Genomic DNA, 72,089 nt, shown 5'->3' on the forward strand with positions numbered 1-72,089 from the left:
GCAAATTTATAAAAAAATTGTCGGCTTTCTTTTCCTTCTCTCTTCTTAGTGGCACTACAGGCATCACAGATTTTGTGATCCTTCCTCAGCTCTGAAACCAATTTGTTAGAAAGGAAGAGAATCTTAAACACAAATTCACACACAAAACACACGATTTGTGGCTCTTCTATTGATCACACAAAACTTGATATTTACAATGAACCTGGTTAAGGGTATTTAACCTTTTCCAACTAGCGACTTCCCTAAAATATCTTGACATGCCACCACACACTAAAAGTCATCTATCACTTAATTCGAATTGACTCAACACCCCAACACTCAACACTCAACGCTCAATACTCCGTTACTAACTCTCTAACTTTAGCCAACTCCTCGTGCGGGAGTAATTAGCTTATTTTAACACTCCCCCTTAATTATGACCTCTAAACTAAAACTGACTCATAACTACTCAATATGTCTATTGGTTTATGTCTTAGCTAGGCTTACAACACCCAAGTTTCTTCTATGAAACTCAAACACATATTTTTCTAATGAATTAGTAAATATATCAGCCAATTGATCACTAGATTTACAAGGCTTCAAGTGAACTTCTCCATTGCTCACAAGTTCTCTAAGAAAGTGGTATCTAGTATCAATACGCTTACTCTTTGGAGGAAACACACTATTCTTGTATAGTGCAATCGCTAAGGTGATTTCACAATATATTGGCCTTGAATCCATGTTGTTTCTGCTTGAGTCCATCAAATACTCTTCTTAACCAGACCACATGACATGATGTTGATGTTGTTGCTACATATTCTGGTTCCGTTGACAAAAGTGTCACAATTGGATGCTTCTTAGATTCCCATGAAATCACACCTAAACCAATATGGAATAGAAAACCAGAAGTGCTTCTCCTATCATCCAAACAACCTGAAAAATCACTATATGTGTATTGAACCAAATCCTTCTTTTTTGTGCTTGTATACATTATTCCACAATCTCTAGTTCCTGCTATGTATCTCAGAATTCTTTTTCCTGGAATCCAATGTGTGTGTTTTGGAGTCGCCTTATATCTAGAAATAAAACTCACTTCTTGTATGATATCCAGTCTTGTAGTTGTGAGATGCATGAGGCTACCAACCAATCTTTTGGATAGAGTTGGATTGACATCTGATCCTTCATCATCCTTGCTTAAATTTGTACCTATTGCAATTGGTGTAGGGACTGGTTTGCAATTTTCTATCCTGAATCTTTTCAACAAATCTTTGGCGTATTTATTTTGACAAATAAGAATTCCTTTTTCAGATTCCTCAAATTTTATGCCAAGAAAATATTTCGTGAGACCAACATCTATCATCTCAAATTCTTTCATCTTGGCTGCTTTAAATTCATCTAACTCAAAATCACTTGTAAAAATGATGACATAAACATATAAGCAAACAATCAAAATCTGTCCATGCTCATTTACCTTTGTTTATAAGGTAGGCTCAATATTTCTTCTTAAAAATCCATTCTTAATAATGTAGTTGTCAATTCTGCTATACCAAGCTCTAATTTCTTCATTCCCCTTAGAGTGCTTTCTTCAACCTACAAGATTTATCTTTTTTACCTTCAAGTGCATATCCTGGAGGTTGTTACACATAATTTTTTTCTTCTAGAATTACATTCAAGAAGGCTGATTTCACATCCATATGATATACTTTCCACTTGTTCTGAGTTGTTGTGGCTAGAATTGCTCTTACAGTATCCAATCTTGCTAACAGAGAAAACGTTTCTCCAAATTCTATTATTGGTTGCTGTGAGAATCCTTTTGCTACAAGTCGTGCTTTAGATCTATCAATTTCACCTTTCTCATTCAATTTTGTCTTGTACACCCACTTCATACCAATGAAATTTTTGTCCTTTGGTAAATCAATCAAATCCCATGTATCATTATTTTCAATAGCTTTAATTTCTTCATCCATGTCTTGTACCCAATTTTCATCTCTGATTTCTTCTTCAAATGAAGAAGTTGGAATGAAAACAATGCAAAATTTTAACTAACATCCAAATCATCATAAATATCTTTTAGACTTCTCATCTTTATCTTACTATTGCTTGATTCATCACTTGATTGATTGCTAGGAGAACCTTGATCTGTTGATCTGCTTGAAGATCCATGTTGCTAAGAAAATCTTGGATTCCTTGTTGGTGTGTCTCTATTTGGTGTCTTCACTTGTGATTCTTGCTGGTCCTTTTCTGCTACATCATCTTCTTCCATCAGTGGCACTTGTGCGTCAACTATTTTGTCTATACTACCATTCCACGACTCTTGTTATTTGAGCACAACCTCTCTTCTAATTATGGTCTTCTTGCCGATAGGGTCATACAATTTGTAAGCTTTTGATTTCCCATTATAACTAGTAAATATGCATTTTTCACTTTTATCATCCAATTTGCGTTTTCTCTCTTTAGGCACATGCATAAGCTACACATACAAATAATCTGAGATGAGATACGTTGCAAGAAATACTTGACCATGCTTGTTCTGGTACTCTGTTCATCACACTCTTTATATGAGATCTGTTGATCACATAAATAACACATAAAACTGCTTCTACCCAATACTCATTAGACAAGTTTCTGTCCTTCAACATGCTTCTGTTGCGATGTGTACCTGGTTGTAAACTGTATTCTTATTCCATCACTAATAGAAAATGATGAAATTAGTGACCAAGTGACTAAAAACATTGGTCACCACAAATTTTCCAAGTGAAATACTACAAAAAATGAGCAATCTTAAGTGACCCAACTCAAAACGACTAACATAAATGACTAATTTAGTCTTGGGTTAAAATATACAACTAGATAATAAGTAATGCAACTAAAAATGACTAACGTGAATGACTAATTTAGTTTAGTAACAAAAATACGACTACTTAAAAAGTACTACAATACTACAAATTAGTCATTTTAATTGTGCACTATTTTTTTTGGATTGAAATTCCTTTCTCTTACATGTTGTGATAGCTTTTTATGTTATAAATATAAATGATATTGATGTAACATTTGACTCAATTGGAGGATTATAATAGGTTAAATAGGAACTTTATGAGATGGTTATTCTTTTGTTACAGAGGCCTAATTTGTTTGGGAAGAGAAAGTTCCTTAGTACTCCGATGTTTTGGTGTATGGCACTTATGGAACTAGGAAAAAATTACTTGAAAAGGAAATAGCAAGAGAATTAGGGGTTGATTTTGTCAATGTAAGGCTAGCCAATATTACACTAAAGACAACTCATATTAATATAGAACTCGATAAATTATAACTAATTCATTTAGGGAAGATGAATTTGGATGCGATGGTGGAAACCCTAGCTCGAAGCGGCACGAGGAAGGGACACATAGTTGTAGGAACTGTAAATGCCTCCTTGATGGATCCTCTAGGCACGATCCCAGACAAATCGATTTTCCAGAGAATCCCAACTCAGGACCTCGGGACCCAAAATAACCCTCGGCGTCGTCTGTTTGGCTGCACACAACCCGTCCACGGTAGAGCTCTGTCATCTAACGGCTACGATGCCTAATCTGGCCACTGGAAAGGCGAGCTCATCACTGATGGGCTCATCAGGAACATGCCCAAAGCCGAGCACCCTATCGACCTCGGAAAAATCGCCTCTACCACATGCATGCACAGGAATACAGTCGTCAAGGAGATCAGCCAAGAGCATAGCCCAGATCTGAGGCTCCAGACCTCTAGGGCAGACGTGAGGCAGAAGGAAAAACTGAACGCAGACGGAGTCGAAGCAAGTAGACCTCAAGGCATCGATTCTGCGTAAGGGCACTTCCGTTTTTTATATATCCTCCCTATATACCTGATCTTGTACAAGATGTGTCTGCAGGGCTGATGTATAGATCTGGATCGGGCATCCTGACCACAGAAGGCGGTCAGATGCTCAGATCCGCCATTGAACCATTAGATCAGATTTTCAGAAGAACTAGAAACCCTTAAAAAACCCAGATCTGCGGGCACGGGATACCAATAACCCAGGGAATAGATCGACAACGACCTCAGATGGGCACAAACCACGGAGAGGCGGACTTCACACAACTCATCTTAAAATCTCGGAAGGTAGAATTTACTGCGTGAGGTTATGGAGGGGAAGCAGTATCTTGGAACTACAAAATAAAATTCAGAACCTTATCGGCATCCCAGAACAAGGGCAGAGTTTGAATACAAGGGGCGCAGTTTACAAGACCACTACACTCTCCAGGACTATAATATAACCACAGATTCAACCATCATAATTAACCTTCGCCTGTGAGGAGGATGCTATGGAACCAGCTCAAAGAATATAAACTCCAAGAACACAGGCTCCTTCAAGGATGCGGTGAAGGGTAAGGGGAAAGTGCAAGTCAATTCAGCAACAAACCCTATTCTTCCTGGGCCCTACATAGTCGAACAAAAACTTGAGAATCCTGTGCTCACCATTGAAATGCCTGAGGTAAATGATTTCTACTCAGATCTATTTTCTCACTCTGTTATCTATAGATTCAATGGTTACTGGCCCAAATCAGGGGATTTGGACCACTGGATCCATACCACCTGGACACCAAACTCTGAAATATACTTATGCCCTAAGGGGTTCTTTATAGTAAGATTCAACACAGAACATGAAAAAGAACTCATCCTTAATAAGGGGCCATGGTTCTGGGGCAACGTAGGGCTCTACATCACTTCATGGTTTCTAGATTTCAACACCAACACAATGATGGTATCAAAGATACCAGTCTAGGTCAGGTTGCATAACCTCCCGTTACACTTTTGGAATCAAAAGGTCTTAATAGCCATATGGAACACCCTGGGGAAATTTCTAAAGGTTGATGATGACAGATTGACAAAGGGAATTTTTACCTTCGCCAGAATATGTGTCGAAGTTGATCTCAGCCAGGGAGTACCGGAAAGCGTAATACTGAATTTCAACAACACACAGTGGCTACAATCACTGGATTACGAAAACACAGCTTTCCGATGTCAAGGATGCTTACAAACAGGCCACCTTCTCAGTGGTTGCCCACAAGCAAGAAACAACCCCAATCAGAAAAAGCAGCAACAAAGGAAGCCTAAAGGATGGCAACACACATTACCAAAGGATGAAGAAGAAGAGGTAACAGATACCACAGATTACAAAACAGAAAAGGATGAACAAGGAAACCGACCCAGCATGAAAAGGAAAGAGGAAGCTCCCAGAAACCCTCTGCAAAAACAAGATCTCCAAATAACAGGAATTGAAACATCCGGCAACAAGAGAACTCATGGATCTGAAGAATCAGAGTCGGACAAGGAATCTCCCATAACAATAATAGAAAATCAGCTCACCTTAGTAACCACCACCCCCAACTCTGGGGGATGGCGAAAGGTGGAGAAAAAGAAAGGGAGAAGAGTATAGTTTTCACTTCATTTTTTATTCTTTTGGTTTCTGTGAAAACTGGATCATTATCATTGCATATGCTTCTACATCTACAGAATGTAATTTTATCTTATGAATAAAATTACGAGTTTTTCTACGAGAAAAAAAAAAGAACTCGATAAATATTTTTTTAACTATTAACTTTAATATATTCTTTGAAATATAAATTAATCAATTAGGCCTGGAATATGCCCTAAAACTGCTTCATCTTAGCTAAGATCTCATCTTCGTTGAACATAAGGAAACATGTTAATGGGCAGAGACACAAAGGCATCTGGCAAGCATGAAAGCCTACCCCTTTACAGACCAGAAACGGGTTATTCCAAGTGATGTGGTTTTCCTTGAATAATAATGGTGAGTTAGGATGCATTCATATATAGGATCTAAAGATGGATGTCTTCACTTCTGGTTTGAAAACTAAGTTATAATAGAGTTTCTCATTATTGAAAACATACAAATTAATCAATTTGTGTGGGATTTAATTTTTATTAAAATTTAAATTGAAATTGGAAATCAAATTGTAAGATTGCATGATTCAAAATAAATAAATAAAAATTTACACCAAGACTATTGTTAATAGATAAAAATCCTTTTACACCATTTTAATTTTAATGAACATAAATGCATCGTATTATTATTAAATTAGGGAAAATATAATCCCTCCAAGCACGTTAAATTTGAGTGATATTTCCAAGCACAATAAATTTGAGAAAGATTTTGCAACAGGTGGAAAGTACAAAAAATCCATCTTAAATTTTGACTTGCATTTAGACAAGGATTCCATGCTTCCTTTTAAGTTCAGTTTTCCTCTTCTTGCTTAAAACCCCATTGATTGTTTTTCAGGGTTTACAACAATTTCAATCTGTGAGTCAGTCTTAGAATTCTGAAAGGAGTGGTATTCATTAATCTTATTAAGAACCGTGGCATCATCTGAAAGAGGAAAGCAAGTTGTTGCACCTATGAGAAGGAAACAATAATGACAATGTGTCTCGAGGTAGATGATGTTTGGAGTTTTGACAATATACACCTTATGGTACTTCACCATGCAGATGTTCTTTTTGAAGAATCATGTCTATCTAGTGCTTCAAATGTCAAATATATTTTCTAACAGTGAAACCATGCTTAGGGTTTGATTCTGTGTTTATGCCCTATTTTGTATACCCTTTAGATTTTTAATCATATGCCCGTAGGAGTTTTGAACCCTGATAACATCAAGTTTCAAACATTTTTAGGTTTGAAAGTTGGAACTGTCATTGGTGAAACAAGAGGAGACCTTTGTTTCAATATGCCTATTGATTGAGATTATTACCTGATCGATTTCACCATCTTCCATATCCCAGAGATCTCATTCATTTGTCACCAAGTGAAGGAGTATGGTCATTGGGTTAGCTTGTGGGTCCATATGAATTTTATTTATATGCCCTTTCAGATCCAATTTTGACACCATCGACTTGATTAATATCTTCTCGATGGCCTTCACACTAAATGGCCTCATCTTTGCTAAAGGTAATCCTCTCTCTCTTATGTGGACTAAGTGTAGGGACACATCGGGTAAATCATGTCCTCAAAATATATGCCATTAAGGAAGAATACTTTTGCTTGTTCCTTGTCAGTAAATTTCATCAAACATAAGTTGTTGCAAACATGTTGTCTTCCACTTGGCTTCCAAACACAAGTGGGCTTCTCTCACCAAATAATAACATATCAATAAGAGTATTTTGTTGCATCATATGCAACCACTCATCACTAGTTAATGGTTCTTCATCAAATTTAAAATCAACATAATTTTGATCCACTCTATTATGGGATATCCGAGCAGGCATGTGAGCATTATCAATTTCATTTACAATTTCAACTTCACCAAATTCATCAGTTGCAACTAGATTCACCAATTCACATATCAAATTGAAATCATCATTCGCATGTGTCTCATTATAGTGGGATTCATCATCATCTACACCATCCACATTGCAGTGGAGTCCTTGAGCATTTATATTCTCTTGCTCCATTTCACACACATAGCCCTCGACTTCTCTCTCTACAATCGTTGTTGCATCTTCTTCATCCATATGCATGCTTTCATAATGGATTTCAATTTTATGGTCTTGATAACCATCATCCACTTTTGAGTGGAATTCTCCAAGCTCTATTCTTCTCTAAGAGTCTTGTTTATCTACTCTCAGATCTGCGGCTGACTCAACAAATTGTGACACATCTTGATACTATATATCAATCCCCCTTGCACAAAATCATGCTTCCAAAATATTCAATGCTTCCTTGGAATATGTAGCTTTTGTTACCTCACACAAAACCGTTTCACCATTTCTTGTTGAATGAAAATCAAAACTGAGACATGTGAACCCAAAACACTGTCATGCTTGACATACCAAAAACCTTGCAGATGAATGGACTTTTGAAAAACCCTAATCTTTCTTGTTCAATAAAAGCTCTTTTTCCAATAAAATCCTTTTCCCTTTTTATATTCTCTTTTAATTAAAATAAAATACTTAAAAATGAAAAACCAAAACAACAAACAAATATCTTACTTAAAAAGTTATATTCTCCAAGCCTATATTCTCCTTCACTAGCTTGGCTATTATCTACTTAGGTTAGTAAATCCAACAAGTCCAATGATAAAGTTCACTTCACTAAATAAACATGAAGAACCCAAAAAACCAATATCGTACTTAAAAGTTTATATTCTCCTTCACCAAATTCACATTATCTTATAAAAGTAAATATATAATAAGTTGTGTATAAATATGCATTTCGCACTCGTATAAAGCATCATGGAATATTTTAACATTTAAACAAGTTATAAAAACCTTTATAAAAATAAACAATGTAAACTTTGAAATGGGAACTATAAACTCAAAACGAAAACTCTGCCCAAAAAACCCCGAAAAAAACATGAAAAACAGTGCTAAAAATGAAAAGTGTGTATACTAGAATGATGGATTTTTTTTAGGGTCAGTTTTGAACATGTTTTAAAAATGGTAGTGAGAACGAATTTTTTGTGCAAAAATTGTGCAAGAAACAACCTGAAAATGAAAAGTGCTAATAATGGAACGTTGGATTTTTTTTTTTTTTAGGGTCAATTTCCAACATTTTAAAAAAATGCTAGTAAAACTGAATTTTATGTGCAAAAATTGTGCAAAAAACACCTTCAAAACGAAAAGTGTTGATGTTGAATAACACCTTTTTTTGGGGGGTAAATTTTCAACATTTTGAAATAATGGTGTAAAAGATTTTGTTATGACTCTGAAAAACATTAAAATTTCAAAAAAAATAATGAAAACATAAAATTAAAAATAAAAACAATGAAAAAAACACAAATTTAAAAAAAAAAAATAGAAAAATACCAAAACAGAAATAAAAATATATATTAAAAACAGGACATAAAATAAATAAAAAATTAAAAAATCAATCATAAAAATGTACAAAAAAAAACCAAATTAACCTATAAAATATAAAAATTAAAAAATTAAAAAAATTTAAAGAAATAAATAATAAGAAAAACATATTTTCAAAAAAATAACATTTTTTTTTAATGTGGTAAACCATAAAAAAATTAGAAAAAAAAATTAAAAATACTATAAAATTAAGTAAAAATAGGAAATTTTAAAAAATCATTAAGAAAAACTAAAAAGATAAAAAAAAATTAAAAAAAAAAACTAGATTAAAAAAAATAGAAAAATAACAAAAAAATGGGAAAAAAAAATAAATAAAATAAAATTTAAAATTTAAAAACTACAACAATTAAGATTAAAAACATTTTCAAAAAACCCTAAAAAAAAAATATATGCCGAAATTAAAAATAAAATAAAACCCCGAAAAACAACTAAAATTAAAAAAAAAAATACATATTTTCAAATTAAAAAATAAAATCAAAAAACATTTAAAATTACAAAAAAAACACACGTTGTAAGTCTGCCCCTCCTGCTATCTGTAGAGGTCCTTATTTATTGTGTACTTACTTAGGGAGTAATGTGGGATGGGTGCTAATGATCACCTATCCTAGTAGGGGGAACTGTGTTCCGTCCAAGGTACGCTTGGAACGTGCCTCCCCGGAATACTTATAAGCTTATAAAATCAAATTGAATCAACGCCTCCACCGTTGCCATATCTGTTGTCCGCCCACTTGTTTGTGTGTCCCAGGGCAGGTGCGTATTGAACTGAACGTGTACTGGGGAATCCAGATTGAACGGAATGGTTAATGCGGACTGAATGGGGGAATGGTAGAATGGTGGAATGGGAGCGGATTGGGTAAATTGGACTGTGCTTTGGTCGATGTGGACTGGGCAGGCATACAGAATATCTTATTATCGGGACGAAATATTGTGAATGATGGGGCTGGAACTGCTATGTAGGCTTTGCTTACTGAGGGTTCGAATCCCTCTCTTTCCGTATCTTTGCCCTACTATCTATTTTCTTCTCATTCATTGTTTTTCCAATCTATTGAATCCCAATAGGACTATTTCCTAATTCCAGGATCAATCTACCTCTATTTGTAATAGAGAAAATAGAATGAACATTGGTTTGTGGTATGGGAAAAGTAAAGACTATTTTAAGAAGCAATAAAAAAAAAAAGTGTCGTAGATAACAAGTAACGTATGTAAGGATTATAAAATGTCTCCTTCGGGGAAGGGAAAAAGAAGGGAGAAGAACATAATTTCTAGATGCCCAGCAACCAACCCACCCCTCTCTTTCATTTCATTCTCGATTCAAACTTGACGGGAATAATACTCTACAACCAGCAATTCATTAATCTTCAAATTGATCCATTTACTATCTATTATTTGATTGATGAATCCTTTATATTGTAAGGAATGAGAAGTCAAATGATTTGGCAATTTATCCCTCTAGAATAGATCTATATTCTTCTTAATGATAGCTCTCAATCTTTGTTGATCTCTTATAGTAATCACATCTTGAGGTTTGCAAGGGTAACTTGGTATATCTACCATATGGTCATTGACCCAGATATGTCCATGATTCACTAATTGTCCAGCTCTAGGAATGGTTGGAGCCATACCCAATCGAAAAAGAATATTATCCAAACACATTTCAAGTAATTGCAATAGGACCTGACCCGTTGAGCCTTTGGCTCTTCTAGCAATACGAACATATTTCAGCAATTGTCGCTCCGTTAGTCCGTAATGAAAACACAATTTTTGTTTTTCTTCTAGCTGGATACAATATTGAGATATTTTCCTGGAAGAAGACCGGTTCATAGAATCCTTTCTGTTTTTGGGTCTTTTACTAGTGAGACCTAGTAAAGTTTTCAGACGACGTATTATTTTTAAATGAGGTACCCAATAACGGGACATAGAAACTCCTTATTCAATTAACAAATAGTGCTAGGAAGAAGAAAGAATAGTATAACCCATATGAGTACTACTGGAATTCTTTTATATGGAAGACGAAGATCTTTCTCTAATTTGTTATTAATCCTAATAGCTCCAATCATTTCATTAATCCCATTCCTAGTTGGGAGTACATGATCATGGCATGATGGACCCGACAAATGATCGTAAGAGTATTCTCCATTCCATCTTGATCCTAACAAAACTTTGTGGATTATGGAAATGAGAGGAACGGAAAAGAGCCAGCTATCAGGATCGAACCGATGACCATCACATTACAAGTGCAATGCTCTAACCTATGAGCTAATCAGGTCGATGGAATATCACTCCCCATTTTATTGGAGTGAGATCCATAGATTCCTTTGGAATCCTAATGATTTTAGTGCGAATCATATTCAATGATGAAATCCAAATTACGATTACAACGGAACATTGTTTGAATGTAGATTTTTTCAAGGGAAAGAAAGGAGAAGTAAGGGTCAATTGATATCGATCATTTTACTCACTCTTCCAAATCGACTAGGGGAGGATAATAACATTACATTTCAAATGGATAAATAATATAATGATTCCCAATCATATTCGATTGGGGTAGAGATAGAGATGGGAAGAGAAGGGGAGAGAAGGGGAGTAGGGGAGGATATTTCTCCCACCCAATATTGTGCAAATATCCAATGAATAATGCTGATGGATATTACATAATAGGATTAGATCAAGGTATGATCTTGTTCTTTGAGAAGGGGATATGGCGGAATTGGTAGATGCTACGGATTTGATCGAATTGAGCCTTGGTATGGAAACCTACCAAGTGATAGCTTCCAAATCCAGGGAACCCTGGGATATTTTGAATGGGTAATCCTGAGCCAAATCTGGTTTATGAAGACAATGTTTCTTCTCCTAAGATAGGAAGGTGAAACTGGTTCCTTCAGTTAGGGCTCGACCTATTCTTCTCGGACGAGTGCTTAAATAAAGAGTTTCCCTATATATTCTAATAGGTCTACGTCCGATCATGGATATGGGGATATGGCACTGGGTGCCTGCGAGCAAGAGTTATGTATATAGGGTAAGGCAAAGGCAGAAGCCCCCTCCCCCTATATAAATTGGTGATTGAAAGGTAAACCCTCGACCCCAACTCCATCTGCAGAGAAGAGACGAAAAAAATTCAATTTTTTTATTAAAAAATTTAAAATTTGGATTTAACAATGATTTAAAATTTGGATTTAAAAAAAGAAAAAACAAAAACAAAAAAACATTAAAATTAAAACAAGCTAAATATATTTTTTAAAATAACATTTAAAATATCTAAAATATATATAAAATAATATCTCTCTCTCTCTCTCTCTCTCTCTCTCTCTCTCTCTCTCTCTATATATATATATATATATATATATATATATATATATATATATATATAACAAAATATATTTTTTATTTAAAAGAAACAATTTTATCGGCCACCGCTCCCATGAGCAGCTGGGCGGTGGCTATTCGATTCCAAGAATCAAATAGCCACTTCCTGGCCACCTCCACAGGTGGTTGGGCGGTGGCTATCTGATTCAGGCAGCTGAGCGGTGGCTATCCGATTCTGAGAATTAGATAACCACCACCCGTCGACCCCCACAGGCGGCTGAGCGGTGGCTATCCAATTTTGAGAATCAGATAACCACCACCTGGCCACCCCCACAGGCGGTTTTGTGGAAGCTATCCGATTCCGAGAAATGGATAGCCACCACCCAACCGCCCGTGGGGGTGGCCAGGAAGTGGCTATTCGATTCTCGAAATCAAATAGCCACCGCTCGACCGCTTGTGGGGGCGATGGCTGGTAAAATTATTATTTTTAAATAAAAAATAAAATCCGATCTCGTGAGCAAACTACCTATCCAAGGAGCCTTACTCTCTACATCAACGTATCCTTTGTTTCCGACTTTGTAGCTTAGGCAGACTTCAATTCCATTAAAGACATGTCTAAAAATAGAATCTAAAGTCTTGTTTGAGAACCCCTTGTAGCTTTCGAGCCGCTTTCGCTTTTCTTCTTTCAAGACTTTCCTGCCCCCCTCAAATCTTTAGGCTTCATTTCCTTACTTGAGCTTGAGAGTCACTATTCTTTCCTAACTTGAGGGGTCGTCTAGCCTGCCCTTACCTTCCTTTTAGCCTAGAACTGATGAATTCCCTCTTTAATGAGAGGCGGAACCCATAACCTATTTATATGATCAGAAAAGAAAGAAAATCCTCCAAGGACTGAGGAATGCAAAATGAAGGATAAGAAAGAGAGCACCGGGAATGGAAAGGAAAATAAAAGGGGTCGTCGTTGGTGCATAAGAGAGCTTTCCTCTCATCCAACTTACCATACAAAGAACTACCATAATTTCGAAGCTGACCTTTTCTTTGGGTAGCTCACTTTTCAATTGAATCAACATCAATAGGACCGTGCCCAGCATAAGATTCTTCTTCTGTGTCTAATCCCTTTTCTAATCTTTCAGTTTCTACCCCCATAACTGATACAGGTGAGAGGCGTACCTAGCCTGTCACACTACGGACCTCTCATTCTTGCCTGGTGAACCCCAATCTTCATCTCCTCTTCCCCTTCTATGAAATCCCTGTGGTGAACACTAGAAGAGTCAGCAATCGGGTCTTTCATAGAAACCCCTACCTGAATGAACACTGCTATCTTTCCTTCTGATCTTTCTTAAGATATTTTCCTAATTTCTTTCCTACTTCATTTATTCGCTTCTACCGGGAGGATTTCCGGCTCTCTTGCCTGGAATGACTTCCCTCAGTCTCGTCCCTACTTCTTCTCATGCCACTAATTGATTTCCACTTCTGAACTCCACGTATTCAATCGATTTTGTTTCATGGCTCGCAGGTTGGAGAGAGTCCACTTCTTCCATTGATTGAGACTTGACTACCTCAGGTGGATCCGATCCTCTTCTATTGCGCAGGTGGATCCCTTTCTATTGATTGCAGCTCGTGAGCAAACTACCTATCTATATTACCATTCTAACCTGTCCTTGCTGAACCTATAACCCGTTCTAATATGGAATATTACCCTAGCTCACAACTTATCCTTCTATGATACATTTGATTTATTGGATTTGAAGTTCGGTTCGACTGAGTGAGTTGTCTTTTCACTTGGGCTTCGAAGAAAGCTTATTAGAGATTCTCCTCTTCGGATGGGGTAACAGGCTCCTCAACAATATTATAGATTGCCTACTTTACAGGTTACGGGTGAGCTACGAGCAGGCTTTATACCACTCCTTCGGACCCTTCAGACTCCAGCGCTTAGAAAAATACTTATTAAACTCTTATTACATAGATGGAATGGGATGGTATGGGATGGGATATGCCCCAACTGGGCAGCCATTGCTTCAACCAGATAGACAGTATCAGAACTTGTAGGGCCGGGATTCACCCCCAAGATATGATTTTCTTAATTAAGATGGCTAGTCAGCATTACCCAGGATATGGATGATGCCCACTTGCTCATGTTAGTGCCTGTAACCACCTGTTATACCAGAACTTTCACTTGCTACTGCATTCAACCTAAGAAATGGGATGGAGTTATTCCTAACCTCTTCTAAAGCCAAGAATATATGTAGGGTACGACACTATGAGGAGAGAGAATCCCCTTTAACCCTAGACCACGAACTTCATAAATGCTTAGGACGTACTGCTATTAACAACCCTCCGCTAGAGAAATGAGATGCCTGAGCTAGTTACTCTGAACATGCATGCTACTTGAGATGGAGAGATAGGCATTCCTTGAGATGTGATACGAATAGAAAAGACCTTAGCTGGTGAGATAGGCCTTACCTACTCGAATGAGATCACCACTACCATTACCTGATTGGATGAGCGGGTTTGGCACTACGGTGTGGGATTAGGATTTGGCATGACCTACTTGAGTCAGTGAGATCAATATTACCTTAGTGATTTTACCTAATCTAAATGCTTTTACCTAACCTTACGCTCAACCTTCATTCTCAGAGTACAGGTAGAATAAATTTCCTAAACACTAACCCTAAGAAGACTGGTCAGAAGATGGAATAATTACATATATAATATATGCATTGATAAGAATTAGAGTGGGTACGGCATGGGTATCAGCCCATTGCCTGGTGCGGACAAGCAATCAATTACCTTGCTCTCCTTTTGTCGAGCAAGCAGTCAATTAATTTGACTTATTGGGTGGCCCCTCTCAAATAAGTAACTAAAACGTCATGCTTACGCATCCTCTCCTTATCAGTTGAGCCCCTGCCGGTCCTTGCCCTCAGCAGACAAGTAGTTCCTCTCCTGGTGGTTGAGCCCCTCTGGTCCTTCATTTTACTTATTGGGTGGGGGGGGCGTTGGTCGAGCCATCCTTCCTCTCCCTTATGGCCAAGTGGCCTTACGGCACCTTAAGAAAGCAAAAAGCAAAGCCTCTAAAAGAAAGAATAGAATAGAATGAAATAATCATAATATCTAATTCATTCATTTATTAACCTTGATTGATTGATTGAATGCTTGCTTGATTGATTGAGAGTTGGTAGAGTATGCCTCCTTGCTTGATTGATTGAGTTAGCTTGGTTGAGTGAGCTAGGCATATATGCTTGATTGGGTAAGTGTTTGCTTGGTCAATTGGTTGAGTAAGCTAGGGAGAATAGCTATTGGTAGTGGGATAGATAGCTTGTCTTTCTGGTATGTGTTGTCCTTCATTAAAGAAAGAGAGAACCTTATTGAAGAGTGACAAGATGGGCTTCCACCACTTCACTATTGAAATTACCACTTCAAGGCCACCCAAAGAGGTTCTATTCCTTCTGGCCTAAGAGAGCACTGTAATAAGGCAACCCTCATTCCTTGTCACTAATAGGAAACCTTTCTTTAAGGACTAGCTGGTCTGCCTTATCTTATCTTCTTGGGAATTGTGTTGACTCTTTCTTCCTATCTTCTCTTACTTGTCGTGGCTAGCTTCACCCCTGTTCTTGTTTCTAGAGCCAGAAGTTGATTCTTGGTCACTATTGTCGTTGTCGTTGTTTTTACCCCCTGTTGATGCAGAGCCCCCTTCCTGGCTGGGTAGCCTTTGTCGGTTGGGCCCCTATCTAGACATATTACCTGCTGAGCCTTCTATGCTTTGGTACTTTCCAGGGTCTATTTGCCTTGTATGAGTGGGGAAAGGGAACCGGAACAAGGGATATAAAGCTCGCCGTCTAAGCGGGCGTTCTTTTTGCTTTACTTGAAAGGAAGAATAAGAATAATGTAACCACACAATACTAGTCATAGGCAGGGGCACAGTGGGCCGCGATACATGAAAGAACAAGCTGAGAGGGGAGAAGGTCCCCATTCTAGAGGCACAAAACTCAGTCTACTCGGAGGAGGCACTCGACCCATGGGTTCATGTTAGTAAAGATGAGCATCTGAAAGGATATGTGGAACAAGTGCAATTGGTGGATTACGACAAACACAACCCCACCCAACCAACCACAATCACTCTTTCTATCCTACCTACCCTTCCTACTAAGGTGACTAATAGAAGGATTTTGATCCATGCTACTACTCGCCTACCGGAGCGAGGAGAGATAGGCATGGGTGGCAACTACCTACTAACCACTACTACTAACTCCTACTAGGGATGTTTACTTAAGCAAGGGAAGCTTCATTACTAATGCTACCTACTTGCCTACCTACCTACCTCGGATCTAGTATGGTTACCAATCCACGGGTCTATGCTTACTACTAGGGATGTATGCTTAAGCAAGGCCAGGGTCAGGTTACTAATAGAGAAGCATACAGAGGAATAGATTCACATTCCTAAATGAAATCCATTTCCTGAAGATCTAGTGTCTATATATGTATATATAGGTAAGGTTGGTTTTGGTAAGAAAAAGCCCAGTCAAGGCGTGTTTCAGTCTAAGCAAAGGGTTAGTACCTAAGCTCAATTTTCAGGGCTATAAATCTAGTGGTTCGATTCATAACATGGCATTTGTTCTAGGATTTGTTGTAATTAAGAGAGTAAGATCTTCCCTGTTGCTTGTTTTTTCCTCTGCTCATCGTGTCTACTGAGTGATTGATTCCTTCTCTTGTGAGTGTAGTACCAGTTGTGATTAAGGTGAAGTGAATAAGGCACTCTATAGTACCAATACGGATGGATGTATAGAGGTTCAAAAGTGATGGTAATGGTATGAGGTCTAAGTGTCAATTTTATCTCCGGGGATACTATTTGATTTTGTCTAGTGGTTTTCTTATAGTAATAGCTTGTTCCTAGCTTTCTATAGGGTGATATCTTGCTTCTCTAGTTCCTATTGTTCGAAATAGAATATTCCTTGCGCCCCAGAGGGACAAGAGGCTTCGCATTCCTTGCACTCGGAAGCGCAAGACCCTCCGGACCTTGTATTAATTATTTCTATATCGTTCAGGGGGGATTTCGTTACCATAGAACGCCCGCAAATGTCCTCTCCCTTTTGGTCGAGCCTGCTGTCGCATCCTTATAAGCCGTTCGGAGGTTCAAAGGTGGTGCCAGTCTCGTTTCTATTCTACCCCATCCCTAACCTAGCTATTTTCTTTGTCCCCTGCTGGTGAAACTGAAACTACTGCTTATGAGTTAAGCCTCTCTACTGCCTCTACAACCGGAACTATTTCCGTCCAACTAGTAGGTCTATGCTGTAGGTTTTACCAAGTGCTCTTACCACCCAGTATTAGGGTCTATCTTAAGTGCTTCTCTCTATAGCCTATCTTTGTTGCCTATGAATAAGGCTTATGCTTACCATCTTTAGACCCCAACACTAGTCTCCCAATAGCCTCTCTGTCTTACCTATAAGCCTAACTTCTTAGCCCCACTGATAGGTTTATCAGTAAGTCTCTGCCTGCCTTGTTACGACTTAACTCCAGTCACTAGCGGCATTCCCCTCCTTGCGGTTAAGGTTTAGACTTAGGGGCCAGCTCCCTAGGGTGTTGACTATAAGGGTTTACCTTATATGGCACCCGCTCATTTTCACTTGGTAATTGTTAGAGTAAGTGGAAAATTGGAAAGTGATACCAGCCAATAAAACTTAGGGGGTAAGCGTATGAGATATGGTAATCTTAGTAGTGGTTTTCCTGGCGAAGGTGTATAAAAGGGGGTGTTATACTAATGGGGGTCCTTATGGGTCCATAGCAAAGATGTTGAATGGTCGGATACGGATAGGTGTCCAATGGTACGAAGTGATATGAGTCGTAGAGGGTGTTAAGGTGTATGACGTAATAGGATATATGGGATAAGATCAAATTATGAGGTGTGGGGGGAGATAATAATGCCTCGTGATGGGAATATGGGTCAAATCGTAGATAAGGATGTGGTGTGATGACCCTGGGGGACATGAGGGATTCGATAGCGTTGTCTGTGTCGCTACCGTTATGCTCATTTGAGGATGTATATAAGGAGCATAGTCCGTTCATGATCCAATCCGTGTCCTATTGGGAGTTTCTTAGGGTCAGCGTGTGAGGACTCTGCCCTATGGGGTTCTCCGTTACTGAGGTTCTCACCCGCCCTGTTGTGTTGGTATCTGGGGTGAGGTGATAGCCTGTGCTGGGCTCATAGGAAGGGTCCAGTCTGGATTAGAGGTAGACAGGTTTACTTTACCTGCCGCTGCCACTATGGGCTAGCCTCCCTGGTTTCGGTCGTTGTTAATCATCACGCCGTATCCGCGATGGGCTCGAGTTCCACGGGCACCGTGAATTATATATGTAATTACGCTTTCTTTCTCTACTCTAGTTACCGACCCCTATGAAACATGTTTGATTCTGGAAGGCATTTTTCTTTCAGAACTCTTGAAACACCCACCTAATTAGGGCGAGGTCAGGTCGGGTGATACACTACAAACATATATATATATTTTTTCATAATTCATACATGTCATCGCATCATTTCAGAAGATCTATTTGTCATCGCATCACATATAGTCGTGTTATCCGGAGGCCTCTTCGGCGGGGATGGTCGGGTCGCATATCGGGCACGAGCACACCTCTCTTCTTGACGAATGGGCAAGGATGGATGGAGATAGGAGCGCAAATAATTGGTTGATTGGACCAGGACGAAGGGATGACTACAGTGGAACTTCTAACGCGTAGCGCGCCTGTACATTAGCTCTTCTATTGTTCTACAGTATCCAGCTGCAAATGTTGAATATACATAAGTAACATGTGTATCTATATCGCTATGTGTATGTCAGTCTATGTATGGGAATGTCTTTCTCTGTGAGGTGCTCTATGTGTGAGTTTGCTCTGTGAGGTGCTGTATGTGAGGTGCAGGTAGGAACCTATGTTCTGTACGTCAAACCCCGTGGGGTACACCTTTTTGGGGGTCTGGAAGTGTGGCTATAGTCTCCTACATATAGTTTAGTTCTCCGGTCGAGAATAAGTTGATCGGAGGCTGACCGAAGCTAACTATAGTACTGGCCTTCATTTATAGCCAGTGTATCCTCCTCCCCGGGTGGGTGGGAATACACACTGGGTGGGAGGAAATGAAATGAATAGTAAAGGAGTGCATTACTGGTAAACATCACTGTTTAGTAGCTTCTGCGCTGATTCTAGGTCCGATTCAAATTTATCTGCTATCAATTCCTCAGCAATGGATCTAAGGTGTGCATGAAAGAATGCACCCATTACTGAGTTGGAATGGCCCACGCATTCCAGTGCACCTCACAACGATCTAAATGCTCCCATAGATCACTGCTGCCATCAAATGACGGTAATGGGAGAGCTGTGTCAGACCCTTCCCCCTCTGATGTCACCCTTATATCTGGTAGAAACTGAGTTTGCAGGCTGGCTGTTGTATCCTCCCAAGCTTGAAGCATCATTTTATGCACTGCCCACCACCTAGTTAGAGTCTCTGCGAGCACTAGATCCAACACTTCCACCCGACACTCAGGCGCAACCTGGGTCTCCATCTGTGTCACAAACTTCGCAACTTTGATTGTCCCATCAAACCATGGTGGGTCGCTAACCTCAACGCTGATCCATCTGCAAGACCATAGAACTACACACTGCCATGTGGACTGCTCGTATTCGCCATTCTGCCACCTTGTGAATGCAGCCTCAGAATCTGTTCCAAACGAGCAAACACTCTGCCAACTAAGCTCCCCATCTGTAGTGGGATTTAGATAGTCCTCTCATTGCCTTACAGTCAAGTTATATAGTTGGTCCAAGGCTCCTTCATCCAATACTTCCTCCACTGGCTCCACCTAGACCTCTGTGGGTTTTCTATCTCGAACTGCTGTTGGAGGATCTGCATACAGAGTGAATGGAACAATGCTACTTCTGGCTGGCTGGCTAGCTAAATGGGCAATGAGAAATGCCTGTCTGGCTATTTGACAACGGCTGATTGTCTGGTTGGTTGGCTGAATGGGTAATGTCTGGTTGGCTGACAGCGATTGTCTGACTGTCTGGCTGGCTTATGAGAAAGGTCTGTCTGGTTTGGCTTACCCGTGTGATCTATTCATGTTTGTGCTATGTGGGACCTGCCCTGTCTGTCTTGACTGATATAACTACCTGATCTTCAAGCCCTTAACCAGTGAGTGGTTGCCCGCCCATTCTTCAGTTGACCCCACCCCGTCAAAGTGGAAAATTCACTACTGAAAGGCCACCTTTCATAATTGAAATTACCACGATTGACGGGCTTGGTACGGCTAGCGTCTTTGGTCGCCCTTGTTGGTATGGTTGGATGGGTCTTCGGGTGAGAGAGAGCAATCCCGGTCACTCACTCACTTGCTTCTGGGAGGAACTAATCTTCCAATGCTCCAAGCGGGGGGTATCTTTATTCAACACAATGACAATGACTGAATGAATTATTTGCTTCTTAGAATGCTTATGGAATTGGAAGTGCACCTAGAGACGTAAGAAGGGGACTATGCATCTGGATATCGATCATAAGGTCCCGGAGGGGCTTGCGCTTCCTAGTGCAAGGAAATAACTCGATAAGAATATCGTATACAAAGATATATATAATTATATATATGTAATTACGCTTTTTTATCCCTCTACTCTAGTTACCAACCCCTATGGAACAGCCTTATGAACCAGACCTTGTGGGTGGAACTTGTATCTTGGCTCTTACGATTCGGCAAGTCGGGACAAAAGACTTAGGGTGCGTCGTGTAGCTTCGATCTTCATTCATATTGAGCGGTTTATTGGCCACATCGTAGCTCTCTCCCTTGCAGAGGGCTTGCAGCCTCCTCCTCGACTTCCTCTTTCTCTCCTCCCTTCCCTGCTGGCCTCATAAGCTAGCTGGCCTTTATAACTGCTCGCTCTTCTCATCCCTGGTGTTGTCCCTGGTCGCCATGCAATGCACTTTAGTTGCTTCTCTATATTTATTTGCTTTCTTGCCTGCTGGGGGCTCCTTGTCCTACTGGTTGGGTGTCATCCTCATCCTTGTCGTTATTCTTTCTGCTGTGCTCTTTGTCGGTTGTGCTCTTTGTCGGTCATCGTAGAAGTCTGGGTTCGGTGCGTGAGAGGGGAGGGGGTAGAGCCATTCAGCAGGGATAGGGGCTAGGTAGTTTCATTCACGCTAGTAAGGTAGTGTCTTTCATGCTGGTCAGGTAGTGGCATTCATACAGGTACGGTAGTTTCATTCACGCTAATCAGGTAGTGCCAGTCAGGGAGGTGGCTGATGTTCCCAGTGGTGAGGTGCACCCATTCCAAGTTGCCGCCAGATGAGATAAGGACACATCACCAGATACCCGTTCAAACACCTTACCCCGTTCAACAGACAGACCCCCAACAGACATACCCAAGATAAGAAGTAGTCCCACATCAATGGCCCAGAGAGAACAGTGAAGGTCCCTCTCCTCGACCTCGTAACCTTGGTCGAGTCGATGGTGGCTTTTTAGTCGAGCATGCTAACGTACCCTACGAGCCTTAAGTTATTCAAGTTGATGGTGGCTTTTGGGGTCCTTATTTGGTGGGGGGCCCCTCACCATATGAATAGTGGGTGACTCCGTCCCTTCTTTGGTCAGGAGAGTGGGTTCGTAACCTCTCCTCGACCTCGTAACCTCTACTGAGTCCCTCGACCTCGTAACCTCAGTCGAGTCCCTCTGGGCTTCACTTCTTTGGGGAAGGTGAGCTTCCAAATCGATGGCAGCCTTGATAGTCGAGTGCGCTAACGCACCCTCACCATATGAATAGTGAGTGACTCCGTCCCTATGGGCCTTTCAGTCAAGAGTTCAACTGGCTCATCCTCACCCATATGATGGATGAGCGATAAATCAATGGTGGCCCTTGGGTCAAGCATTCATTACCTCACCCTCACCCATCGGATGGATGAGCGATAAATCCCTCTATTTTTTAGGAAATAGAGAGATAAATCAATGGCGGCACGGGGGTTGAGAGTTCGGCAAGCTCACCCTATGGAATTATTGAGAAAAGAAGCGAAGCATGCAGATTATTTTTTCCGTGTGCTGTCAGTGTTGATGATGGGTGAAGGGTAAAGCGTCAAGGCTTTCGGCGTGTCACTGTTGACTCTGGGGGTAATGGGATGTCTCTCTAGGTCGATCGATAGATTGGCTATTGGGGAAAGACTCATTCATCCATCTCCTCAAAATAAACTGCACTGTCTTTGCTCCTCAATTCATCAACGTATGTAACGTCCATCGACTCGAGGAACTAGAGTTCCGTCCATTCCGTCTCATTAAATATAGGGCTAGGTGTTATTTCATCTCGTTCGGTGGATCAATAATATATAACTGTGGATTGATGGGGGTAGCTTGGTGGGTAAGACTCATCATCCAGCTCCTCAATCAATCATTCCTTTAACCCTGCCCCGCCTCTCGTTGCCCCTTCCACATGTCTATCTGTCCTCGCCACCATCCCTCTGTCCATGGGACCGGACCACCGCTGCTCTCAACTAGCCATCAATCAAATCACTCACTCATTGGTGCACTTCCTTGCATTGTTGGCAACGTGTTCCCTGCCTTTGTCCCTAGATGCCTGCAATGTTCTAGCTCGATCGGTTGACTCATTGGGTAATCCTCATAAATCAAATAAAGAAATCCCTTCCTGGAAGACCTCTCAACCCTCCCAGAAGACTAGCTATATGGAAATGACTTCTGACAATGACCGACTGGCAATCACTGGTATGATTGGCTCTAACCTCCTGACAATGACTGGCAATGCTTGTCTCCTGGCTGACCTTTTGACAATGACCTTCTGTCAATGACCATTATCTCTTGGCTAGCCCTATGGCAATGACCTCTCGGTAATGACCACTGGCTCTTGTCTGACCTTCTGGTTCTCATTGGCTATAACTGATATGATTGGCAATGATCGATATGTAAGATTGGCGTATGAACCTCTTGTGAATTCACGTATGTAACGCCTCTTCATTCCTTCCATTGTTCTGAACCATTCAGTCCAGCCTAGGTAGGAACATTCTATTGTTCTGTAGTGGTAAGTGAGGGTATGGGGGAACTCATTCTCGGGTATGGATTTCACGAGGTATGGATTGAACAAGTCCTTCTCTCTCATCTGGTGGAAACTTGGAATGGATGGATGAGTAAGGGGAATGGGTGCACCTCACACACACTCTGCTGGAGCTCAGAGGAAAGCACAAGTGGTATGGGACTTTACCTTACCTAGCAAGCTTCTTCGCTTTTGCCCAACTAAGTAACCTCCCTTCTTCTCAGCAAGATACCCCCCCTTCTTCTCAGCTAAAGCTCCCCCACAATCTGATCCATGGGATACCCTCTTTTCAACCTTCTCGGATCACTTCTCATTTGGATCTTTTTCAGATCACTGATTACTTTAATCATTCTTGATTGGATCAGCTGCTGATCTTCTAAGTCTCATCCATATTCTTTTTCCTTGCAGCCGCAACCGGCTTCTTGGTGGTATCCATCTTATCTTCTATCACTAGTGCCTTACTTGTCCTGGCTATAGTAGCTTGGATGAAGTATGAAGTCTTAGGATATGCTTAGATAGTAGGGTTGGCTATGGTATGGAGAGCATTGTGTATCAGATGAGAAGTCATCATCTTCACCGTGTTCTCTATCCCCTTCGCCCTGTTTCCTTTTCCTGTCCCTGTTGCTGTCCGTTTTCTGTTGCTTTTGTCGCTAAGATGGATGTATACTCTTATCTTTTATCTGGATGTTTCTTCGCCTAGATTCGTTAGTCTGGTAGCACCTGAGGGGACCTGGTGCCCGCCTTTTCGAACCTATGCTGCCATTTTCTACCCCTCTTACTGAGACCCTACCATCTGAAAGATACTTGCTGATTGCTTGACGAACGGGACTAGTTCTATCACCTAAAGGCCTTCCCTGTAGGCTCTTTCCCTTTCTTATCCCCTGATGTTAATGCTGCCTATTTTAGCAACAAAAGGAGAAGTTCCTACAAGCGCCTGTGACCGGTATATTCCCATTCCAATAACACTAGTGCTTTCCTTTCCCTTAGAAGGGCAAGCCCCTCCAGGACCTTATAGTTGGGATATTGTTCTCAGTAACTAAACCTCTTTCTTATTAATGTTAACACTCTCCTTAATACAGTTAGGTATATCCTTACCTTATTGCCCTTCCCCTTCCTATAAGGGCTTTCGTTCGTATTCTGTCACTTTTGCGGGAGAGATTTATTGATTGTACAGTTAGGCCAATTCATAATACATTACCCTTCAGAGATAGATTCATTTACCAGGTAAATAAGTCCTTTCCTAGTGTGAGTTCTACCAAGTCTATATATATTTCTGTTACTGGCAGGCGTTATGGAGGTAATGATTCAATCAAAGGAGGTGATAATTCAATAATTGGTGTGTTTGTATAGTTAGTTGCCTTAGACCCCATATGCCCTAATAGCATTAGGAAATCGGTATAAGGTGGCTTCTCCCTGCCTGGATATTTTGATTTGACTGGCTCAGGCTGGCTCTTTCGGAAGGTTCTTTCATTGAGAATGGTCACGTACGCATAGCTCAGGTGAGGGTGAGTAAGTAACGCTAATGGGAGGAATTTATCCACAATATGGGCCTAGCTCGGCTTGGGCTTCACCCTTGATAACACAATAAATTCATAACCCGTAATGAGGTGAAGAGGAACCCCACATTCCTCCGCCGCGCTGTTAGCGAGGTACTATTCAATTTGAGTTAACCATTGATTCTATATTGCTCATTTAGGCAATTTTATCCATTGATAGGTTTCAACAACCACGCTTCTAGCTTAGGGTGCGTCTCCCAATCGGGGCACAGAAATGGAGATTCTTTTTCATTAACTATACCCTTTCCTATCGTTTCCCTTGGCTTTGAGGTTGAGGCTAGAGAGAAAGGCAAGTTGCTTGCAGGTCTAATTGTTATAGGGGCACCACACCAAAGGTCTCGTTAGAGGGGGACCAATGCTTATGGCAGCCAACAGACGACATTTGACGGGAAGGAATCGATCTACGATGTCGCATAGAGACGTTTAACCTTTCCATGGCAAGTACACCCAAATTCCACCTTCCTCCCTTCTCGCTTCAGTCCTTCCGAAGCCCGGCTAAGCCACTGAGCCATCTATTCCAATCATTTTTGATCCGGATCGGAATATTCCGAAGAGTTTGAAGAAAAAAACTACTGGAACTACAGATAAACAAATCAATACATTGATATATGATATCACATATCTACGTGTTGCATATCGGCGTTTTCACATACTCTACGCGCATCAATACGTCCTTGTTCTAATTAGGAGCCTCAACCTATCAGCAGAAGATGAAGCCTGTAACCTTGTGCATAAGAAGCAGTTCTATCTAGATTTCCCTATTATCTCCCGCTATAACTCCAATTTTCACTCCTAGTAGTTCAGAAGCTGTTTAAAGGAAGGCGTGGCTGGCGTCGTAGGTCGCCTTTGCTGGGATCGTCCATTCGGTGCCGCTTCTGCTGATAAGAGAAAGTCCTCCATGGATTGGGCATCCATCTCCTAACAGTCTGAAGCCTGGTCCCATCCATCCCAACAAGGCTCTCTGATGAACCATAATCCCACCCAAGCAATTTGGCAGTTAAACAATATAAGGTAAAGGGAAAGCTTCTAAGGACCATCCGCAGGAGCAAGGGAAGCTACGACGACGAGTCCTATCCCTTTTGATCCGCTGGTCGAGCAAGTGCATATCCTGCCCGACGTTGGTCAAGTGCATATTATGTCCCCATCGAGCGAGACACGATACGAGATAGATTTAGTTCTGCCACGAGACGAGAGAGACACGACGTGAACCTAAAGCCCGCAGTGAGTGATCATCACACCCAGTTGTTCATTCCCAACAGCCCACAGTTATCGAATCACCCAGTAGTTATCAACAGCCCAGTTCCCAACAGCCAGCCCTCAGTTATTGAATCACGCCCAATTAGCTCCACCTGAAGCAGTGAACCTTAAGCCCCCCACAGTTAGTTAGTTAGTTATTGAATCACCCAGTTTCTAAAAGCGAGCAGTGGAATCTGAAGTCCACAGTGAACCTTAAGCTCACCAGTCGAACCTACCTGCTAGATCGATTGCTGCTTGCCTGAGATCTATCTCCTGATCTCTTTTCTCTTGACTGTCCGTCTCTCTCTTGCTGCCCGTCTATCTATCTTGCTACCTGTCCGTCCGTTGATATTCTATTTCTATCTGCTTCAATCTATTCTATCTCTTTCCTTCCTGAGATCTTATCTCTACCTCCTCTCCCTTGCCACCTTCCTGACTGCTGATCCCGCCCGACTGCTTCGACCCGACCTGCGACCTTAGAACTACCCGTCTTCATCGACCGAACTGCCTTCATCGAACTAATTGATACCGACCTTTCTGCCTGAGAGGAGAGGAGAAGAGAAGAAAACGAACCGGTTTATGCGGGTATTTATATATGTTATTTGTTGGTATACCTTTCATATACGCTATATTTTCATATTATTTAGTTATACCCTTACCTTTATAATTTGATTCTCTACGAGCCTATCTTTTGTTTGATATTCTTGACCCCCTATCCCTACAGTTCGAACCCAGTCATTCATGTTCGTGAAGCCGGTTCAAGCGAGCGACATTGTAAAAGGTTTAACGCTACGCAGCCTGCCTAGTTTACTACTTGCACTGGTGACCTACCTTGCTTGCGTATAAGTACTTTGGGTGGTGTTTTCACTAACTGAGACACTACTTCACGTTCAACCGCTCTATAGTTGTTTGTATAGTTGTTCATTCTAGCCTCACTCTCGGTTTAGTTCGTCAAGCTGAACTTGGTCATAAGAAGCAGCACTTAGTCATTAGAAGCAGCACTTAGTCATTTGCACTTGCTTGGTTAGACTTACTTGGGAAGGCAGGTACGGCTGGATCGGATGTCCGGTCTTGATTCTTGCTGGGATTGGCTGGCTGGTTGCTTCCCATAGCTTGCTGACTTCGTACCAAACATTGGCTTGAACGTCTTCAAATGCCTTTCTTCTTCAATATGTGGTCTTTGCCTTTGTTGCTCTTACCTATGTTCTGGCTCGGATACTTTTACCCTCTGCCTATATTCTAGCTGCCTTTGCTTGCTCTGGAACTAGAGGATCTTAAATTGGTACCGGAACTGCCTCTGTCTTCATTGCTGGCGGTGAGACTTCCTTTTCCTCTGCTGCTTACTTGGATAAAGGGAATATCTTTTGATCTGGGCGAGGTGCTAGCTGTGATGCTGTTGGTTTGGATTAAGATATAGGCAGTGGTGGTTCTTAAACTGGACCTATAAGGGCCGTGGGCTATGTCTCTTGATCTAGAAGGTATGATGCCGGGCGACATAGTGAAAAAGGTGAGACTCGGAAAAATGACTATCGATCCATCTTTCTACACATAATGAAGACATCCTATATATTAGGTAACAGGGCTATTAAGCATGAAGACTGAATCTGCTAATGAAACTACTGCTGTTCTATCTGTTGCTACCTATGCTATTGGTGTTGCTCCTGGCTCAGATGCTTAAGTTAGATGGTAAAAAACTAGGAAAATACGGGTGGGAACTGATAACTTTGCAACGATATCTGCTAGCTTTGCTGCTTGCTCCTTTGCCTTAGTCTCCAAATATCATGAAGCGGCATGAACTGACCTTAAAACACACGCAAAGGCCTTTTGAAGCCATTATTTTCATTTCAGAAGGAGCTTCTGTTCGTGATAGAGATCTAGCCCTAGGTCCCACCACTCCTATGCCAGTCCTAGATATGGGTGATTGAGATGATGACCTTGAACCAGAACCAGCACCAACCTCAGAGGACCTGCCCCTATTTTCCCTCAGTCTAATGGTGAGATTCCAGGCTAAAGTGTGGGTAACAAACAATGCTTAACTAGGAAACCTAGTCATTCAGGGCCGCCAACTTAGAATGATGTTCCTATCAATGTAGTTCTTATATCAGCTTACGTCTCCAGCAGAATGGAATAGCAGGATGAGGGCTAACCAGCCACCTAACTATAAGAGGTGCATGGCGCACAAACCAGCTAGCGATACCCCTTTCCTTTCCTACCAAGCGAGACCTCAAGATGTCGCTCAACCCGTCCATAAGCAGCATCAGATTCCAAGTGTCGACGTTGAGCCTCCTATAGATTATTCATAGCCAGTAGCCACAGTTACAGTTCCAGGTCCAACAGCACGAGCTAAAGGTCCCCCAGCAGCAGATACAAATCCAGAGCCGTAAGTAGTAGCATCCGTGAAAGACCCAGCACCCGTTGACCTTGTACCAGTATATCCATAACCCCTAGCAGTTGTTTCGGATCCTACAAATGCAAAGGTAGCATCTGAGCAAGCCCCAGCAACTAGCAAGCCACCAGCCACTACCCTCGCTCGCCTAGTAACCACCAGCATATCCACCAGGAGCACAGTAAGCAGTTTAAGTAGGAGCAGCATCCTGAGTAGAATCCTGGGAAGCGTACCTGTTAAAGGCCTCGTCTGTGGTGTGATAAGTAACAAGCATCCCTGTCCGTCAGAGGATCGATAGTAGCATCCCTTCCAGGAGCATCAGTGGACAGAGTCAGCAATGATAGCACGTAGAGGCGATTGAACCATTGATCCATAACCACCTAGAGAAACGAGAAAGGCAGGAGCAGAGGTATATGTAGGGGTAGTTGGAACGAATTGATTCACCAACCCCAGTAACAGATCGAGATGCGGAGCCATTTCCAGCAACGGAGTAAGAAGAGATAGTAGCGGAGGGAGCAAGGGTAGAACCTCGTCTGGCATACCTTTTTATTCGATAGCCTGCTGCAACGCCCCCTCTAGGTTTCTAGCCAGTAGCCGGAGCTAAGGTGGCAAAGATAGTAGCAGCATAGATAGCAGGGGTAAAGATGGCATCTCTTTGAGTTCCAGGTCGAGCCTCAGCATTTCATGAAGCTTTCAACCACCAGCCACATTGAAGACAGCCGAGATGGTCTTCTTGCATTGAAGCGATAAAACTAACTTCCTAACCTTATGAAGATCCCTGGTCGATCGGGCACTGCACTATAACCTTTAGCGGGACGTTGAGTAAATCAGAGAGATGCCACACTACTGCTACTATGGAGTGCGCAGTGAGTGGAGTGGATCATTGCGGTTGGAAATTGGCATATGACAAGAGTTGGGTTGGCTTTGGTGTCAAAGATAGGGCCTTTAGGCACCCTTACTTATAAGGCCTTGTGTCGAGAGTTCGGCAAGTTCACCCTACCGGGCCTTAGTGGAGATTTTGGACATTCTTCGTACAAGATTGCCCATTTGACCGTGGCAGAGGTTCTTCAACCTTGACTTCTCATTTTCTCACCTTTCGATGATGGGATCTGAAAACCTAATACTTACCCTTTACTTGATTTTCATGCCTGAGACCTAGGGCCTTGGAGAGAGTCCTGCCCAACCTCTTGTGAAGCCAGGAAGGAATAGAAGTTTAGTACAATGAGAATCCCTCACCATTGGAATAGTGAGTGACTTCGTCCCTCTCCTTAACAGTCGAGCCGATGGCGGCCTTATTAGTCGAGCGTGCTACGCACCCTGCCGGTCCTCACCATCGGAATAGTGAGTGACCCCTAAAAAGTAAGGGCCCTTACCTTGATCTCTTCATCCTAGGAAATGGAGTAACAACCCTAGAAGCCAGGAAGACTCAAGTAGGCAGGGGCATGCTATTCTGCTCGGGTTGATAGCGCTACCTCTTAAGCGCTTCATGAAGGTGGAGGGGGAAAGGGTTTCATGCCAGCAATGCCATCCATTTCCTCTGCTCAGGTGAATAGCGATACATCCTAAGCTATTCATTAAGCAGGTGATATAGGGCAAGTAGTAGAGTTAGGAAAAACATCCATAAGTAAGGGGGGGAAAGGGTAAGAAGTCGTTGTATCATGTATGCTATGCCATGCCGAGTCTGTAGTTGTATTTCCCTGGGTGCATTCATTCAGTGGTATAGGGCTAGAAGGTCTAGGTCTTCCAATACATACATTGTAGTGATGGTGCACTCGCTGTATGTGATACTGTCTGTAAGCTGGCTGGCTGAATCACTAACTGGGCCTCTGTTGACTAGGGTGAAAGCAGTAATAAAGTGAAGAAAGTAAAGTAAGGATGTTGATTGATCCGGTCCTGAGAAGATGAAATAGCAGTACTTCCTAAGCTAAGCGATTTATTAAGGAATAGGGAGAAGCAGGTCTAGGTCGTATGGTAGGTAACTAGAAGGTGTAGGCATTAAAGGAAGGTAGGTCTATTCCTTGGAGTAGGTTCTAATGGATTCAGAGTATAGGCTCGGCCAAACCAGAATCTAATACGTGGTACCAAGAATCATAAGGTAGTAGGTAAAATAATAAATATCGTAGTGCTGTATCCCCGCCCGATTCCTGGCTTCAGCAATAGGTTATAAGAAACAGCGCAGTAAAGGTCAATATAAATAAGATTCACATAGGATGCTTCTCTATTAAGATTCCTCGAGCAAGTGAAAGGCCCGTCCGTGCAATGACTGGTCTAAGTTAAGCAGGTAATTGAGCCAGTCTATCAAGTAAAGACAACGCTAGGTTAGATGCACGTAAGTAAAGGTAGGCAGAGTAAGAGAGTACTAGTGTTGCTACTGCTACTGTTACTGCTAAGAATCCTCAAGCAAGTGTGATGGAAGTGGGTAGTTAGTAGGTCATCCATCGTACAGGTAAAGGGAAGGTAGGCAAGTAAAGGCAAATAGTAAAGGTGGTAAGTGGTACTAAAATCATAGAGTAGGCATCTAAAGCTCCTATGGAGTTTTCATTCATAAAAGCTGGGGTTTCAGCCCGTCCCTACAATATAAAAAGAGTACTGGTACTGGATTCCTTCCTGCCTGACCTGAAGCAATAGGTTGGGACAGCATAAGTAAGTTGGGTAAGTGAGTCAATATATATTGGTAAGGTGGGGGGTTAGTGGTAACATTGAAGGCAAGTAGCAGAGTCTAAATAGCAACAGGGCAGTTGCCACGCTATGATTACCCTTAACTTGATTTCACTGCCTTCATCCTAGTAGATGGGATGGAGTGCTGCCCAACCTCTTCTGAATATAAATCAAATCAGTAGAGTACGGCACTATGAGAATCCCCTACCTTCCCTTGGTTACACACAAACTATTTACCCACTTGAAGGAAGACCTAGACCTGCTTATACCTATACCAATGAATCTGAGGAGGTACAGCTATAGACCCCGGTGGAATGGCATGGCATGAAACTCACTTCAACTTCTACACTCCTTGCTTTCCTAACGTCAAGCAAGCAATAAATTCCTTACCCTCAGCGGACAAGAGGTAAACGCTTCTTGCTTTCCTAACGTCAAGCAAGGAATAAATTCCTTACCTTCAGCGGACAAGTATCTTCGCTCCTTACTTTTTCTTTTCTAAAAACCTACCCAAGACCTAGTACCCTATACTTGGATGAATGAGGGGCTTAGGAGGTACCACTATAGACCCGACATGGGATTGTATTTCACTACCTTACTCCTACCTTTACACCTTCAACCTAGGAGATAGAGTGATGGATGCGGATGCCCAACCCCCATGACTTTATCTTAGAAGCAGCACCAGATGGATGCATGGATGGAATGATGGATAAACCTTACCCTTCTCTTACTACTCTTACTATCGCCTTCACCCTGGAAGCATGGCATGGAGTGATGCCCAACCCATTGATGAAGAAGCCAGGAAGACTAAAGTAGGAATATAAAGTTCATAGCAATAATGGTCTAAACGCCTAAGCCCTTCCAATTTCTAAGTTCAGGATAAGTGAGCCGGTGAAAGGGTAGTTAACAGTACAGGTTGGTAGCATGGCACTAACATTAATATCCAGTAGGCTTCTTTATAAAGTCGATACCAATGCTGTAAGTGCCCAAGCCCAGCTAGTAAGATCTATTTCTAAGTTCAGGTAAGTGAGCCTTTTTACTATGCCAAGAAGTACTGTTGTTAGGTGGCATGAAAAGAAATGCGAGTAGGCTCTAACTAAATAGCAGGTACCATGGTATCCAAGTACGATGATTCTGTAAGCAAGTGTGTAGTTGAACGCCCATGCTCTGTTGAACACCCGTCCCTACAATATAAGTCTATAGCAAGCAGTACCGACTAAGCAATTCATGGTGGTGTATAGTAGGGATAACAGGTGTCTAGGTCTTCAGGTAGGTAAGTTGGCGGACATTAACTGAAAGGGAGGTAGGTGAATTCTTAGAATGCAGCAGTTATAATGGATGGAATCGTATCAGCAAGGCTCGGCCAGAAGAATAGGTACCCAGAAGGTTCTATGTGGTACCCGAATTCATAAGGTAAGGGTAGGTTAAAGGGTAAATAATATCCTAGTGCCCAGCCTACTGAGCGTTCCTTACTGGCTGAAGGCAAGTGGTTAGGGCATAACAAAAAGTGTGGGTGAGGGATGATAGAGGTTGAAAGGTGGGTTGATAGAGTAGGTAACGCATAAGTAAAGCAAGTAGGCAGAGTCAAGGTTAATAGTGAAAAGAAGGTTATAAGTGCCTCTCCTTATAGTCGAGAGTTCAACAGACTCACCCTAGCAACAAAGGATTCCATAATAAGCAAGTGGTGAGTTGGGAAGCCCGTACGTGAATATCTCAATCAAACTGGTCTATGCAAGGTAAATCGTACACAGGTGGTTGGGGCACTAACATTCATGCAGTAGGGATCTATCTAAAGGTTCTAGCAATGCTGTAAGAATTAATCACTCACTAGTCTAGTATCTGGCCCTCCCCCCCTTCCAATGGGAGAGGTACCAAAGTAAGATTCATTCAGGAAGTGTTATTGAACGCCTCGCCTGTGCAATGCTCTCTCTGTCGAAGCTGGTCAAACAGCTCTATTTGAAGCCCGTACAACGCTGTTGGGGTATTACTAAGTAGTCTAAGTGAGGGAGGCCAGTATAGTGGGTAAATAGAATGTTTAGTGGTAACAGATACTAACATGAAGGGTAAGCATATCCTAGCAATGTTGTTGGTTCAAATTACTTAATTGTATATTGGCAAGGCTCGGCCGTACCCAGAAGGTAATAGTGGTATCCCGAATTTAGAAAGTGTATCCTGGGCAAGGCTCGGCCGGAATAGGTAATGTACCAGCCTATTTAAGTAAGTGTGATTCCTGTGAATGCTGGCTGTCTGGAAGCTCGTCCAAAAGCTCCTCTATGTGAAGCCTAGCCCTTCCATCCGATCCAATGCTGTAAGTCTAAGTGAGTAAATAAGTCGTCTCTAGAGGTTGTAAAAGAGCAAGGGTGGGGGGTTGGTAGAATAGGTAAAAGCAAGCAAGGTAGGCTCTTCATAAAGTCAATAGTCAAGGGTCTACTAAGTGCCTAGCCTAGTAACTAAAGATTAATGAAGCAAGGCACGGTGTGGGCATCAGTAAGTCGGGATAGGAAGTCTGGTTGGTAAAGAGAAAGATGGGGGGTTTACACCCAGGTCGGGTTGGTTCGTGTAAATGAAAAAAACCTTATCATATGCGTGTTTTTATAAAGCAAACCCTTACCATCGGAATAGTGAGTGACCCCTAAAAAGTAAGGGCCCTCGTGTTGAGGGGTTCGTAGGCATATTTTCTCCACCGGGGGGGTATCGAACTCGGGGTTTTATTTAGCCAAATTGATAAGTTAAGGCATTTCAGGTGATAACATCCATCCAGCATAAAGTCCTTCAAGTAGACGACAGGTAAATAGTAAAGTGGAAAGTGCCCAAGCAAGCCAAGCAAGCCCTTCCTTCCATCCAAGATCAGGGGTCTGGGGCAGTAGTTCCTAAATGAAAGAAGGCAGTTCAACGATATAAGCTTAAGTTCCAAGGATCTCCGCTAAAGGTTCTGGGAGTAAGTAATTCATCCATAGGGCAGTTCAACGATTTCTGCTGAAGTGCTGGCTGTAGAGAGAGAATAAGGGGCAGTTCTGAGGATCCCACACAAAAACAACTGAGCTGTCTGGGCATCATATCCTAGGTCTGAAGGTGAATAGAAACATAAGGGTAGGGGGTGAAGGGAATAGGTTGGGCATGACTCTCTCCGTCGACTAGGGTGAAGGGAGTGCAGGTGAAAGGTCTGATAGAGCAGGTGGTATACATGTAAGGGGTAAGGTAAAGGGTGGTTCATAGATGCCGTACCCTACTGAGTGATATTCCCCCTTTCCTTGTGAAAGCTTAATAAATGGGTGGTTTGTAAAGGACTCTTCCATCGTCCTAGGATGAAGGCAGAAGCAAGTGAAAGGTCTAGTAGAGGTGGTATACACTTCAGTAAGGGGTGGGTAAAGGGTAAATAGGGCATGCATGGAGGGATGTACAACCCATTCAGTCCACCAGGAAGAGAAGTAGTACAGTATGGATGGTGGCATGAAACCAACCTTCTTACTCTTACCTCTTTATAATACCTTCATCCTAGGAGCATGGAGGGAGTCATGCCCAACCTCTTCTGAAGCCAGTAAGGAATATCAGTAGGGGACGCCATCTATATACCTTACCTTGTTTCCTACCCACCTACCTGCAAGAACTAGATCTGTAGCCCCACGCAAAATTTATTTTTTATTAAAAAAAACAATTTTACTGGCCACTGCCCCCACAAGCGGTCGGGCGGTGGCTATTTGATTCCGAGAATCGAATAGCCACTTCCCAGTCACCCCCACGGGCGGTTGGGTGATGGCTATCTAATTCTCGGAATCGGATAGCCACCACTCAGCTGCCTGTGGGGGTGGGCGGGTGGTGGTTATCTGATTCTCGGAATTGGATAGCCACCGTCATGGGCAGCCGAGTGGTGGCTATCTGATTCTGAGAATTGGATATCCACCTCAAGGGCGGTTAGGGGGTGGTTATCCAATTCCAAGAATCGGATAGCCACTGCCCTGACCACCGGTGGGGGTGGTTATCCGATTCTCGAAATCAAATAGTTGATGAGCCCTGAATTGGGTAACTTATTGGGCTCATTTGGCCTAATTATCCTTGTTCAATCCTCCATTTTTCATAGATTATGCATGTTCTTTTAGTAAGTTTATGTTATTTGAACAAATAAGGGTGGTCACTCTAACTAGGAGGCTAATACATGGTTATTTCAGGTTTTTTGGACAAATTTTGGAGCAAAACCAAGCAATTATGGGTCAGGAAACATCCAAGCTTGAGGTGAGGATTCGTAGGGAGGTTGTCTCTTGCATTAAATGGCCTTCCTCGAAATCTCCACCCTCAACTCTGAGTTCAACAGGCCACCAAAATGAGTTCTAAAGGCAGCCGAGCAGCTTTGGGAAGAGTGGCTATTTACTAGCAGTTGGGACAGCCGAGTCCCTTCAATTTAGGAGGGCTGCTAGGCCCCTCGTAGTGTATAAATAGGAAGGCCTCAACCTTCGTAGTTTACTTTTGGAACTGTTGGTATTTGCACTATAGTGTTGTCATTTTCTCAGCGTGTTTTCTTGTAGCTACTATTGTATAACTTTCTTGTGATGATTATTTTTGAATAATGAGAAGCATCTTTACTTGGAATCAGATCTGAGTCCTTTATAGGAACTCGTAGCTCTTGGGGTTGGGCCCAACCCGAGTGCTAAGGCCTCCTTTATGTATTGTTATTTGTCCTTTATGTATTTGCAAAATCATTTATGTTAAGTAGATTAAATCTTGTTGATTAACTAGGTCACTGTTGATGATTAGAATGACTTTTGAGGTTCAGATTGAGTTGATAGGTTATTGACAGGGAAAATCTCTAGAAAAAGGCCATCAAGCACTTATGATTTCACCTCTCCCTTAGTGGGATCAGGATCTGGAATCAAGGTGACCTTGCTGCCCACAAAAACATTGACTTTGCTTTGCCATACAATCATTAGTGTTTGTTTTTCATTTGCAGAAGTTGGTTACATGTTTTGAATTCTTGAATGCTTCGTTGCATAGTTAATATACATAGTTTCCTTGTGAATCAAACTTCTATTCATGCTCTTTACTGATTAGCTAGATCAGATTAGGTCAACGTAGCTAGGTCTCAGATTTTACAAGTCTTCATTGGTTCAGTTGGAAAAACAACTTGCAGAGCACCTATTATCCTTCTTTATCTGCCCATTCTCCATCAATCCCACCTACTTCATCCTCTTCTTAGAATCCTTGCCTCACGTTTGCTATTTGCTCACATAACCCTAATTTTTGTGCAACATTGCTTCAGTCTTCCTTGAACAAATCCAGCCATCTACATTTGTCCTCAACTCCATCCACTAAGTCCTGGACCACCTCCAACCCTTATCCTACCTCCATACTCACTCCTTCACCTTTCTCTCTCCATCCATCCTCCAAAATCTCATTTCTGAACATCCTATAGAAAATCACAGACATCCTGTAGAACCCCTACGGACTTCCTCTAGAGGCTCACGAATGAGGTTTGTTGATAGCCAAACTTTGTGAAACTCTATGGAAGGGTGTTAGGGACCCCTTAGGCCCTCTATGAACCTTCCCGACCTCCTCCAAGCATTTCTTCTCACCAATCCACCTCTGCACAGTCAAAAACAGTCAAATCACATGCATAATAACTCTAGCAACTTATTCAAAAATACAAAAAGATATTTTTTTTTAGATGTTACTGTAGAAGTAGCTTAGATACATGTATCTACTTTCCTAGAAATCAATGGAATCTCTTTCAGTAGCTTGCATCCTCTTTCGTGCATCAGTAGGGCTAGTTGGTAAAATTAGGGTTTGCTAGGGTTTACGTTTCCTTTCTGCTTTCTAGTTTCTTTCTGCAAGTAGATCAACCTCCTTTGAGTTAGCTTTCATCCATCAGTTAAAAAGCTTCTTTTAAGAGCTCATAGAAGTTGGCTTAAGCTCCTAGCAGACTTGTGCCAACTGACCAACTGACAGTTGCGGCAAGAGCTAGTACTTGTGCATACAACACCATCGCTTCCAAGTCTGTTACGAACTACCAGGTTGATAAGAGTATAGAAGGGAGTCTCAGGAGTTGCAACATTATTGCTGCAATACTGGAGCCCACCATTCTTTTTGGCGTCATTGCCAGGGAAGCATCAGAGTATTTGTGATTGTTGTTTTTCTTCTATTTCCCTACTCTAACCTTCTACTAAGTAATTTATTTCAGTTTCATTCTACAATTTCATTTCTGCAAAAGTAAATTAGACATTTCCTTCTTTCATAGATTAGCCTTTCAATCCTGCAATTTCAATTCTGCAAGCGTAGAATAGAATTTCAATTCTACAAGCGCAGTCTAGCATTTCATTCTCGCAATTTGTTCAGCAAAATCAATTAGTCCTTTCCTGCTTTCATTTCAATTCCACATTTTCATTTCCGCAAGATAGATTTCAGTTAGTTGCAATTCCATCTGTTTCAGTTTTGCAAGAACAAGCAGAAAAAGCAAAAGAAACCAAAAATCTTTTCATGCCTCGTAGGAATAGAGATAATATCGGAAAATTCCTACCCAACACCCCCACCACTTCACTGAGTCACCCTTCTCTCTTCTTTGGTGGCAGTGAACAAGAAGAACCTATAGGTGAACCCCCTGAGTTATACGAAGATCCTATAACAGAAGAAGAGAAAGAAAACATTCCTTTTGAGACCGTGGCTGAAAACAGAAATGGTAGAGAAGATGATGAGAGAATAGAAGGTACCTTCCCCATCTGAGAGACCAACGGGGACATGAAGATGAAGAACATAAGTCCCTCAGCCTTACCTCATTTCCATGGATTGACCACTAAAGACCTTGATACCTTCATGTTTGAGTTTGTTGTCCTTTGTCAAAATTACGACTATGCAGAAGATGAGCAAAAGTTGAAACTCTTTCCCTCTACCCTCAAGGATGCAACATTACGCTGGTTCATGGGGTTACCTGGAAACAGTATCACAACTTGCGCTCAGATGCAGCAAGCCTTTAACAACAAATACCGGGACTACTGTAGGTCAAAAGAAACAAAGGGAGAAATCTTTCGGATGACCATGGGAAATGATGAATCTTTAGAAGACTACGAGGAAAGGTTCCAACATAGCTATAAACGGGCGAGGTGCACACTTGACCCTGAATCTTTAAAGCTGGTTTTGCTCCGACGAGTCCCTGAAGACCTTCTATATACCCTTCACATGCTAGTTGGAGCATACATCTACCAACTACCGTATGAGTACATAAAGACTGTGTTTAGAAACCACTCTAGGGCAGCCCGGAAAAGAGATAGGGGGAATCCACTTTCAGCTAGTACTACCTTCTCCAACCATGATTTTGCTAATCAGATGGAAGACCTCAAAAGTGAGATGAGACAGACCATTTCCATGCAATTCGATACCTTCTAAATCCAACAAAATAAAGACGAAGCTGAGAGGGCATTGGCCATTTTTTGTCCTATATGTACGAGGAAGCACCCTAAGAATGAGTGTCCATTGCACTCAGTAGAGGTATGTTTCATTTGGGAGGAAAATCACCCCACGAACCAATGCCAAACCTTGCCTGGATTTAAAGCCATGTACCAAGGGACTGAGGCAACCACTGAACCTCTCTACTTCCTCAACCAAAGGAGGCCGCATGGGCCCAGACCTTACCAGTAGGGGATGCAAGGGACATCCCAAGCTTATTATATCCCCAACCAATCTGCTCACATGCCTTCTTGGGGTCCCCCTGCTCATCCTTCCTGGTCTGCACCTCCTCCATGGTCTTATCCACCTCAATACCATGCTCAACCCACTCATTCGTTTCACTCGCATGCCCAGCCACAACCTCAGTGGAATGCACCTCAACTGGGGTGGAGGCCCAAATACAAATCTCCTCCCACCATTCTGCCTCCATCACCGGCTCAGCCACAATAATTACCTCCAAGACAACCCTATATGCCTGCTCAATCGAACCCGATCCCCAACAACCGACAGGCCCAGCAGGTATACACTGGGGAGACAACATTCCCTACCTATGTTGTGGAGATATAGGAGATCAATCTGTGATCTGGGAAGACCCTTCCAGATCGCCAACCTCTTCCCCTAGAGGACAAGGAAGAGAAACAAGAAAGTGAACCCAAAGCCATTCCACCCTTTCCTGAGCGACTAACAATAACCATGCAACCAAACCCAGAGGAGACTGAACTTCTAGGAGAACTTAAACAGTTGTGTGTGAAAATACCACTTCTCCAGGCCATAAAATATGTACCGATATACAACAAATTGACTAAGGAGAAGTGTTTCAGGCACCCAGGCAGGTGAAAGAGAGATGCCTCGACTATCAATGTCATAGGACAACTGTCTGAGCTAATGTTGGGGCAAGTAATCTATCCAAAGTATTTGGACCCTGGGAGTCTTGTAGTTGATGTCCACATCAATGGCACCATTATCCCAGATACCTTGATTGATCTAGGGGCTGCCATTAATGTGATGGCCAGGGACACCATGCTTAAACTCAACCTTCAGATTTCCTTAAGGAATACCTCGACAGTCTTGCAGTTGGCAGATCGCTCCACGTGACTCCCGAAGCGATTGTGGAAGATGTCTTGGTCTTTGTTGACTCTTGGGAGTATCCTGCGGACTTCTTGGTCCTTCAGCCAAAGGCAAAGCTCACTGGATACCCCCTCATTTTGGGAAGGCCTTGGTTAGCCACTGCGGATGCTTACGTCAGTTGCCGAGCTGGAAACATGACCATCAAGAATGGGCCTATGTCCAAGCAGCCAGTCCTATACCCTCCTGCCCAACCTCTTCTAGAACATGACTTACTACTCTGGTTGGAAGAAGGAGATGAGGATGAGGTCTACTCTGCACCATTGTGCACAATAGAAACCACTAGGGGAGGCCCTCAAACCGAGGATGATCTGATTGAGACTTTCATTCAAAATCCACCTCCCAGTGCACTGTCCTTAGAGGAATTGGTGGAAGATACCCAGGCCAAAACCTTAGTGAACCTCTATGTGACTGATCCAACCTCTCCCAGAGTTAAGAATGTGGAGTTTGGTCCTGAAAGAACTTTAAAGATTAGCTCCTCCCTATCTCCTTCCCAGGGGAAGGAGCTGTGTAGCTTACTGAACAATCATTTAGATGCTTTCACTTGGAGCTATAAGGAGATGAAAGGAGTCCATCCTTCAGTCTGTACCCATCACATTTACATTAAAGAAGATTTTAAACCAGTGAGGCAGTCTCAGAGGAGAATGAATCCAGCCCTTAAAGACATTGTCAAAGAAGAATTGCAAAAATTGTTGGATGCAGGATTCATCTACCTTATCTCCGATAGGGAGTGGGTCTCACCTCTAGTGCTTGTGCCCAAGAACAATGGGAATTGGAGAATCTGTGTAGATTACCAAGAACTTAACAAAGCCACCAAGAAAGACCATTTCCCTTTGCCTTTCATAGATCAAGTGTTGGATGGATTAGCATGGAAGAAGTTCTTCTCTTTCCTACACGGGTTCAGCGGGTATAATTAGATCCAAATAAGCCCAGAGGACCAAGATAAAACCACCTTCACTTGTCCATGGGGTACCTTTGCCTATGAGTCCTTCCCTTTGGGCTATGCAACACTCCTGCCACTTTCCAAAGAGCAGTATTGAGCATATTTTCTGAGTTGGTCCATGATTCGGTAGAAATCTATATGGATGACTTTACTCCTTATGGGTCCAGCTTTGAAGAAGCATTGACTAATTTGGGAAAGTTCTAACCAAATGCATTGAGATGAACCTGTCCCTCAATCTCGAAAAATGTGAATTCCTGATGACTGAAGGGACCGTGCTAGGTCATATCGTTTCTCGGCAAGGATTATAGGTGGATCCTAACAAGATTGCTATCATCCAAAAGGTTCCATCTCCTCAAAAGGTAAGGGATGTTTAGAGTTTCCTAGGCTTAGCAGGATATTATCGAAGATTCATTAAAGATTTCAGTAAGCTAGCCTCGCCATTGTTTGGCCTCTTAGGGAAGGATGTTGAGTTCAAATGGACTGACAACTGTCAAGGGGCACTGGATGAGTTGAAAGATAAGCTGGTGCCCACCCTGATCTTGAGAGGTCCAAACTGGGCCCTACCTTTCCACATCCACACTGATGCCTCGAACAAAGCCATAGGGGTATCCTTAGGACAAGTTGAGCAGAAACTACCATATGCCATATATTTTGTTAGAAAAAACTTATCCAAGGCAGAAATGAACTATATTGTAACCGAGAAAGAGTTCTTGGCAGTAGTCCATTCCTTAAACAAGATCAGACACTACATCACCGATTATCAAACATTTGTACACACTGATCATGTTGCGATTAGATATTTAATGAATAAGCCTGATGTCAATGCTCATATCATTAGATGGTTACTTTTGTTGCAGCAATTTGATTTGACTATTTTCAACAAGCCAGGTAAGGAAAATGTTATTGTTGACTTCTTGTCTAGATTGGATTTTCTTGCAGGTGAAGAAGGAACAGTGGATGACCAGATGCCAGATGAACATCTGTTTTCTATCTCAGTACTCTCTCCATGGTTTGCTAATATAGAAAATTACTTGGTCTTAGCATAGTTCCCTCCGCATCTATCCTCAAAGGAGAAGAGAAAAATCGTAAGGAAGAGCGCCCCATTCACTTGGATCGGGGGCAACCTATTTAAACTTGGCCCAGATCAAATCTTGAGGTGGTGTGTTAGGGAGGAGGAAGTCTTTGACATCCTCCTAACCTGCCATGATGGACCTTGTGGAGGCCACTTTGCAGCAAAAAGGACTGCCTTCAAAATTCTGCAGGCAGGCTACTATTGGCCTACTCTTCATCAAGATGTTAGAAGATACATCAACCAGTGTGACCGATGTCAGAGGATGGGGAAACCAACTCCAAGTGATGAAATGCCTCTCCAACCTCAAGTGACCTTCGAGCCATTTGAGAAGTGGGGCATGGATTTTGTGGGTCCTATCAACCCCCCTTCAAAGCAAAGGTCTTACATCATTGTGTGCACCAACTATCTGACCAAGTGGGCAGAAACAAAGGCAATCAAAGTAGCAATAGAAGACAAGGTGGCTGAGTTTTTAAGGGAAAATATCTTCTACAAGTTTGTCTACCCATGAGAGTTAGTCACCGATCAAGGAAGCTAGTTCACCTCCAACTTGATTGAAGACTTGCTCGTCATCACAAGATCAAGCATAGGACTTCCACCCCATATCATCCACAAGAAAATGGGCAGGTGGAAGTCACTAATAGAGCATTGGAAGGGATTTTGACTAAGGTGGTGAGCAGATGCAGAAAATATTCGGCAAATTGCCTGGTTGAGGCTACCTGGTCCTACAACACCACTTGGAAGACTACAACAGGTTTCACACCTTATGAGCTGGTCTACAGGAAAAAAGCTTTGCTGTCCATAGAATTCGAGTACAACACATTGAGGGTGGCAGCTCAGCTGGACCTAGATCTCAGCCATGCTCAATGTGAAAGATTATTGTAGCTGAATGGATTAGATGAACACAGAATGCAGGCCCTCCTCCACTCAGAAGTATTTCAACTCCAGAGGAAGATATGGCATGACCGACACCTTAATGAAAAGAAATTCCAGCTGGGAGATTGGGCGCTGCTGTATGACTCAAGATACAAGGATTTCAAAGGGAAGCTGAGGGCAAGATGGTTAGGACCATATACAGTGGAGAAATTCAATGACAATGGTTCAGTCCTTATCAGGACCATTGATGAAGAAGCCATCCCCATGCTTCTCAATGGGCATCGGTTGAAAATCTACAAGAAAGCCCTCTCGAGGTAGGAATTCATTGAAACTGTGGAAAAATCAGTGATGGTAGTAGAGCAGGGTTCTGCCTCTATTCCTGCCACACCTTGATCATCAAAAAAAAAAGATATGAATAAAAATATCCCTGGGTGAAAACCTCTCCGAGGCACCCAGGGCAGACAATGAGGGTGAAAACCTCATGGAGGCGCCCCAGCTGTCTCTCAGAAATTAAAGAAATGGAATTAAAAAAAAAGAGATCCTTGGGTGAAAACCTCTTTGAGGCGTCCATGGCAGATAGTGGGGGTGAAAACCTCATAGAGGCGCCCCTGCTGTCTCTCAAAAAAAAAAAAAGAGAGAGAGAAAAAGAAAAAAACAGGTCTGATCTCTGGAATTATTGCAGGTTGCAGGGAATACAGTGCAGATAAAGAAGGTCGTGCAAAACAAGGACAAGGATCCATACCAGGCTACCAAACATCCTCACAGACACTCCCTCCATGGCCACTCACTTTTTCCAGGATTTAAACACATTCGGGCCAAGATTCAACCTCCTATAGGAAGTTATGAGCTTTCTATAGGAAGTTTTGGGGCTTTCTACAGGAAGTTCTGCATTTCTACAGGAAACATCCTATAGAGCCTTCGGGCAGGCCAAAATCGATTCTAGAAAGGGATTTAAGCTTGAAGTCTGTTGATGAGGCCTGTGGCCACCCCTCTCTTCCATCCATCACCGGTTTCATAGCTTTCCACTGCCATGGAAACAATCTGGTTATACATTCCTACATAGTCATGCAAAGAGTCCTTTTTTCCTCAGATGGATTTTTTTTTTCCAAGGGACAAATCAAGCATACAAAGGCTTGCACACTCTACCTGTCAAACCTCCATCAGGGACCTTCATCCGCAAATATAACCTTGCTTGTTTCAGCATGCATCCCAGGAGGAGAAGCAGCTACAGGATGTCCTACAAGAATCCTGTAGAAGTTGATCCATCTGGAGCACATACTATGGAGTCAATAACAGCTGAGATTGATGCAGGGGACATGCAGCAAGCTCCGCTTGGACGTGAACACCTCCTCAACAGCTGAGAAAAGACAGAGCCATGCATGCAACATTCACAACCAGAAGATCGGGTCCCGAAGCCTTGCATACAGCATTAGCCAATGAAAGAAGGAGTTCCAGTGCCTGTGCACGAAGTAGCAGTGAGCAAAGCCATCATTCCATGTCTCGAAGCCTACAGAACACGTCCACAGCCACACAGGTAAGTATCTAACATTATTTGTCAAATTGCATAGACTATACTTTGAAAACTGCATGTCTGTGAAATGGTGCGGATTGAACGAATTCGGTGGCCAGTCAACTGGCCACCCACAGTTAGTTGAATGGCCTCGTCGGATCTGAACGAGCTTGGTTACGCTCGAATCCGCCAAAGGGACGAAGAGCCGACACGTGGGAAGTGTCCAGTCGGGGACAATCGGTGGATTGGTATTAATGGCTATGGTTAACGGCAGAGAAAGGGAATGGTGGTCAAAGACACGCCGAAGAATGATGGTCATGACATTAGTTAATAGCTTGGCCTGGACACCACCCCCTCGCCATGAATTACACCGTAATTCAAATTTCTCAGCCAAAGAACTCACGATGAACCGCTATCATTTACACTTACAACTATTTTTTAGCAAAGTACGCGTCCTCCTCCTTTGCAGTTCATTAGCCTGAGCTTCTTGACCCGTTTCAAAATCCTCCCGCGTCCCAGGCTCATTCAGAAGCGCTGTGACACCTTCCAGAAGCCGGCAAAGCTCTCTACAGGAAGGAGCTCTATAGGAAACGCGATAAAGCCTCCTGAAGCAGAAAAATATGGACTTTCTGCATCGAAATTGGAGTTCCGAGAAAGGTAGGCCCGAAAACACCATTCTCATGCATGATATTTCGAAAGGCGGTGAATTAAACTGTCTGGAGTAGGAGAATTAGAAGCAAATCTGCTTGTGGGTCAAGAATAGTAGTTTGCATGTGTGATACATGGAGTTTTTCCTGTTGGTTCTGCATCACATTCTCCTACACAGTTCCTGTTAACAAATTATTCCTATAAGAAACAATAAACCACTATAAGGGCTAACTTGTGGATAAAAAAATGTGACTTTTATGTGGTTGGGGATAAAACTTGAGCTCTACACTCTGTCTGTGAGAGCCTAATTCCCTTTTGACAGTCGAGTTTTGGTTAGCAACAACATTCTAACCAAGTATTTGGTGCAAAGTGAAATATAAACACCTGAGAGATACTGTCTTCCAAGTTTTAGGGAGGAAACCATACACAGAATTCCCCTTCTGATCAGAGCAAGCTAAAACAAAGCACTTTCATCATGCTAAGAGGGCTTAACAGAAAGGAACCCTTAGATTCTAGGAAATTGTGGGAAACTCCCAAGGTGGTAGACCCATTTACCCATGCCAATTGGATGACCTTCTGTGATAGAATCCAAGGTTATGATGATGAGGTAACAGAAGAGTTCTTAATTTCCCTATAGCCTAAATCCAAGATACTGGGCACTATAAATTTCAAAGGGTTGACCTTAAAGCTTACCCCACAACTCATTAGTTGACTCACTAATCTGCCATTGGAGATACCTTGGAGCAAAGAGGAGAGGGCATTGGGCCAAAAAGCCAAAAAGGAATTCTTCCTACCCAAGGAACGGTTTTTAGAGGATAAAAATGGGGTTCGGAGAGGTAGCCTACATCCATTTTGGAGCGAGGTCAACCTTCAGATGATGAAATACATTACCTGTGAGGGGCAATTCAGTATTGTATATGGTTATCACTTCCGGTTGCTAACTGAACTCAAACATAAGATGGATTTACCCGCAGAAAAAAAGTTAAGTATCCCATATTTCCTCCTGCAATCATTAATTGAGTGTGGCACAAAATTGCAAGAAGGGAATTGGCTATGGTATGACATGTGGAGAGCAGCCAGTAGGTCAAGCTACAGGAAGAAAATGAGCTGCTTAGACAGCAGCTACAGTTACAAGGACAAAGGAAGGAAGATAGGCCTCACATCTTGGGATAACAACAGCAACAGGAGGAGGCCACAACAGCCAAAGATACCCTCGATGAATAGCAGAGAAGGGAAGGGATGCAGGCTGAAATTGAGACATTGAATCGACAGCTACAAGAAAAAGAATTGCAAGCAGGCCTGGAGGTACAGTCTCTAAAACAACAGGTACAAGAAAAGGAGGCCCAACTGGCCTGCATGGCTAGCTAGGCAATGGAAGCTCTGAAGTGTAGGTAGCCTGCCAAATCCTATGCCCTATACCTCAAGGATAAGTGGTTACAGTTTTAGATCAATACCTTGGCCCCAAGGGGCATCACCCCATTCCAAAATTATCATCAGTTTGCAGCTCTATGTGGTACTAGTTCATCCGAGGATAGGGCCAAATTATCAGAGTTCTACTTGCACAACTTTGCGCTTCCCAACATGAATGCATGGGATCCTAACACTGTAATAGGCAATCTCCAACTTATGGCCATGGCCTCTTGGATGGACCATGAGGAAAAGAGAGCAACAAAGGTCCGCAGTATCATAGGCAGAGAACTCAGTGAGCCACTAATGATTAGAGCAGAGCCAGATGACCCCTCAACAGTGATAAGCACCCACCAGCACTTGGCCAACAGTCCTCAGGATTTACTAGGATACATTGAGCAACAAGCTCAAGCTATTGCCCACTTCGAAGACATGGAGAGACTGTTGGGAGAAAACAGCCTGCATGCCTGCACAAGGCGGTGGAACACACTGCCTCATAGCTTGAAGATAAGGGAATACCACTCTCCCACCAGGATGAGGGAGGCCTTGGCAAGGGTACCTCTCTATAAACAGTTGATGCAGAATCTGCAGTCCAATTGGATTGGCTTGAAATTCAGTCCTCCTTTGCTTTTGGGATTGCGAGAAGGAGTCAAGGAAGAGGAGGAAGGTAGACAGTGGGAGGAAGTGGAAAGGAAAGCAGGATTCCACGACCAGGAAGAGGATATCACTGCAGAGGCCTAGGACATGAGGGAGGCGGTCAAAGCCATAAAGGATGATGAGCTGGACTAGTTGCTCAAAGGATGAGCAACCCATTTAGCAGGGGGTGATGATGAGCCCTGAATTGGGTAACTTATTGGGCTCATTTTGCCTAATTGTCCTCGTTCAATCCTCCATCTTTCATAGATTATGCATGTTATTTTAGTATGTTTATGTTATTTGAATGAATAAGGGTGGTCACTCTACCTAGGAGGCTAATACGTAGTTATTTCAGGGTTTTAGGACAAATTTTGGAGCAAAACCAAGCAATTATGTGTCAGGCGACAGCCAAGCTTGAGGTGAGGATTCGTAGGGAGGTTGTCTCTTGCATTAAATGGCCTTTCTCGAAATATCCACCCTCAACTCCGAGCTCAATAGGCCACCAAAATGAGTTCTAAATGCAACCGAGTAGCTTTGGGAAGAGTGACTGTTTACTAGCAGTTGAGACAACTGAGTCCCTTGAATTTAGGAGGGCTGCTAGGCCCCTCGTAGTGTATAAATAGGAAGGCCTCAGCCTTCGTAGTTTACTTTTGGAACTGTTGGTATTTGCACTATAGTGCTATCATTTGCTCAGCTTGTAATCTTGTAGCTATTGCTATATAACTTACTTGTGATGATTATTTTTGAATAATGAGAAGCAGCTTTACTTGGCATCAGATCTGAGTCCTTTATAGGAACCTGCAGCTCTTGGGGTTGGGCCCAACCCGAGTGTTAAGGCCTCCTTTATATAATGTTATTTGTCCTTTATGTATTTGCAAAATCATTTCTGTTAAGTAGATTAAATCTTGCTGATTAACTAGGTCACTGTTGATGATTAGCAGGACTTTTGATGTTCATATTGAGTTGATAGGTTATTGACAAGGAAAAGCTCCAAAAAAATGCCATCAAGTGCCTCTGATTTCACCTCTCCCTTAGTGGGATCAGGAGCTGGAATCAAGGTGACCTTGCTGCCCACAAAAACATTGACTTTTCTTTTCCATGAAATCATTAGTGTTTGTTTTTCATTTGCAGAAGTTGGTTACATGTTTTGGATTCTTGAATGCTTCGTTGCATAGTTAATATACATGGTTTCCTTGCGAATAAAACTTTTGTTCATGCTCTTTACTGATTAGCTAGATCAGATTAGGTCAACGTAGCTAGGTCTCAGATTTTACAAGTCTTCGTTGGTTCAGTTGGAGAAACAACTTCTAGAGCACCTGTTATTCTTCTTTATCTTCACATTCTCCATCAATCCCACCTACTTCATCCTCTGCCTAGAATCCTTGCCTCACGTTTTCCATTTGCTCACATAACCCTAATTTTTGTGCAACATTGCTTCAGTCTTCCTTGAACAAATCCAGCCATCTACATCTATCCTCAAATCCATCCACTAAGTCTTGGACCACCTCCAACCCTTATCCTACCTCCATACTCACTCCTTCACCTTTCTATCTCCATCCATCCTCCAAAATCTCATTTCTGAACATCCTGTAGAAAATCACAGACATCCTGTAGAACCCCTGCAGACTTCCTGTAGAGGCTCACGAATGAGGTTTCTTGATAGCCAAACTTTGTGAAACTCTATGGGAAGGTGTTAAGGACCCCTTAGGCCCTCTCTGAACCTTCCCGACCTCCTCCAAGCATTTCTTCTCACCAATCCACCTTTGCACAGTCAAAAACAGTCAAATCGCATGCATAATAACTCTGGCAACTTATTCAAAAATAAAAAAAGATGTTTTTTTTCAGATGTTACTATAGAAGTAGCTTAGATACATGTATTTGCTTTCCTAGAAATCAATGGCATCTCTTTCAGTAGCTTGCATCCTCTTTCTTGCATCAGTAGGGCTAGCTAGTAAAATTAGGGTTTGCTAGGGTTTACGTTTCCTTTCTACTTTCCAGTTTCTTTCTGCAAGTAGATCAACCTCCTTTGAGTTAGCTTTCATCCATCAATTAAAAAGCTTCTTCTAAGAGCTCATGGAAGTTGGCTTAAGCTCCTAGCGGACTTGTGCCAGCTGACCAAGTGACAGCTGCGGCAAGAGCTAGTACTTGTGCATACAACACTATCGCTTCCAAGTTTGTTACGAACTACCGGGTTGATAAGAGTAAAGAAGGGAGTCCCAGGAGTTGCAGCATTATTGCTGCAATATTGGAGCCCACCAATAGCCATCGTCTGACCGACCATGGGGGTGGCTATCTGATTCTCGGAATCGAATAGCCATTTCCCAGATACCTGTGGGGGTGGCTATCTAATTCTCGAAATCGAATAGCCATCGCCCAGTTGCCCATGGGGGTGGCTATCTGATTCTCAAAATCAAATAGCCACTGCCCAACCACCTGTGGGGGTGGTCGGGCTGTGGCTATCCGATTCTCAGAATCAGATGGCCACCGCTCGGCCGCCCTTGGGGGTGGTTGGGTGGTGGCTATCTGATTCCGAGAATCAGATAGCCACCCCCACGGGCAGTCAGGCAATGGTTATCGGATTTCGAGAATCGGATAGTCACCGCCTGACCGCCCATGGGGGTGGCTATTCGATTCTCAGAATCGGATAACCACCACTCGGTCGCTTGTGGGCGCGTGGCCCTGGGTGGTGAAGTTGCGTGCAAATATATTTTTTAAATTTTTAATCGTAAATATATGCTTCTTAAAGTTTTAAATGTTTTTTATTTTTTAAAAACTGAAAATATATGTTTTTTTTTTTTTTTAATGGTTTTCTTTTTTTAATCATATATATATATATATATATATATATATATATATATATATTAAATTGAAAATGTTTCTAGGTTATACATATCTATTAAATTTTAATTGTTTTTTTGTTTTTTTTTTTTTAATTTGAGTATATTTTGTTCTTTTGGTTTTTTTTTTAATGTTTTTAATCTTGATTTTAATAGTTTTTTAGATTTTTATTGGCCTTTTTTTTTCCTTTTTTTTTTTTTAAATCTAGTTTGTTTTTTATTTTTTATTTTTTTGTGGTTACTTCATTTTATAGTTTTTTTTAATTCCTTTTTGTTTTACTTGCCAACTTTTTTTTATGGTTTACGCGCACACACACACACATATATCTATATATACATTTTATGTTTTTTTTGGTCATTTTTTTGTATATTTTTATATTTGTTTTCTTTTTTTAATTAAAAAATTGACATAAAAAATTTATAGTGTCAAAATTTGTTAAATTTAGAAAATAATTATTTACATTTCATACATTAGAAAATTTAAAGTCAAAAAATAGGTTTTTTTTAAAAAGGTCGTGACGCAGAATCACCACTTTTTAAAATCAGCATGCATATTACTAACATTATAAAATGTAATGTATGTAAAAAAATTTAAAGTGCATTAACTATGCTCTAAAAAAAATATGTGTGTTCTACATCCCCCCTTTTCAAAATCGGGTCACTCTTTCGCTATCTCTATGAAACGGGTAACAGTATCAGTTATGTTTCAAAGTTTACATTGTTAATATTCCAAAACATTTCTGAAAGCATTTTTATAAACCTTTTTCACACCATACACTTTTCTAATATATAAAAACACCTTCTTTTTTAATAAACCCTTTTATAACTCTTTACAAACTTTGATAAGCCCGAACACTTCTAAATATACCAAAAAGCCTTTTGAATGATTTTTTTTGTCAAAAAATTTATACTAAACCTCAAGGATTTGACTTTTCTAACTTTAAAAAATACTTTTAAATAATTTTCACACCCTTTCAACTTCCAACCTTCTGCGGCGGGCACGACTACGACCCTTTAAAAAGAACTTTCAAAAACTTTTTTAAACTCTTTTAAACTTGCCTCAAGGGTTCGGTTTGGCCTTTTGATAAATGGCCAAACTAACACAGATCTCAGACTCTTTTTGATTTGATTCAAAGCATCGACAATGATTGTCATCAAAAGAGGTGGCGAAAACACTTTTGCTTCAATAAAAAAACTACTTGTTGCGTTTAAGTCAGGTCACTTCCCTAAGGCGCCAAATGCACATATATAATCATATCATTTATGTTATTTCTTATGTTTGTTCTTACTTGTATTAACAAGATCAATCTATTTTTAGGTGGAGTACATTTATAAATAGATTACCAAGAAGCAGTTCATCGCCTGGTTAGGTATCATTTCCTGTCGAGAGCAATTGGTGGCAAACCGTGACCACTCTCTACAACCATTTTTTTACTATAAAGGTACGATTTATCACTAAGCGGAAATGAAACATTCAACCTTTTTTATCACTTAGGGCTCTGCAAGATGCGGTTGCAGAATCTCTGACCCTTTGGATCTTATTGTTTCAATATCAATTTGAAGAAAAAGAAGAGGATGAAATGCAATTTCTAAGAGACTGAGGGCATCCCTATGTTTGGCCAGTAAGGGGGTGGCTATCGTAATAAGGTTCCTTTACACTCTTGCTATAATGGGTAGGTGGGAGTTGTAAACCTAACCTAGTGAAACGAATCTGATCAGAAATGATAGTTGAATGTATCGGGTGTTGTTGGTAGTTCATGGGGGTATATGTTTTTTTTCCCCTAGCATAACATATTAAAGACATTCGTGAGATCGATTGCAACCACACAGATTCACTTTTAGAAAGATCCATAAAATCCTACTGCATGAATGGAAGTTTGACAACTCTGGGATTATGGATCACGATGTGGGAACTGCCCTATTTTATGGAGTCACTACTGTCAGAATGAATATATTAGGTGCGACGCACTTGGAACACCATTAAGATAAATCCCTATATCAGCCTAATGGATGAATTCTCATGCAACCTAGCGTGGCGCCCTATGGTGAAGTAAAATTATAAGTGCAGACACAAACAAATTCCTCTAGCCCGATGATGGGTCTAGCCACAACAGATACATTCTATGGAATATTTCCTTAGGTTAGAACCAATTAAGAGGGCCTACGTCTTAGTCTGCTTATACCATTTGATGATGCCCTCGTTTTCTCACTCCAACTATCTCTCACTTCCTTTTTCAAGTACCTGAAACAAGTAAACAACAATAGACAACAAATGTGATAATAGACGAATTGCAATTCAACCTACTTAACAAGTCAAGAAACATTAAGCCATGAATATGTAAGATGAAAAATCATGTAGGAAATCAATCGATAGTTGCATATATTAATATCAAAGGGAGATTACAACCATTTGTCTTGACATTGCAGTCCTCCTCTAACAAGACCGGGTTCCCACACACTTTTGCTAGCATTCCATGATGGCCTCAATCAACAATAGTTTTCAGGATCTTCCCTTTAGGATTCACTCCAAACCAAATAACATTTCTCCCTCACATGACTAGATAGCTAAAACTAGCAATAGCTTGCTGTCTAGTCCAAACCAAAATAACATTAGCACCAATATCAACACTCAGTCAAAACTAGCTTGTGCTTGGGAAGAAGGGAGGTTTATATAGGATGAATGGATGGGAGATGGATCCTCTTCTCATGGGAGAAGGGCTTATCCCTTGAGGTAGTTCCATCATTATAGGGGAAAGGAGCCCAAACTAACATCCTCGACCCCATCTGGCCAAACTGTTTACCAGACTTCCATTACAAAGATTCTAGAGCTAGGAGCTTCAACTCCTAATTTAAAAAACTTTCCATAATAGGACTGGCATGACTAGAACATAGCTTAGTCACTCCATTCGGCGTGAGGGATAGTGGTAATCTCTGCACATCAGTGTGGGGGAGGCAAAGGTCATTAGCGTCAGTCTTGTAAACTGGAAAAACAGAAGTTTCAGGGGAAATGCCGTAAAAGGGAATTGATCTGCTCATGAAGAGGGGCACAATGGGAGTTTCTTCATGAAGGCAAAGCATGCGGGGTTCACTGTAGAGGTTCTCAAGGACCAAGGAACGAAGAGTATAGGGACAGTGAAAAAGTGTTGTGTAACAGATGCCCCCTAAAGCATGAAGGTTGAGATAGAGTCAGCAGTGAAATGTTTTATAAATCAGTGCGGGGAACCGATCTGCCATTGGAAAACTTGCAAGCAAGTACATATACATATACATAGACTGTGATCTCTATCAAATGATACATGAATCGTGGTATGGATGTAGCCATCGAGAGAATGATCATGTAAATGGATCCAGGTATGGGTGCAACCATCCATCAAAGAGGATCATAATGAAAGGAAGGTATGGTTGTAGCCATCCATCTGAAAGGGACATGCATATCATCATAACCATGTCACATCACTTCACAACCTAGACTTTTGTGATGTGATTCCAGGGTCTTGTGCTCCAACACAACCCGAACAAAGTACAAATTCTAACATGTGAATAGATGTGTTAACGTCAAACATGCTAGAAAGTTGCTTGATTACTAGTCAGTGATGTAAATTGTTAACAAGCGCGAGAGAAACCACCAATAATGAAAATGGTCCTCAAGGTACTATCAACTCAACTCACGAAATGTGAATAGAGGAACGAAAGTCAAACAATCATGAAATCACTCGATCAAAAGCCAATGATGTGAACTTGTCGTTGAGTGCGAAGAACTTGCCATTACTGCATGCAAGCTCTAAGGTACTGGAATGGAGTCTCTCAGTCAACTTCCCGGAGAATGAGTTGAAGTCGACAGAAAGAGACCATGTCGAAGGAGGGCCATAATGTATCCCACATCATCGACGTGAGACAAAAAGATGAAAAATGATTTTGGATGATATAGAGAATCGGAGGTAAGTGTAACTGCAGAAGGACAACTCTTAAACATATCAGCAGCACAAATGTAAGTTTGGTAGCTTTTTGATCCATAGGATCGATGGTCATGACCATGTGGCAGAGATAAAATGGAAGGCAAAAACAAACGGCCCAAACCCAAGAAGGTCAACGATGCAAAGGAGGATGTCCCAACCTGACATGAAGCAAACAGTGTCATGTTCAAGAGTGAGTTGTCAACACGATTGATAGATTTCCAAATTCCCCCCACCATTTCTGGCAGGTAGCCTAGTTATTTTTTAACCACAAGCTTGAAGGGGATATCTTGTGCTTGCACTGTAATTTCATCCTTAGGATGAATCCAACCTAGTAAGTTTAACAAGCCCTAGGAAGGAGAAGCTCATGTTCATCATGGTGACGAATCCATTGCCATTTAATAGTTTAACGAGTCTGACAAATGTGTAACTTGGTATATTTTTAATGTTTAGAGAGTTTAAAAAGGACACGTAAAAGAAAACTCCACATGGTCCCTTTTTGTACATTGGTGTCTCTCAAGCCTAAAAAGGTATAAAACAATAATTGAGAGAAATGCTTAACCATTTCAGTCAAGCAGTACCTTTTTCATAAATAGTGCCTTCCAGCGCGAAAAAGGTGTAAACTTATACTGGGCACATGATGTTTCATATCTATTAACGAGTTCAAAATGGTATTCCATGTGATTTTCGCCGAAAAATCTCTCACAAAATCTATTAACGAGTTCGAAATGACAAGGGCTTGACCATCTTTTCACTTTTAAAGGGTTGGAAAAGAGTTGCAAGCGGATCCCCCATTTTATTTTCTTTTACAAGTCAAAAGGGAAAAACATTCGGCAATATTTTCATATGAGTTTAACGAGTCGAGAAAAGCGCTAAAACATGACTCATTATCATCGTCAAACATCTATCACCTATCACTGCACAAGTAAGGTAAAGTGTATTGTCGAGTCTTTGAGGCAAAATAGGTCAACATATTTACAAAAACCTAATATTTTCATGGAAAAACTAACAAAAAGGGAAAAAGTAAATATATTTTTACCATTTACCATTTTACCTCTACTGTGAAGACTTTTTACTCACTTTTTCCCTAATTGTTCCGGAGTAGATTGTGGGAGATCCGGGAGGTCAATCGATGAGCCTCCAGTTCCAAGTAACAGCCAAAGCCTTGAGCTCCATTTTCATGTTCTTTATTTTTTATTTTAACCATTTTTTAGTTTTTGAAGGGGTTTTTGAAAAACCTTTTTGCCCTTGGTCAGCTCGATTTCTAGGCATGGAATCGCGTTGGCTGAGGGTGATTAACACAACCATCCATGCTGATCAGCACAACTGTTTTTAAAATAGGTGCTCCGACACTGTGGATAGGGAAAAACCCTATTTTCTCAAAAATTGACCATTTAAACTTAAATTTTATGGGCAAAGGATTATTATCGGCTCAAATTAATGGCTTTTGTAGAAAGGAATTGCTGAAAATGGTGGATTGGAAAGAATAGGAACATGAAAACATTGACACCCGGGCAATGAATGACCCAAATTACTTGGAAGCTTTGAGGGCTTGCGGGCTCCTCAAATTCTTTATTATTCCAGGGATGTGGGCCCAACCCGAGTTGCTTCGGTACCTGATTAGTCTTTGGGACATTAATCAGGAGGCTTTTGCCATTGGCAATCCGGAGCTAGAGTTCAAAACTTTAGATATATATTTCACCACTGGATTGTCTTGCAAAGGGGAACCAGTGAACTTGTATGGGTCACGACCGATTGGGGCAAGCATTTCTTCCTTTCTTGTTGAACACTACCCTAAGGCCCTAAAATCCAAGAGTGGGAAGATAGAGATTTCTATTGTTTGGGATGTGACATTGAGGGTGATTCTATTGACTACCAACAGAGTGGCAGGGTCCCAAGCAGAACATGAGACTAACAAGTTGAAGTTCATTTATGCTATTGACTGCACAATTCCTACGATCTTCAACTGGGTAGAGTCCATGAAGATGAACATTAAGCGCCAGCTGTCCAAAGCGAAGGTGGGGAATCTGAAGCAATTTTGTTTCAGATCTATACTTGTGAACTTCTTCTTCGAATGAGTATCACTATTCTAGTATCAGTTGACTGATGTAGATCCTACTATGCCATGCAATCTGTGGATGGCTCGCTAGAGCCATTTGATGCCCAAGTGTTGGAAATAATACTGAGAGGGGGGCGGGGGTGAATCAGTATTATCACATCAATAAAACCTTTTCATTTCCATATTCAGATTCATATATGCTACTTCCAAAACTTCTTATGATTCAGTTAGTTGATCCTTAATGAGTGCATTAGAACATCATCAACCATATTAACAGTAAACAGGTGCAGTAAAACAGAATAGATCATCACACATAAGCCACACACATGAACACCATGATATAAGGTGGAAACCCAATGTGGGAGAAAACCACCTGCTGCAATATGTCTCTATCTTCTTTCAATTAGAAATTCCTTTTACAATGATTTTGTACTGGTGCAGTCCTTTACCAGTACGCAGTCTACAACTTGCAGAGAGCTACAACCCTCTCTCGTTCTCCAGCTTCTCCTGGAAGGGAGCTACAACCCCCTTAGCTCTTGTACTAGCCAAGATACTAGTACGTAGGCACCGGCCTACAATCTTCTCTCCTCCAGGTACCACGTTTCATACATTTTCTGACTGGATACACCTAAAGCACAATACATAATCTGAAGGGCCACGTTTCATCCAATTTTCATACTGGACCCATAAATATCATTGAAGCACATAGTCAATCAATCTTCTGAATCACCCAATCACCAAATCAATACATATACAAGGATAATATGAGTGTTAGCAACCCGATCTAGTCCATTAGATCCATTACTAGATCTCATCCATCAACACAATCAATCAAACTGAATATGTAGAATACTGACACCATTAAACAGTCATCAGAACACATCAACAACCTGAACCACCTGTAACATTAAACATCATAGCTCAAATGGTATATGCTACTACAATGAACCAAACCTGCGTACATACGTGCTTTCACCAAAGCCAACCCGCGTACAGATCTATAAATATTCAATCATGACTTGCGGCGATTTCAAACTTAAGTTATACCCAGTTCAGATCATTACAGGCGTCAGTATATAGATCTAGAATAAGCATAATCAACTATATAGAGATAGTTCATTTCAAACCATTTGATCCCGATCTATCCTTGGATCTTGTTTTCCACCAACTGGTGAGATCCCTCTTTAGCTCAGATCTAGATCTGCACCATAACCCAATCACATTATTCCAGATCTAGCACTTTATGATATATTCAATAATTTAGATGATGCTTTGCCAAATGATCTCCTTCCTCTTTTATAGCCTTAGTCCTTTCTCAATACCACGGTCCAAAACCATAGGATCAAAAAAACTGTTGGACTAATACCATGAACCAACCATGAAAGTGCATGAGATCAACACTTTTGGATGCAATACCACGGACCAAAACCATAGGATCAAAAACTGTCGGACTAATACCATGAACCAACCATGAAAGTGCATGAGATCAACACTTTTGGATGCAATACCACGGGCCAAAACCATAGGATCAAAAACAGTCAGACTAATACCATGAACCAACCATGAAAGTGCGTGAGATAAACACTTCTGACGAGGTACCATGGTCCAAAACCATAGGTTCAAATACCAAGGACTAACTACCATGGACCAAAGGTAAGTTCTCCTACATATACACGCTTTTCCTTGCATGAAAGTGCATGAGATCAACACTTCTGACGAGGTACCATGGTCCAAAACCATAGGTTCAAATACCAAGGACTAACTACCATGGACCAAAGGTAAGTTAACCAACATATACGTGCTTTTCCTTGCATGAAACTGCGTGAACTTTTTCTCTACATGAAATAAAATTTTCTCTGCATAAAAGTGCGTGAACTTTTCTCTACATGAAATAAACTTTTCTTTGCATAAAAGTGCGTGAACTTTTCTCTACATGAAATAAAATTTTCTCTGCATAAAAGTGCGTGAACTTTTCTCTACATGAAATAAACGTTTCTCTGCATATAAGTGCGTGAACTTTTCTGCACTATAATTTATCATCTGAGATGAGTGGGTTGCCATCAAGTACAACATATGTATCATAATGCCAACAATCTCCCCCTTTGGACTTGATGGCAACAACAACCAATCACTCTCCCCCTTTGACATCAAGGGCGAAGGGTTAACCAAGATATTCTATTTCCTAAATAAACATTCCACTATCCATACTCCCCCTGAGTACCTGCTGAAATCTCTGAATGAGCTCCCTCTTTGTATATGCCAAGGTGTACCAATCTGTTCATGCTACATGCTGAAAGCTCTGCTCTTTCTGAATTGTGTTGTTCATGCTCCCCCTGACTGTAAGAAAGATCTGCAAAAGATGTTCTTCAAGAAGAACCAAGATTTATACATCATGAAAGAGATAGAGACGTATTGCAGCAATATTCAGACCAGCATCCATGATATCCTTCTGTACTTCCTCCATAATGCCAACAATGCATGATATGCTCCCCCTGTCTGTAAGAAAAGTCTGCAAAAAGGTGTTCTACAAGAACATGACTCTATACATCATACGTGACCTTCCTAGCACCAAATACTCATACATACATCCATCTCCCAACCAAGTGGGGATATACCAGAAAATGACAACCAAGTACATTACATCATTCATCCCAGGCATAGTGGGGAAACCAACATAGGCCGTTACATGACCTGAAGAGATCTCATCAAATGACTACAATAAATAGAGACACACTATTACATCATGAGTCTTGATATGACCTTTACATCGAATGATATACATGACATTTATAACAAAGACCAAACACCTAAATAAGATCATGATAAACATCAGCAACAACATTGTATGATCTGCTCCATAGCATCTGTCATCAGCAACTAGACCAGCAACTTGTATTAGTGCATGAATCATCAAGGTATGTCCGTATCAACTCATCCTTTTGAACAGAATTCTGTATATACAGAATCATTCACATTCTATCATATGTGAGAAACACCATAGCCATCCAGATCTGCATGAACCAAGTATCATCAATTGGGAATATCTGCATCAATCAACATATGAAACAACCTATCATCATATAGGTAAGAACTCATCATCATCATGTCTCCAACAATGTAACTTTGAATAATCATCCATATATCCAGCCAACAACCCTCATCCATATATGTGCTAAGAACAATAGGAATCCTGCATCATAACTGTAGTATATGATCTTTATGCATATGACAGCAATAGCATATGAGTGACTCATCATCAAGTAAAGAAGATGTGAATTATGTACTGCTCCTTATCCTTATGAAGATCACCATGTAAGCACCATTAGAGAATCAACCACAAATCTGATCTAAATATCAACTATGTAACCCCAAGAAATATCTGAACAACTCATAACCATATCATAGCAAGATGAATAATTTATCCATATAACCATCATCACCAAGGACTATTAACCATAATGCCAACAATGCATTAAGAGCATATGCTCCCCCTAAACCTGTGCCATCTGTCAGATCTGATCATGCATATTAAGAAGTATCAAGACATCAGCAATATCAAGTTAGAACCAAAATACTTCTAACCATCATATGCAACCATTATCAATTAGAGCAAAACTGATCCTTTTCTTGAATCTGTCCCTACTGCCTTTCTTCAAACAATCATATACGCGACTGTGCAGTAACAAATTCGCGTATATATATGCAACTTCCCTTTATCAAGCTTGCGTAGGAGATTGAAGTTTTACACTTCCGGCTCCCTCTGTTATGTCTGTATAATGTGTTGTGCTGCCACTTTCTGACTGAACTTCCTTTTTCTTCCATATCTTCAAGTATGATGATGTTTTCTCCTTTTGGTGTGATGTCCGTGCTTTGTTCCTGCATTCCTTTGCTATATGTCCAAGCTTGTTACATGCATAACATCTTACATGTTTCATATTCCTTTTGTAGCAATCAGCAGCTTTGTGACCAAACATATTGCAAGCAAAGAAATATCCATTAAAGTACCTTGACTGAGATGATCTGTTTGTTTGATGATCTTGAACCCTTCTTCTTCTACATCTGGCTGCAACATGTCCAAGGTTATGACATACATAACATTCAACATTATTCATAGGAGGAGTAAAAGATTTTCTTTGAAGAATTTCTTTCCTTGGTTGATGATGAGATTGACCTTTCATCTCTCTTATCTCCTTGTTGATCATTTTAGATTTCTCTTTAGAGTTCCTTGCCTCACCTTGTGAACTAGATTCACCTTCAACAGATTCATGAAAGCCAAGACCAGTTTTGATAGCAGGAGATCTTTGACTATTAAGAATATCATCCAAGACTTTAGTACTATCTTGAAAACGTAAGAGCTTATCCTTTTCTTCTAATTTACTTTTCAAGATATTTACCTCAACCTGAAGTTGTTCTTCTTTTTCTAGATATTGCTTCTTCATGTCTTCTTCAGCTTTCCTTTCTTCTTCCAACTGATGCTTTAGCTTGAGAATCTCCTTTTCTTGTTCTTCATTCAGATCCTGTTGCATTTGACGAATTCTGAAGGCACATTCTAGCTGAGATTTTAAGCTGATAACTTCGTTTCCCTGTTTTTCAATATCTTGGACTAGATCTTTATTCTGCTTCTTTGATTCATCAAGATCTTCCTTTAGAGAGAGGATCATGGCTTCAAGACTTTCATAGTAACTGGATCTATCTCTGAGTTTCTTGATGGTTTTGTTCTTTTCATTGACTTCATTTCTTAGAGATGTTGCTTCAACCTGCAACTTTTGATATTTCTCCTTGAATAACTCTCGTTGAGCCTTTTGTCTAGTAACATATTCTTTGAGGGCACCACTCTTTATGTTCAGAAGTCTTTCTTGTTCACTAATTTTGTTTGTCAGCCTGTTAAATTCTGCTTCTATTTGATATCCTTCTTCCTCACCCATAAGAGCACATTCAGTTGTTTCGTTATCACTTCCATCTTTTCCAAATGGATAGATAGCTGGAACATCAGAGGATAGCAAATTCATACCTGATAGTTCATCTTCATTCTGAAATGATTCCGAATCTGAATCTGAATCTAAAGAGCTTCTTATACCTAATCCCCAATCGATTCTCCCACTGTCATAGTTCTTCTGAGATGTCTTCTTCTTCTTATGAGCTTTCTTCTTAAGCTTCTTTCCCATTGTTCCACGGATCTCCTTCAAGCGATCAAGCTTCTACCAAAGGACCTGCTCTGATACCAATTGTTGGAAATAATAATGAGAGAGGGGGGGGTGAATCAATATTATCACATCAATAAAACTTTTTCATTTCCATATTCAGATTCATATATGCTACTTCCACAACTTCTTATGATTCAGTTAGTTGATCCTTAATGAGTGCATTAGAACATCATCAACCATATTAACAGTAAACAGGTGCAGTAAAATAGAACAGATCATCACACATAAGCCACACACATGAACACCATGATATAAGGTGGAAACCCAATGTGGGAGAAAACCACCTGCTGCAATATGTCTCTATCTTCTTTCAATTAGAAATTCCTTTTACAATGATTTTGTACTGGTGCAGTCCTTTACCAGTACGCAGGCTACAACCTGCAGAGAGCTACAACCCTCTCTCGTTCTCCAGCTTCTCCTGGAAGGGAGCTACAACCCCCTTAGCTCTTGTACTAGCCAAGATACTAGTACGTAGGCGCCGGCCTACAATCTTCTCTCCTCCAGGTACCACGTTTCATACATTTTCTGACTGGATACACCTGAAGCACAATACATAATCTGAAGGGCCACGTTTCATCCAATTTTCATACTGGACCCATAAATATCATTGAAGCACATAATCAATCAATCTTCTGAATCATCCAATCACCAGATCAATACATATACAAGGATAATATGAGTGTTAGCAACCCGATCTAATCCATTAGATCCATTACTAGATCTCATCCATCAACACAATCAATCAAACTGAATATGTAGAATACTGACACCATTAAATAGTCATCAGAACACATCAACAACCTGAACCACATGTAACATTAAACATCATAGCTCAAATGGTATATGCTACTACAATGAACCAAACCTGCGTACATACGTGCTTTCACCAAAGCCAACCCGCGTACAGATCTATAAATATTCAATCATGACTTGCAGCGATTTCAAACTTAAGTTATACCTAGTTCAAATCATTACAAGCGTCAGTATACAGATCTAGAATAAGCATAATCAACTATATAGAGATAGTTCATTTCAAACCATTTGATCCCGATCTATCCTTGTATCTTGTTTTCCATCAACTAGTGAGATCCCTCTTTAGCTCAGATCTAGATCTGCACCATAACCCAATCACAATATTCCAGATCTAGCACTTTATGAGATATTCAATAATTCAGATGATGCTTTGCCAAATGATCTCCTTCCTCTTTTATAGCCTTAGTCCTTTCTCAATACCACGGTCCAAAACCATAGGATCAAAAAAAACTGTTGGACTAATACCATGAACCAACCATGAAAGTGCGTGAGATCAACACTTTTGGATGCAATACCACGGACCAAAACCATAGGATCAAAAACTTTCAGACTAATACCATGAACCAACCATGAAAGTGCGTGAGATCAACACTTTTGGATGCAATACCACGGGCCAAAACCATAGGATCAAAAACTGTCGGACTAATACCATGAACCAACCATGAAAGTGCATGAGATCAACACTTCTGACGAGGTACCATGGTCCAAAACCATAGGTTCAAATACCAAGGACTAACTACCATGGACCAAAGGTAAGTTCTCCTACATATACACGCTTTTCCTTGCATGAAAGTGCGTGAGATCAACACTTCTGACAAGGTACCATGGTCCAAAACCATAGGTTCAAATACCAAGGACTAACTACCATGGACCAAAGGTAAGTTCTCCAACATATACGCGCTTTTCCTTGCGTGAAAGTGCGTGAACTTTTTCTCTACATGAAAAAAAATTTCTCTGCATAAAAGTGCGTGAACTTTTCTCTACATGAAATAAACTTTTCTCTACATAAAAGTGCGTGAACATTTCTCTACATGAAATAAACTTTTCTCTGCATAAAAGTGCGTGAACTTTTCTCTACATGAAATAAACTTTTCTCTGCATATAAGTGCGTGAACTTTTCTTCACTATAATTATCATCTGAGATGAGTGGGTTGCCATCAAGTACTGACATATGTATCATAATGCCAACACCAAGATCATTGGGGGTCAACACATGTCATACCAACCTGCATTCTTTCCATGGCTACGATGACAAAAGATCATCATGGAGGACTGGCCATACAGTGGCATTGATTTCCATGGAGATTCAGAAATTCCCTTACCAGAAGGAGAGGATTTCGACGATGAAGGTAAACAATCAAATTTTTAATTTTGATATTTTTTTAATTGTTTTTGGTATATATGTGCTTATAACATTTCTCTTGTTAATGAAGATGTTGGACCAGAATGACTTGTTGGGATGTCCCCAATAGCTAGGTGCGTCCCCCGCCCCATTAATGTTGTCACCCCTTATCAGGAAGGGAGTGACAACAAGGACGATATCGCAAGGAACCTTGAGGGGTTAACTTGTGGTATCCTGAAGTATGCTCAGGTAGGATACATTCCTTATCAGTACTAGAGACACATGATGGGAGTCTCAGATCAGATCTGCCAATTGTTGAATCATGTTATACGAGCCATATCATGCTACCACGATCGCCATGCTGATTAGTTCCTAGGTCCAGTATTTACATTTTTTGAGGCCTACGTGCCATGGATATATGAGGCCTGCGAGCCGACGATGTTATTTTAGACGCACATATTATTTTTTTGGGGTTCTGATGTATCAAACATTATCACCATCCATACATCTCTCTCTTCTCTCTCTCTCTCTCTCTCTCTCTCTCTCTCTCTCTCTCTCTCTCTCTATATATATATATATATATATATATATAGATATATGTTGTATTTTCCTATCTACTATGGTTCAAATGATTTTTTTTTTATCTTTTACATGTTTCGTAAATGTCTATCCAACACATGATTAGCTAATGCATCTGTTAGTGTATTCATGTCTATAGGAATATGATGATATGTAATTTAATCATAATTCCTTTCCAATAGACAAATACAGAGATACATTCTCAATATTTGAGGGTTTCTGATGGAATATTGCCTGTTGAGTTGAAGGATGACAAGCTGTGAATCCAAGTTGATAACTAGTTCTTTGATTCCCAAAGTGATGGATTTTGACAACAGTTTGATGACCGCATTGTATTAAGCAATGTTGTTGGTTGTGCGACCTAGACAGATACCTTGAAGTTCAATCAATTCACTGTTAGGGTCATAAATTGCCCATGCCATGGATGATAGGTTATAGGTACTACAGCAAGCACCATCAGCAAAACCAATGTGGGGAGTCGTAGACATCTACAAAGCAAGAAAAGCATAGTAAATAGGAGACTTTTTTGAAAACTATCATACAAAACCACGCTACACAAAAATGAATGACACACTAATGTACACAAGTAACCATGCAAGATGACCTAAGCATAGTACTTCTTGAGGGAGTCTATGCTCAGACTTGAGTAATCAATCAACACGGATGAACACCGAAGTTGTATCATTGTCATGATGAGTAAACATCGACTCGGCCAAATAATAGAGAAGAAATCATATAAGGCTTTGCCCCCATGCCCCCTGGGTGAGGGAGGGTTATGAGTCAGAGGACAATCGATGAAAACTTGGGGAGGGTAAAACATCCTAACTCCACAAAGGGATAAAGGAGCCCTCAGTTGAAAGATCTTGACCACGTTAGGATAAACTGACACGTCAATAAGAAATTGAGAAGAAAACGTCTCAAAACACATAGACATGACCATCAGATGAGGTAGGAATAAGGAGTGATGATGAGTATCGATCCAAGGTGGTTCCTCAAGAGACATGACTTCCATGATGCCTTCATCAGCAAGGAAGGTCTCAGCTAATTGATCAGGGGATTCCAAAGTGCCAAGCCATAGGGATTGAGAGTATGTATCAAGAGAGCTCTTCGACATAAAAGAATCAGAGGATGTAGAACTTGAAGCTGAAACAATTTCCATGTAATTGATTTCGGTGGGACTAAGCAGCATAACCTCACCCTAAGTATCAACAAGATCTAGTGTAGGTATGACCCAAGGATTAGATTTGACTGAGATCATGTTCACAGAGGCAACATGAGGAGCTGGGAGTGGAAAAATTCCCATTAAGGCTAAATCTTTGAAGAGATCTTCCCCCACGCTCTCATAGGGAGCACCATTGTGCTTGAAGTACGAAACATTTCCATCTGAAGAGGAAGAGGAAAAGAAAGACAGTTGGTCAACAATGACAATCTTCCCTTGATGGGGAAAATGAATCACATGAAATAAAGAGGAGGCCATGACATCCATGGCATGGGTCCAACTTCGGTTAAGTAGAATATTATAATTGAGATTGGCATCAACAATTTCTATGTCGACTTGCAATGTCTTGCCTTCCAAGGTGATGGCAAGGTTAGGTAAGACACCGAAGGGTCAGGAATCACACTCATTGAAAGCCTCCAAATTGTTTAGATATTGGTTCAGTGCAGGAGAACCAATAACCTTCCAACATGTGGTCTACATGATGCAACTGAAAGCAACTTCATCAATGACAGAGTTGTGGATGGTCATCTCATTGATGATTACCTAAATAAGAAAGGAAATCTGATGAGGGAGTCACTAAACATGGTTCTCTAGATCAAAACATATCAAATTGGAATTGGTAGGGTCGATGCCCCCTATAGCTGACAACAAAGATTTCTGCTGTGATGGGCAACTTCGGAGCACCTTAAGAGCCGACATGGCTGACAGTGCCTGAGCCAAATCCTTAACAATATTGTAGTGCTAAGTAGCTCGGGCGTTGGAATTATGCGAGAATTTTTGCAGAAAACCTCAAGAGGGTGGCCTCATAGTGGAATCAGGGTTAGGGCACTCAATATGTAGAGGGCTAGAACTTAGGGTAGAAGAAGAAGGTGTGGCTTCTTCCTCTTTCCTAGCTACCGAAATAGGGGTTTGATAATATTTCAACTTAGTAGCCACATTAATAGGCATATTCATCATGAAAACTTAAGATCTAAAGGAAGCAAATTATGGTTGGTCTACCATTTGGGTCTGCTGAGACGAAAATGGCTCTTTGAGGACAACAAGGGTCCCTTTGAGTAGGTGACTAACTTTGGATTGTTGGGAACAATCCTTAGTGTAGTGACCTTCCTTGCAAATTATGCAGGGATACTTAGGTTTCCATTGCAAATATTCGCCAGTAGACGATTTGGGAGGACCATGTTTTGGGGCATTGGCTTTAGCTCTGCCTTTGCCTTTCTTTTTCCCTTGCAAGGATTTGTCCGCTGCGGTAGATTGGACAATGTGGAACTCTAAGGTTTTACTAGGGCCAGGTGAATTCTGGGATGAACTATTAGGGACAACATTTGAGGTCGACTTCTATTTGGAAAAAGTTTTAACAAGGGTTTGGGATACTGAACCAATGACTCCATCAACGGGAGGTACATGTGGTGACTTTGATGCTACAGGATCAGATGATGGCCACGGAGCATTGGGTAATAACTCATATAAAGTGCCATACTTGGAGTAAATTAGATCTAAGTACTGGGCACGAGCGATGGCCTACTCTTCGGTGACACATCCACCCATAGCTATATCGCAAGCAATTGGGGCCACGAATGATTTGGTGAACCATTCAGTGAGCAACTGATCAACAATCTTGAATTTGATCAGGCGACGTCTACATCTCCATTCATGGATGTGATCAGAGATGTGCGCCACAATATCTTTCTTAAGAAATGTGATCAGATAGGTGCCAGTTTCATATCAAATCGATAACTGAAAATGCGTGAGGAAAGCCATGGCTAACGAGTTAAATTCATGGTAAGTGCTTCGAGGTAGCTCGATGTACCACTTCGCTGCAGCACCCGTGAGGGTTCATTGGAAAAGATGGAGGTGAATGGAATCGTCCACGTATAAGTTCAACAAGCACCAGAGGTGATATGTCATCACATGGGCCTAAGGATCTTCTTTACCTTTCCCATCGAACTTTGGGAAATCACTTGGTATCTTGGAGGGCACCAGAGGCTAGTACGATGAATGAAGGATCAGATCATTCGTAAGGCAATATACATTTGGCAAGTCAAGTGTAGCCAAGAAAGGAAATTGGGTCTTAAAAGGCTGGAAGGTCAATAAGCGGGCCCATAGGGAGGAGCCTATCCTTGCTGGTAAGGATTTTGGCCCCACAGTGGGGAATTTTGGCCATATGGCATCTAAGGCTACCCCTATTGCAGATTAACTTGACCATAGGGAGGGTTTTGACCTTGAATACCCTGGAACTATTTGACCATAGGTTGTTGATAAGCAACGTACAGGTTAAAAGGTTGTTGACCTTGTTGACCTTAGACATATGGATATGGGACCTATTGTCCTTGAACATATGGGCGATGAATCTGTTGTCCCTGAAAAAGAGGGTTTTCGACCTGTTGTCCTTAGGCATAAGATTGATACACTTGTTGCCCTTGGACATAGGGATTTTATACCTAATGCCCTTGGCTGACAGGATTTTGAACCTATTGACCTAGGACATGAGGATTTTGAGCCTGTTTTTGTAGGACTTGACCTTGACCTTGCCCCTGCAAGGGTTGACCTTATTGATATGTATACAAGGGTTGTTGCTGCCTTGGTTGGTTTTGCTGTTGCAAAGGTTGACCTTGTAGTTTAAAAATTTGTCCCTAGGGCTGCAAAGGTTGGGCCTGTGAGGACATGGGTTGAGAGGTGTGCAAAGCATATTGCATTTGCTGCTGCGTAGCTTGCTGCAACTGTTGCAAGGGTTGACCATGTGGTTGTTGTAGTTGACCTTGCTGCGGGATCATTTTCCCTTGCTATTGCACGGAGAGCCCTTACTGCAACAAAGGTTACCCTTACGGTAACAAGGGTTTCCCTTATTGTTATAGAGGTTGTCCTTGCTACTACAAGGGTACTTGAATAGTGCCCGGGAAATTGCCAAACCGAATCTAGCCGTAGGCAGGCTAGATGTATTGCCCATATTGGACAGTGTAAGGTTGATTAACCATTCCTTGAGAACCATATGGAACATAAGGATTTTGGTATTAGACCTAAGCCCCATAGGGATGCTCATACTGAACATTTCTTGATCCAGATGGACCAATGGGATTCTAAACATGTTGGTACTGGACATTTCTTGATCTAGTAGGATCAACAGGGTTATGAATAATACCAGAAGAAGGCTAGTTTATACCAAGGATGTGAGCTTGTGAGCTGCTCACATTAGTGGCACCTGACACCATAGAAACATTTAGGTTCTACCCCCTGGGCAATCACACAACGTGGCCACTAACTAGAGGGACGGAGGAACTAATAGAGACATTCTTTGAAACTGTCGGTTGTGCCTAACGGGTAACTGGGACTGACGATACAAGCGTATTCAGAATGGTGGTTTGCACCAGGATTGAGATAACAACCTATTGGGAAGTCATGTTCGTAATGAATAGACTTGAAGTAGGCATGGTACCTGATGCCCACACAAAGTTGTGGTAAAGTGATGAGGCACTAGGTGTACCTAAAACCAATTGCGCCAAAGACACATAGCTGGGTAGCAAACTAGTGAGAATACCCCTTGAGAAGGGGAGACCCTCAGGAGGAAAAGGCAATTCTTCCCCTTCAACAGTATGTGGAGTAGAAATGTTGGACTAATATGGAGATGTGACTGGAGCATCACCTTTAGGTTCCATGTCTGAAAACAAACGACGGCGAATGGTCGGAGGAGTACAAGGGCATAGTTCCAAAGGAACACCCGGCTGGTCGTACGGACTATAAGGATGTTGTGGTGATATCACAATAGGGTCAAAGAGAGGGTTCAGAGGTGTTACAGATCCATTTTGGCACATCACTCCCATCATCTAGATCAGTATTTTAGGGCTCATCAAACCCTAATTTCAGTTACTACATGCCCTAAACAAGTCACCATTTTGAGTGCCTCCTTCCTAGATAGTTTCATGACTTGAAGACATCCTGAAATGACCTCTAGAGGGACCAACACAGGTACGCCCATGTAAGGTTGCACTACAGAGCAGTTGAGTCCATGCTAGGGTGCTCTGTAGAGCACTTAGGCTCTCTTTCACCTGCGCTGGACAAGATTGAGTGAAATTCACATAGGGTTTGGAGAATATTCTTATATTTTGGAGTCATCTAGAAGGTTCCCTCACTTATCAACTCCTATGATCTTGAAAATAGATGAGGAATGAGTTAAGATGCATCCTATCCTCTCATCCCTTCTATTATCACTCAGATTTTCCCATAAGTTGTAAGAAGGAGAAAGGGGTCCGAAGTAACCACAAACCAATATTTTAGATACAAAATCTAGCCAATCTGTATTAAAAGAGGGCTCTCTCTTTTAGATTTAGCTTTGTTTTATAAGGTTTTAGACTAGTTATGAAATCTTGGGATTTTGTTTGGATTTGTTAGTGAATTTCAAAAGCAGAGGGGTAAAACTGAATTATTTAATCTATTGGGCTAATGGAGTCAAGGAAAATGGCTCAACTGGATTTGGTTTCTCAATAAGGGATGGCTACATAGGGCAAGATAGCTGAATAGAGAACAAATATAGACTTAAAATATGGAATAGGCTTAAAATGGTTGAAGGGAAATTAAGAATCCTTCAACATGCTTTAAGAGAGTAGAACATGACTAATCATCAATAAAGAGAAATTAAGAATTCTTTATTAAATGATTAAAATGAATAAAATAGGAAACATGAGTAATTAAGAATTCACTGTTTATGCTTGTTTAGAAGAAAACATTGAGAACAAAAATGATTGAAGACAAATTGCACTTAATCACTTTCTAAATTATTCTTTTTCATTTTAATATTCAGATATGGAACATAATTGGTATAATAAAATAGAAAACATTAACACATGAGATATAAGATACTTATTTGTTTGATGTCCAACACATGAATCTTGTGAAAAGTCCTCTACATCAATCCTTCATCCAGCCAGCCATGAATAATTTGTCCAACAACACTTTTTATTCCAAAATAATCAGTTTTACAACAATGTCAGGGAATCCACCCTTAATACTCTAAATGAGGCAGTATTTATACACAAACATTACAATAAAAATATCTCATAACAAGTGAGATATAAATTGAGATTACTAACTAGAATTTATATGAACATAGGGCCATATAGTCTCGTAGATAACAGATAGAGGCAAATGGATAGTTTGTTGTCCCTATTCTTGAGAATGTGCTGGAGTTAGGCCCTATGATTTAGCCTCTTGCTATCTTTGATGTAACTCTGTGTTGGCTACTCTGTTTTTATCTTCTTACTGATACACTTTACCTGCATCTGATACTCTTTACATGTTGATCTCTATTTATCCTCTTTCACCCCCATTGACTGTAGTAAATAACCAAAATTTACTTTTTACCAAAGATAAATTACAAAATTTCTAACATTTTTTCCCACCATTTTGGCTGTGGTATTCTGGTTTTCCAAAGTTTTCTGAGGGTTTCATCTATTTCGATGTACTTGAAAAAGGTAGGCTAAATAGGAAACAAGTGCTTTATTTCATGCTCAACATAGAACAGATTCTCTAGACTGTCATAGAGAACTCTGCCTGTAGGGAGTGCTTTTATTCCTGATGCACTTGTTGATGAACTTGCTTGATTACCTGCATATTGATTCAACTTATCCACATAATCTATATGCCTCATTAATTTGTCATTAATAACTAAAGGAGTAGGTAACCCTTTACTCTGCAAAACACCAAATATCTCCATAAAAGCATTAATCTCCTTCTGCATATCATGGCATCTTCTTTCTAAATTTTGCATCAGAGTCTTTTTAGCTAATAACCTTTTAACTTCAAGAATGGTGTCTGTTCTATCTTCAATGCCTATTTCTTGAAGCTGGTACTTATTCTTGTTATTCAAAAAATGCATGAGCCTGGTGGCTTCCTTGGGCATTTTTCTTGATTCTACTCTTGTCTTCTGAATCTCTTCTCGGGCTACCTTTACCAACTATATCTACTCAAAAATTATTTGGATTGATGGCCAAACATCATTTATTGACTGAATGATGTTGGCCCAAAGAATTTTCTTAATTTCTGCCAGAGGCTTGTCAAAAGTAAGATCCTTTTCTAATGATTTCACTTTGTTTTCTAATCCTTTAATCTCTCTTGATTTTTCTGCAACATTTATCTTTGAGAGATCATACTTTTGCTCTAAGTTGGCATACTGGTCTTTTACCTTATTTAGCTCTGAAACTTGTAGTTTCATGTCCTCCATTGATTTTATTAGTTCCTCTGTGCTCAAAATGGCAATATTGCCCTGTGTTGTTCCTGTTGCTCCTGTTGTTGGACCTGTTACTACCTTAGCTATGGCTACTGGAATATTTGGTGCCAGAGCTGTACCAAGAGTTGAAGGGACTGCAGTTGAGACTATTGGTATCACATTGGGAGGCTGAGAGGTCAACTCTCCTTGCTTGTCCTTTAATGATTTTTCTAATGCTTGCTCTGTCTCATTCAATCATTCATTAAGTTTTAAGAGTAAATCCATCACCACTTCTTCAGATTTTTGCTTCATGATATCATCAGTCTGTGGATGCCTTTAAGGAGGCAGCTTTAGCTACTTCCTCAAGGGAACAATATATTCATCTTTCTTTTTTATTAATGCTTCTATACCCTTCACATCTTTGCAATCATGACCTAATCCAATAACTATTTCTTCTAAAGATTTTATTATGTTATCTTTGGCCTGTGAGGAGGCTTTCTCCAGCTGTAATTGGGCAGTTGTATTATTTAGAGAATTCTCCAGTATTTGGGCCATCATAGCTTTACCAGTCAGTGTAGAATAAATCATTTCTCCCGTTTGTTTGTGCAACTCAATCTGGTCCAAAGGATGAAGGTCTGATGCCATGACTTCAAAATTGGTTCTGAGATAATATACTACTGATTGAGGCTGTGGTACCTTGGGTTTAAAGTAACTCATTATCATTTTGCCCTCTTTGATGTCATAGGCTGACATCAGTCTGTTTTGATTAGAGGGAGCCATTTTCAAATATTGATTGTAAACCTGAAGCCTCAATGGATCATTTCTAGCTTTTATTTCTATAAATGTTTTCTTGATATCTAAGGCATCTTTCCTCGGTGGCCTGAAAGATGATACCTCTGCACTTTGTTGTCTTTCTAGATCTTGTCTCTATGAGCTAGTGGATGTTCCCCCTACTGGAAATGTTTGCTGGCTATCTACCCTTTCTCTTCTCTAGCTATCTATAGTCTCTTCAACAAATTCCTCCTCTGAAAGGGGATTTAGCCTTTTCCTTTTTGTACCAGACTGTCCTGAAGGTCCACTGGCCAGGGTAGTTGTTTCCCTGTCTCTCTTTTTATTTATTTCCTCATTTAGGGGAGTTTGCAAAATTGGAGTTTCTCCCACACTGCCATGAGTGGGAGGAGTGTGTATTTGGGCCTATTCTTTGGAAGTTTCA

This window comes from Pinus tabuliformis, chromosome 1_1 (assembly GCF_031772625.1).
Source record: "Pinus tabuliformis cultivar Carrire ecotype Pingquan chromosome 1_1, CPIR1, whole genome shotgun sequence".
Taxonomy (NCBI): Eukaryota; Viridiplantae; Streptophyta; class Pinopsida; order Pinales; family Pinaceae; genus Pinus; species Pinus tabuliformis.